General features: G+C 32.6%; 6 protein-coding genes and 2 pseudogenes across 9 annotated transcripts in view; 6 read left to right on the top strand and 2 right to left on the bottom strand.

Annotated features, from left to right (window-relative positions):
* LOC125865790 (amidase 1) overlaps positions 1–308 on the top strand; it is a 1,411-nt gene extending 1,103 nt beyond the window's left edge. The window contains exon 1 of the mRNA XM_049546040.1: positions 1–308. This exon is cut by the window's left edge and continues 1,103 nt beyond it. Within this exon, the coding sequence (XP_049401997.1) occupies positions 1–249 (249 nt within the window). The 3' untranslated portion in view covers positions 250–308.
* Positions 309–386: 78 nt separating this feature from the next.
* LOC125864143 (threonine dehydratase 1 biosynthetic, chloroplastic-like) lies at positions 387–4,866 on the bottom strand (annotated as a pseudogene).
* An 11,927-nt stretch (positions 4,867–16,793) lies between these two features.
* LOC125865156 (29 kDa ribonucleoprotein B, chloroplastic-like) lies at positions 16,794–19,122 on the top strand. Of its 3 annotated transcripts, none has more exons than XM_049545342.1 (6): positions 16,794–17,219; positions 17,650–17,751; positions 17,990–18,059; positions 18,099–18,355; positions 18,555–18,660; positions 18,821–19,122. In XM_049545342.1, the coding sequence occupies exons 1-5, from the start codon at positions 16,848–16,850 to the stop codon at positions 18,618–18,620; spliced, it is 867 nt and encodes a 288-aa protein (XP_049401299.1). In that variant the 5' UTR covers positions 16,794–16,847; the 3' UTR covers positions 18,621–18,660; positions 18,821–19,122. The 3 variants fall into 3 exon arrangements, with proteins under 3 accessions (XP_049401299.1, XP_049401297.1, XP_049401298.1); XM_049545341.1 differs by having other exon boundaries at positions 16,795–17,219; positions 17,990–18,098; positions 18,129–18,355; XM_049545340.1 differs by having other exon boundaries at positions 17,990–18,355.
* A 560-nt stretch (positions 19,123–19,682) lies between these two features.
* Positions 19,683–23,737, bottom strand: LOC125865261 (BTB/POZ domain-containing protein At5g03250-like). Its single transcript, XM_049545463.1, has 5 exons — positions 23,676–23,737; positions 22,775–22,844; positions 21,754–22,541; positions 20,827–21,262; positions 19,683–20,165 (listed from the first exon to the last, which is right to left on the bottom strand). The coding sequence occupies exons 1-5, from the start codon at positions 23,732–23,734 to the stop codon at positions 19,686–19,688; spliced, it is 1,833 nt and encodes a 610-aa protein (XP_049401420.1). The 5' UTR covers positions 23,735–23,737; the 3' UTR covers positions 19,683–19,685.
* A 16,522-nt stretch (positions 23,738–40,259) lies between these two features.
* On the top strand, positions 40,260–42,454 carry LOC125864142 (auxin response factor 18-like; annotated as a pseudogene). The gene is made up of 2 exons (XR_007446216.1): positions 40,260–41,358; positions 41,438–42,454. The product of XR_007446216.1 is annotated as an auxin response factor 18-like (transcript).
* A 10,992-nt stretch (positions 42,455–53,446) lies between these two features.
* Positions 53,447–55,926, top strand: LOC125866308 (ubiquitin-like). The gene is made up of 2 exons (XM_049546646.1): positions 53,447–53,549; positions 55,465–55,926. Exon 2 carries the CDS (start codon positions 55,465–55,467, stop codon positions 55,924–55,926), a length of 462 nt encoding a protein of 153 aa, XP_049402603.1. The 5' UTR covers positions 53,447–53,549.
* A 1,917-nt stretch (positions 55,927–57,843) lies between these two features.
* On the top strand, positions 57,844–60,471 carry LOC125864141 (uncharacterized). The gene is made up of 4 exons (XM_049544070.1): positions 57,844–57,897; positions 58,026–58,292; positions 58,378–58,796; positions 59,349–60,471. The coding sequence occupies exons 1-4, from the start codon at positions 57,844–57,846 to the stop codon at positions 60,469–60,471; spliced, it is 1,863 nt and encodes a 620-aa protein (XP_049400027.1).
* Positions 60,472–71,269: 10,798 nt separating this feature from the next.
* LOC125865964 (CASP-like protein 5A1) overlaps positions 71,270–72,089 on the top strand; it is a 5,705-nt gene continuing 4,885 nt past the window's right edge. The window contains exon 1 of the mRNA XM_049546238.1: positions 71,270–71,718. Coding sequence (XP_049402195.1) covers positions 71,519–71,718 — 200 coding nt within the window. The 5' untranslated portion in view covers positions 71,270–71,518. The remainder of the gene's footprint in view (positions 71,719–72,089) is intronic.

Here is a 72,089-nt window from a genome sequence, read left to right as displayed (position 1 = left end):
ATACTTGCAATACCAACTGTTCCTGGACCTCCACCAAAACTAAAAACTGAGACGACTACGTTGGAAGGATTTCGTGCTAAAGCTTTTAGTCTTTTGTCAATTGCTGGAGTATCTGGATTTTGCCAGGTTAGTATACCTCTAGGTATACAAGATAATCTTCCTATATCAGTTTCTTTACTGGCAAATCATGGTTCAGATTGGTTCCTGCTAAATGTTGTTGAGGCTATTCACAATGTTCTTAACTTGTAAGAAACATAATAAGTTGAAGAAAAAAAAAACAGAAACCATATATATGATGAATAATTTGCTTATATATAATTGTTTTGTAATATGTACCAAGGTCACATTTCTTTATTTTGGCATCAACATCATTATTTATAAGCTTGAAAGCATCATTTGATAGTCTTCAGAACATACTTATAACCGAGTCTACGAGCACAATCTTGGAATTCATCAAACTCGTCCTGTGGAACTTGTATGCCAACTAAAACATTTGCACCAATATGTCCCTTTTCAAAGTAAATATGAAAAGTAGATCAAATTACTCAAAAGTAATAGTAGAAAGACTAGATACTTGTACTAGAATGGAACTTAAAGGTTCTAAATGGTACCTGTGCGCGATAATGGATCAAACTTATATTCCAACGTGGGCTGAAAGCATCTATAGTCTTTGACAAAGCACCAGCCTTCTCGGGGAAAGTGAATTGACAAAGAAGCTCATTGTGAAGATTTGATCTACCGCCTGTCTGCACAATTGATAGCAAGTGGGAAAAAAGACAGAAATCAAAACATATGAGCCATCGATACCTAATGAAAACTCCATATTTTACAAAAATCACGGTTCTTTGCTAATGTACTCAATACAGTTAGGAATGAGATTGACTGATTGATATTCGTTCTACTAATTGAGAATCCCAATTCTGAAATTTGTTGATATAAATATTTCCGCGATTCAAAAAATAACAATACAAGTAACAAGGATTTGATGAAATTCAGGATGTTACCAAATGTCTCGAGTGATCTTTGACCAAGTCATTATCTGTAAGATTAACAGTGTGCAGTTTTGCTGATCTCATCTTCTCTATCAGAGCTTCAAGTTCCGATTTCGTTTGATGAGCAACCCTGCAGATCAAAACAGATATATTCTTGTGAAAAGAAGTGAAGTCTATTAAAATGAGCCAACGTCTCGTTAAAAGATCAATAACTTTGCCTGTAAAGCACTAGAGCCTTTTCATCTCTAGAATCATATCTGTAGAATTCAATAAACTTCATCGTTGGTCCAATCTATGATCCAAGTTGACTTTTCACATTTGTCAAAGACACGGGTTGATATCTTATATGGTCACTCAACTAATAGTTATTATGCCTCAAAAAGTCACCTTTCTTCTTGGTTCTAATTTTCTTCAACAAAGAACGTGACTTTCGGAGATAATAACTATTAGTTGAATGACCATCTACAGAGATTTAGTGATCAAAATAGCATATTGAGTGCTCTATGTGACCTGTTTACAAAACCGTTTGAAGCTTCCGGGCTCTTCTGGCATACAAGTAGCTAGCACAGCTTCACAATTTCTACCAGCATCTGCAAGTTGGCTTATCAATCTTAGTCTGTCAAAGTTTATATTGGCTCCACTTGTAATTGCTACTACATTTTCATCCTTGAGGCCATAGTACTTGCAGTATGCTTCAGCTCCTGCAAGTGCAAGTGCACCTGCAGGCTCTAATATGCTCCTTTTTTCTTCAAACATGTCCTATTAAAAAGAAATAGCAAGCTTTTGTCATGTCTAATAAACTAAAATTCAGATAAGAAACCAGTTATCTATTACTTCTAGATTATTTTGATGAATGGTAAAAGACACATCTGAAGGCTGAAGTATTACTTTTTTGCGAGCACCATTTATGAACTATCAAGTGTTTGCATTTCCTACCAAATTATCAGTTTATCACCCACTATTTGTCAAAACACACCTCAAGGCTGAGTAGACCAAGTATTTGAATACAATCGTCAAAAGGTGAGTGACAACTTAACTTGCCCATAGAATTCCATCCATGTGACAACTAACCCATTAATTTTGAGGCATGTTTTGATAAATGGTTGGTGATAACTGAGGTAGTAAACACAAACACTTGACAGTTCAGGTATGAAACTCGCATTAAAGAGAGATATTAACAAAAATTCCAATGGTCATTCTAGTTGATAGAGCATAAACTAAAGGCATTGAAAGATTTGGTTTTCAACACTACTAATGGCAAAAATCAAACAGATAAAATCCAAAAGATTGGCTGCTAACCTTTATCGATACACATATAGCATCGCGATTAACTAGGACCACCCGTCTATTAGTTCCTTACAGAGACGGAAAGTTTCTTCACCAACAACTTTAACAGCTACGCCATCTGCAAAATTTCCAACTTGGTCCAGTATGACTCTGTGACCATAGTGTAATGACATTGCCATTGCATTTGCATCACATGGTTCAACTCCAATAATCTTTACATCAGGGGCAACTCTTTTCATATATGCAGCAATACCAGCTATAAGTCCCCCTCCACCAACAGGTACAAATATCGCGTGAATTTTATCTTTCAGTTGACGATTGATCTCCATACCTATAGTACCTTGCCCTGCAATGACATCTGGATGATCGAAAGGAGGGATGAATGTTCGACCTTCCACTTCAGCCCTCTTTTTGGCGTATGCTTGTGATTCATCATACACGTCTCCCATAAGAACAACATTACCACCTAACCTCTCAGCTGATTTCGACTGCTCATTTGGTAAAATGAACAAGAAGAAAACAGAGTTTAGAATAGAAAAATATGAGGGGGTAATAGATAAGGGCATATGAGCCAATGCGTCCAGTATACCACGTAGGACGCGTGCATCTATTTGTTCAATTTTATACAAGTTTAAGCGTCTACTTGTGCTTATCCAAAGTTGGAGGGCATAGATGATAGTGAAACCAAGTTAGAGGTCATATTTATGTATTATGCCCTTGTATTTTATCTAAGTTTGATTCATAGTAATTACTCCATAAGACAACAGATTCAACGCATTGACTCATAAACGAAAAATTCAACAAAATTTCTTATTTCATTCTAATTCTTATTATTCTTTTTGAGATGTGTCGAAAATTATTGAAATAATAATATAATATCTTAAAAAGAAAAGGCATAATACATAATTATTCCCTTTAACTAGACCTCAACTCACATTTATGTCCTCTAACTTTGACTATGCACAAATAAACACTTAAATTTGTATAAAATTGAATAAATTAACACACACGTCCCACATGACAATTTGCGTCCTACGTGGTGTCCTATATGTATTATTCCATTTAGGACTCATGTATCTACTTGTTCAATTTTATACAAATTTAAATGTCTACTTGTGTACACTTACCATTGGAGGGCATAAATATGATCAAATGAGACCAAGTTAAAAGAGCCCTAATTTTAATAGCATTCCTTTATTATATTTTAAGAGGATCCAACATGCACACTAACCTTAGAGAATCTTCTTTTTTTTTTTTTCTAATTTTGTTCACATCTTAGATCTATAAATTAACTTATCTCCGTAAAGAAGCCAAATGAAACCAAAGTTTCATGTTCGTAACCTGCAGTGAACATCATTTTTAAAGAGTCCAAACAACATAAACCTCTTCTTTGAAAAATTAAATTGTATATACAAATTTCGAGATCAAAATTATTTTATTCTTCTAACCTTAATCTCTGGTGTAGTAACAGGCATGACAATGATAGCATTGCAGCCAAGTTTGTGAGAAGCTAATGCAACACCTTGAGCATGATTCCCAGCTGATGAGCAAATGGCACCTCTTTTCAGCTCCTCCTCTGAGAGTTTTGCCATCATATTGTATGCTCCTCTAAGATTAAATGAGGAGACCTGCCAAATAGTACATGCTACGCGATAAAATTAGTTCATAAAATTATAATCGCTATCTGATTATTGACTTGGCTATTTATAGTATTAGTTCAAGTCATTTTAGCCCATTAAAAGTTAGACTGATATCTAATTCAAGTTGATCTATGAAAAATCTATATAACTTCAGTAAGAATTGAACAAGTTAAATTTTTCCCCGATTTTTAGTCTATAGTCCAACCCAATAACTTTTGAGCAGGTTAATAGTACACTCATAATTTATTTTCCTTTTAAACTTGATAGATATATAATTTAAAATAATAAGTAATTAAATATTATATCAAAAAACATTAGAAAGATATTTTTAAGAAAACGATTATTTGTGTTCAATTAACTTGAGAAATGCAATAACCAAGATCTAATTGGAAAAATATGTAAGCAACTTTTTTGTCACACATTTTAAAATCACCAATTTTTTTTAAAATACACATAATGAGCTGAGGTCTAAATTAAACTATTCAAATTCAAATTTTTATTACGTGCAAACAAATGAGGTCTAACCCAACCAATTTTGAACCGTTTTAATTCAGCCAAACCCGCGCAGAAGAGAAACGTACGGGTTGAAGATCCTCTCGTTTAAGCCAGACATTAACTCCGAGCTTCTGTGAAAGCTTCGGCGCGAGCTGTAATGGCGATTCGTGTGCCACGTCATACACTCTCGCACCCAAAATGTTGATCAAATACTGAAATCCACTATCACCTTCATTACCGCCCACCGGATAATTTGGAATCAAGTACCCGGGATCGCTCTGTAACGAGTTCAGAGACGCTACCGGCAATGGTGAAATCAGAAATGTTTTGCTGTTGTTGGTGATTTTAACGGTGTCGCTGCAGGTAATAATGGCGGTGGTTCTCGCCGGGAAATTTGGGCGGGAAAAACGTGAGGTTATAGTTAAAGGAACGAAAGTAAAAGGACTTGCCATATTGAAATGGATGTGTTGAATATCTTATTTTGTTGAAGTGATGGATAAAATTTTGATAAACTAATACTTCCTCTTATTTTTGTATATACTCTATTATATAAGTGAATTCAAGACATAAATCAAAGACTATTTTTTGTTATTTATCATTTTGATAAATATAAATTAGTTAAGAACCTCATTAAATGAAGGATAAATATATTTAAAATAAAATTTAATATTTTTTTTGAATTTTGAATAATTTATGAATTAATATAGACTTAAGGAGGTATATGTCTAGCAATAATCTAAAGAAGAGAGACTACGTACTGCGACTACGTGTCTATCTTATGCAATGACGATAGTTCTTTTTTTTTAGTTTGCACGTTGTTTGATAGCGGATTTAAGTTATGATGATATTAATAATGTAGGAATTAATTACTAAGGAATTTATTATTTTATGCAAGGTTTAGTGATTTATATACTATTATTACATATTCATGCATGAGTATTAGTTATTTCTTATTCCCTCAAACACAAAATAATATATAAATTTACTCGTAACTTATACTTATTAATTAGTTAATACAAATTTTTAAATATAATTCAAACATCATATTAATTTTATAAATAAACAAATTATATTTTAATCAACTATCAAACATGATATTACTTAAAACTAATACATTATTATAAAAAGTTCCCTCCTATGCGACGCGACTCTCACTTAATGAGCTTCGTATAAAGTGAATACCGTATATCGGAAAAATAAAAAATAGAAAAAAGTTTCCTCCTTCCTTCGAACTTCTCTTCTTTTCGAATTATACAATTCTTATTTTGTCCGCCACAAAATTAATTCTTTTATGATTTTGGAAAAAAGAAACAAAAAATTAGGGGAGAATCATAAGGGGAAAAAAAGAAGATAGAGTGCACTTATTGAACAAAGTTATAAAGATTTCAATCATTTTTTGAATCTCTCTCTTTGGACCTATTAAGTAAATTACTTGTTTCATATTTCATACTTGTCATCACGTTTTTCTTTTACATGTTCTTGAAAAATCATAAGTAGAAAGGGTTGTTTTCAGATTAACATTTATCTCTCCTTATAAATAAAGCTAAACTAATCTTAGTTATAATTGAACAATCATAACATCAATCAATAATTGCTTATTTAAACTCTTCAAATTTATAATTTTTATACAATGTAGTTAATATTGCGTACCTTAAAAACAATTACTTAAAGGAAAAATGAAAGAATTAATTACTGCTATCTCAATTTCGTAAAATTGACAAGTACTCCATTTGTCCAATAATAGTTGTCTACTATTGACTTGACATACCCATAAGAAACAATAAATAATAAGAGTAATATTACTATTTTATCCTTTGACTTTAATAAATTTAATTCTCTGAGAATTGTGTTAGATCATAAATACTCTCTCTGTCCCATTTTATATATCATCTCTTTCTATAAATAGTTGGTTCATAATACTTGTCATTTCATAAAATTAATACATAAATTAGCATATTGTTCCTCTTTTACCCTTGTGAATTATTAACATTGAAAAACATATATTTGACCAACTTAGAAAAACTAATTAAATGATTCATGTTCATTGGTTAAACTAATTAATCAAAATAAATTAATTCATATTCATTGATTGAAAACTTGAGTTCCAAAAAAATTAAATAAGGATAGAAGGGTAAGTTACATCATTTCTTAATGAAGTGCAAAGTTAAAAGGTGACATATAAAAAGGGACGGATGGAGTAGTATTTAATAGCAAGGGTAAAATAGAGACAAAAAGGTAAATTATCTCTTGATTTTCTAAGTTGGTCAAATATTGTTGGACTACTATTTTTAAGTATAGTAGAAAACTATTATTGAACGGAATAATATGTTAGAATGATATTTTTAGTAATGTTAAATTGTATACTCCCTATATCCCTAATTACTTGTCCAATTTTCCTTTTTAATTGTTCATTATTTTGACAAATCAGAAAGGACAAATTGTTTTTACCCGTTATACCCTCAATTAATTAATTTTGAAAAATGCATAACTTCTTGAAAATCTTAAATTTTTAGTTCATCCACTTTCATAATCAATAAGGGTAAAATGGAAAACTTAATGTATTAATCATTATTTTCTTAATAGGTGCGTCAAGTCAAAAGTGAACAAGTAATTAGGAATAAATAAAGTAACTAATATATGACAGAGGAGAAGTTAGAGATCAAAACTAGACGTGAGAGAAACTAAACATCTAGTAAAAGTAGGTGTACCCAACAAATTGACAAAGAGATAATCTATTAAACACGTAATTATCGTTATTTCACCTAACAATAAATTTTCAATGACGTACTTATTCAAACTTAACCGAAGTTTAATAACTAAACACAAAAGTCAATATAAAACAGCATCTCCAATTCGAAGAGAGTACAAGAGTTCAGCACATTTTGAAATATGAATACGAAAGAATAAATATTTTGATGCATTTTTCAATAATACTTGATAAAAATATTTGGCAGTACACATTATATTTAGCATTATTCAAATTATATAAAAATGAATGCAATATATATATATATATATATATATATATATATATATATATATATATATATAATTCTATTAAATGTAACATTCAATGAGAGAATCACAAATATTTTTTATATATGTTTTTAAAGTAAATCCTATATAACTTTACAACGAAAGAAATAAAAATAATTATAAATATATATAAGTGTTAATATCAATAAATATGTATATTAACTAATTATAAAGTTACTAATAAAAAAATGACATGTGTCCAATTTGTGCACTCATCACTTGCCACACTCTCTATGCCATATCAACATTTGTGGTGTATTTATCTATTTTAAATTAATTTAGGGAGTAATAGAACCCTAGTTAAATTTAGACGTGTCTCTGAGATTTCGATCATAGTCGGGATACTAATGCCTTATCGCTTAATTTAACCATGAAATTAAGCAATAAATATTCTAACTTTAATTTTTAACCAATAAGGTTGAGATACTTGATTTGAAAGAAACGCATATGTGGAGAAGTATTTAATAGTACTTGCTTTATGCATCTTATATAAATACGAGAGTTAAATTACTTAACTTCAATGTCAATTCATATATGTAATTTTTAATTATTTAAAAGTGTTAGTCTGCATAACCTAGTAAATTCCCCCTTTTTGATGATGACAAACCTCTTTTCTTTGTGCATTCAAACAATTTTATCTGTAGACACTGAAACATGAAATACTAACATGAAACAAGTTAGTCAATGGATTGTAAACACTGCACAACTCTTATCTTCCCCCTTTTGGCATCATTGAAATGCTATGTAAATCCTATAATATACGAGCTAGATTGATCAGTTAAACTATTCATGGTCACTGGCGATCACCAAAACAATCAGATAACGACTTCATGCAACATAATAATGTATTATAGAGAGCAAGAACAAGAGTCATTAAAGCAATAGATAATCATTCTATTAAACTGCCAGATAATGTACTATATAAGGTCGAAGTCATACCGAATGAAGCAAAAACTATTGAGCACTAATCAAAAAATAAACATTGGACATGAGTAGAATAAAGCTAGAGACACTAACATTGAAAAGTGAAGAGAAGAATGGAAAAGTGGCAATAATTGTGTCAACCAACGAATAATTTCAGCATTTTCATCCCTTTCTTCATGAAGAATAGCCTATAGAGCTTAAATTCTTATCCGAAGGACATTTGTTTTTTCTCATAAGCTGCATGAGTAGCCTCCAATTCAGTAATTTTACCAGTGAGAATATTACTTCAACCTTTTCTTTGGAGTATCAATTTTCCTCATGAGGCATGTAGATCAACATGGTTCATCTATTGAATAACCTCTTTTTTTTTTTCTTTTTTTCTTTCTTTTTTTCATTTGAAAAGTCCATGATTGAAATTGAGTATTCCTCAAAAATCACTATGGGAATCATGTCATTTTGTTTTTCATGCTAGCTCTAAGATCTTCTTTAATAATGGCATCCTCTTGACAATTATGATTTCTAGATGGGAGTTCAAGGTGGAATAGAAAAAAGATGTGTTTCTGGAGTTGGTTCTTCCTCATGAACTGAAAATGAGGAACTAGATTTCCCTCCTCAAATGAGAATTATATATGTACTAAGTTAAGAGCAATTTGAAGAGGACATCATCACAAATATCAAAAGATGTACTTTGATGAATATCTGATTTAAACTTGAAAAAAATAATCAAGAGGGCTAAGTGAGAGAGAACAATTTGAAAGAATAAGACTCTTGAGCTTTGCCGATTATTTTATTCTGTATTAGAACAATTAATACATGAAACTTGAGTGCTCAATTGTTTCACTTTATACAATATTAACCTCTATCAATATATAACATACATGATAAGAGCAATTTTGTGATCATTGTTGCTTGTTTCACCGTTTCTCTGCACAATCTAATACAAAATTAGGTTAAAACAAGTCAAGGATCTGAAATTGGGACACACAAATAAATGTGTAAGACTGAATTGAATAACATTTTAGCTCATAAAATTAAGGAGAACAATTATTCTAGCCAATCATTGAGGGGAGTTCATGCAATCTTAATCATCCTCAAGTATAACTTAATCTTTTCATAATGCTCCCTACTTAGTGTCACAATCAATCAATTGTTGTTTGACAAAGAACAACGTGATCCAGCAACCACATACTTTGTGGATAAATCAGTTTCAAGATTCATTGTTCCCCTATCAATATGCCCTTCGTCTGTTCAACAAATGAAACCTGTGGTACAACGTGTTTCAATGCACTTTCATCAGTTTCACTGTAATCCTCATTTTTTTTTCTTCCCCTTTACATATGTATTAGCTCCACTTTTTTTTAAATGACACATTCCCCCTTTTTGAGAAGTGAGCGAAAGGAACTTTTGTTTGATTTCATTGATATCTCTTAAGCAAGCAATATCAATAAATTAAATCACTTGCTTCCTTTTAGCTTCACCTGCAAAATAGCTTAAGGGTTAGTCTTAGGAACCCAGACAAGCTTGGGTCATTTCTTATGCTCAAAAGGGTGAATCAGATTTCTTCTCGCCTATCTAGGCAGCTAGTTAGTAGACCTGTTTCTGCCAACAGGTATAAATCTGTTTCCATTTGTGAATTTAGTATTTCTTTTTCTAAAATCATTAGCAACTGAAAACTCAGTAGTTGGATGACCAATTTTACCACAAATATAGCACAAATCTTCAGAGATAATATTTTCTTTATGAAATCCTATACCTGCCTTCTCATTGTGCACCCTATCACTCAATTTCTTAACAATTCTGGAGAAATTCGTCCATCTATTAGACTTTTCAAGATCCATTTTTAACCTGGAAATTTCTAGGTTCAGTTTTTTCACTTTATCTTTTTCACAGAAAAAATCATTTTTTCATTCTTTTAAATCATGTTCTAATTTCTTCCCAGTATCATTTATCTTTCCTTTTTCAATAATGGACAACTTAAGAATTTCAGATTTCAAATTCAACTTTGATGACTCAAGTTTATTAACCTGTTTCTTTAGAGAACAATTTTCTTCTTCAATTACAGTTTTGTAGTTTTTGAGATCCATGCACTCAAATTTTTTATCTGCAAAATCTTTAAATAATTGATTTATTTCACAGGTTAATTCTTCAAAATCATCAAATAAGCTACTTATCATGCTAATTAGTTCTCTTTTAGACAAAAAATGCATTTTTTGTTTCAAGTCAAGGATACTTACCTCAGATTTTGCTTCTTCTTCTTCCACGTCGGAATCTCCAATAGCCATGAAAGCGATCTCATCTACCTTTCCATCATCAGTATGTTCTGATCCTGTTTCTTCGTGTGCGGATGAGAGTATTCCAAATTTGTTTTGAAGTTATGCAACTAGATGTTCGGCAATACTCATCTGGTCCAAGGCCACAAATAAGAATAAACTTGGCTTTGGCATTCTTTTCAAGAATCTTGAAGTCAGCCTCCTCGAATTCACTATTTTCCTTTGTACGTCATTATTTTCAGCATCCTTCTTAGTTGGGTATTCTGGTCCATCAATAACTATATTCCAAAGTTCATAATCCTCAGCCTGAATAAAAGTTTCCATCATTGCTTTCCACCATGAGCAGTACTGTCCATTGAATAACGGAGGCTTGTTGATATCTTGTCCTTCATAATATCCAAGTGGAGGTGTAGAATTCATCTCGATCTATTCTTAAGTGGTTAAACTTTTGACAAGAAAACCTGCTTTGATACCAATTGTTTGTCTGCACGACCTAGTAATTTACTGATTTTAACTTTTCGCCTAAGTGTGAAACAGGTTGCCTAACGTGCTCCAACAAAGCAGTAAGCACAGTAAGTAAAAACATAATATTTTACATGGAAAACACCCGGCTCAAAAGGTGTAAAAAACCACGACCTGTACCCCTACAGGATTTAACTCCAACTTTACTAAATCATTGAACCTCCACAAAAGATAGGTTACAAACTTTGCAACCTACCTTAACTTCAAGTTATGGATTTAGATTACAACTCTTGTAATCCTAGGAACTAACTCTAATTCCTAACCTTCAACACAAACCTCCCAAGGTATATGTTCCCAACTCTTCGAGTTATCACAACCTGAAGACAACACTTCTAATTCAGTTTATAACTCACTGAACTAAGATTACATCAAGACTTAATCACAAAGAAAAACTCCTAACACATAAACTCTGTAGAAGGATTAGGTTCTTCGATGTGTTCCTTCAGTTCGCTTATAGCACTTCCGAAGTCAATTTCTCAATTGCTCTTTTTGCTCTATAAGTGCACAAGTATTCTGGACAACTTCGCCTCTATTTAAGCTCAATTCTTCATAGAACTATTGTTTACTTCAAACTCCTCATTGACTTGAACTCTCTTGACTTAGAGTTCTACTTTAAGTAAGACTCATTATTCAATTCAAACTCCTTGCTTCTTTAAACTCCTTCTTCAAATTACATTCATTGATTCTTTTGTATTGTAGTCAAACTCCAACACTTCAATTTCAGCAGTAACTTGAAGAGTTCTACTTTAAGTAAGACTCCTTCAATTAAAACTCCTTGCCTCTTTAGACTCCTTCTTCAAATCAAACTCATTGATTCTTTCTCTTCAATTCATCAGATATTTATTTCCTTGGGTTTTCTCACGAAATTAGCATTATCCATTCCTTTATTTCTGCACTCTTGTCTTTGTTCATTCTAACAGCTTTCTCGAATTTAACTGCTCGTGTCAGTACACCTTTGGACCATATTGACTGACGTGTTTCATCTTTCTTTGTCAATCATCAAAACTGCATAAATCCCAACAAAAAGTACTATAAATTATAGTACTAATTAATAGTTTAAATTTTAAAAAAAATTGGTAAAAGAATAACTATAATCTCTCTATATTACCTTCAAAACATAAAAGTCCTCAAAAGTGTTGATTGAATTCTTCATTAAAATTTTTATAATAGATAAAATCATTATTTATTATTTTCTTCAAATTATTATTATTATTATTATAATATTTAATGAGGAATCCTAAGATATAGGGTAAGAGGTATTGGAAAAAATAAGTAAAAGAAAATATTTTAAACAAGATGCATCACAAAAGATAGAAAGAAAAATCAAATTACGTTAGGAAAAAATAGGAATTTTGTTATGACAACATGACCTAAAATTTGGCATAAAAAGCCCACATTTTAGGTTTTTGATATCTAATAGCTCATCTTTTTCGGAATTTTGCGATGGCAATATATAATGTAGATTAAAATTTGGAATAAAATAGTTCATATTTCATTTTTTTTTTTTTTGTATATATAGGTCAAATACCCCCCCCCCCCCCCTAATAAATAAATAAATTTGGCATTATATTGACAAATATTGAGATCCTTTATGTTAATGTTATAAGTAAAAGAATTCATTCATGGAAAAATTACGCGGTTAAGCAAACTTATACTACTTAATTACTCATCATAGCTATAGGTTGCTATAATTACCACTCACGACTAATATTATACATTAATTACGTGGGCTGACTTCAAGTTTGTATAATTAGCCACGTTTGTATATGTATAATTCACCAGAATATACAAATACATATGTATAATATACAATTATCTAACCGATATACATATACAATTCACCTCCCTCCCACTCTCTGCCCTCTCTCGCTCGCCTCTCTCCTCCCTCTCCCAATCTCGCTTGCCATATATACAAATGCATATGTATAATATATAATTATCTAACCGATATACATATAAAATTCACCTCTCTCNATTATACATTAATTATGTGGGCTGACTTCAAGTTTGTATAATTAGCCACGTTTGTATATGTATAATTCGCCAGAATTTACAAATACATATGCATAATATACAATTATCTAACCGATATACATATACAATTCACCTCTCTCCCACTCTCTACCCTCTCTCGCTCGCCTCTCTCCTCCCTCTCCCAATCTCGCTTGTCATATATACAAATGCATATGTATAATATATAATTATCTAACCGATATACATATCAAATTCACCTCTCTCCCACTCTCTGCCCTCTCTCGCTCGCCTCTCTCCTCCCTCTCCCAATCTCGCTTGCCATATATACAAATACATATGTATAATATACAACTCACCTCTCTCCCACTCTTTGTCCTCTCTCGCTCTCCTCTCTCCAAGTCTCGCTCGCCTCTCTCTCCCAGTCTCGCTCGCCTCTCTCCTCCTATAACATGTAGCTACGAATTGTAATTATCAAACTATAGCTATGGAGAGTAATTAAGCTATTTTTGAGTGGCTATATGTGAAGGTTCCTCTTCATTCATTACCTAATAATTTTTACTAGCTTGCATTAAAGATTTTACATCCCCCTCTCATAATGGTAAAGTTCTTTTTTCTTCTTTGCTTTATTCTTGAGTGTGTTTTAATGCGTTAGTAATAAAAAATAACTTTGAATTCATATTTCGATATTTATTCGCTCGTTATTTCAATAAGTTTGTGAGGTCTAACTTATAATTCTACATACACATGCAATGCGTGTACGCTAAATTAGCCATCAACTTTATTTTAAATATTTATAACTTTGAAATTAATTAAAGGTATAGCTATTAAATATTTAGTTATTTATAATAATAAAAACTCCTAATATTTAATATTTAGCTATGGTTTCGGTTCTTGTTGTTTTCTTAATTTAAGTGTTTATATATATACCAGATAAGCAAGACTCACCTCAACACGATCCCAACATTTTATATTATCATGTGATTTGATGATAAATATAATTAAACAAAAGATTGACAAAATAGCACATGAAAAAACTAAAAGCTAAAATTGCATAAACTTATATATGAAATGTTAGGTAAGGGCAAATACATATCTTCAAAAATTCTATGCGTAATATCATAGAATTTTACTACAACATAGGCTCTCCAAAATTCTTAAGCTTCTTAGCTGGATCAACTCAGACTTCTCTCTCTAGAAAATTGGTATATCAATTCTCTTGTACAATTTAACCACATTGTATGAAAATTACACAACATAACACTACTTCATTTTATAGTTTACTTAAGTACTTCATTTTGTGCTTACAAAGAGTAATTTACAACTCCAATAATCTAGAGATAAATTGTCAAGACTTAAGAGTATTGAAAAATTGAAGTCATTTAAGAATGCATATGGCCACACGGATGAAACTTGAGGCAAAATAAAAAAATATAAATCGTAGGAATCACATAGTTTTAATATGAAATTACAATCTATCCCTATTTAGTTTGTAATTACATTAATCCCTGAAAAAGTAAAACAAATCGGATACATAATATGTAGCTCGGATACATTAAAAACTAGCTCGGATATATTATAAAATAAACCGGATACATAATATGTAGTTTGGATACATTAAAAACTAGCTCGGATACATTATAATATAATTTAGAATTAGGAGAGAAATAAGGGATTTTAGAAATAAAAGGGAATATTAAAAATAAGGAAAACATAAGACATGTATTTCAGTAATTTTTCCAAATGTACGATATAAGAAGATTGGCCAACATGTAATTTGTGTTACATGTACACTCCAACAAATTAAAGTTACTCAACCGACATGATGTAATAGTATTTCAAGTATCAACTTATACCTTTAGGGTAATTTGGTACATTAGATAAGATACGAAAAACAATCTCGAGATAAGGTTTGAGATTAACTTCATTTCATGTGATATGAGGCATCAACTAATCTCATAACTATTTTATCCCACCATTTATATCAAATGACCAATGCGCTTCATGTCGTATATGATATAAGTAGCAGACATGAGTCTCTTGTTAGAACCCACTTAGAAATTCATTAGAAAATATAGAAAACAATATAATTCGTGAGGAGTTCAATATAACAACTTAAACTCACCAATAAAAGTCAAAGAAAGTTAATACTGACCCAAAATCTTCATAATTGACAAAGACGTACCTTGTAGAAGACCTGTAATGAAAAGAAATAAAAAAACTTTTAATTAGTTGGTTCGAGCGTACTATCAAACATCTTTGTTGCACCAATTCTTAAATTGAATTAACTGCGCATTTTATTAAAAAGAGAAAAGAGGAAAAAAGGTCTAAAATAGTCCATTATCTTTAAGCTTGGATTCAAAATCACCCATAAGAATTCACTTGAATATCTACATTCAAACATGAATAAGTATATCAAAAAAATTAGTACATGCATATTGAAAATCCAATAAAAAAACAACCCAAAAAAAATGGTGATTACAGACGACAAAAGTTCAATAATAAAGAAACCCTCAAAAACATATATAAATATATGTTACACATAAATTTTCATGGATATACACACAGATATAATAAGAGATAAATAGATATATTGTGAGATATACATTCATATATGTTATGATATACATGGGACACAATGCATGATACACATATGGAATTTTATCAAACAATCCTCGAATAAATTAAAGGGAAAATTGTAAATTATAGCAAATTATTAATTCAAAATAAATGTTATAGCTACGGTTTTATTTAATGCCAATTTGTAGCAAACTTCTTGCCATTCGCCTCGCTCCCTTCTCTCTAGAATCTCATCGCCACTCTCAGTCTTCTCTCCCTCGCCTCTCTCACTTTATATAATTTGTGTTTGTGTTTGTATAAAACGAGAGATACTGTATATACAAATACAATACATATCTCTCTGTCCTATACAATCATAATTATACAAATACAAATCTTCCTCTGCCTAGTTCTGTTTTGCCTTTCTCTCTCTCTTTATACAAACACAAATTATACAAATACAATGTATAATTTGTATTTGTATAAAGCGAGAGAGAGATTTGATACACAAATACAAAAGTTTTAACTCGATTCAATTGTATATGAATTCAAATTTTATGCAGCTATACAAACACAATCATTGATATATACACATAGTAGTTACATATATACAATTATCTAACCGATATACGTATACAATTCACCTCTCTCCACTTTCTGCCTTCTCTCGATCGCCTCTCTCATAATCTCGCTCACCACTCTAGCCTAACACAAAGAACATATACATATATAAACACAATTTTCATAGACACAGATGTCCAATTTATACAAATCGCTGCGATTTATACAATTCAGATGCTCCATAGCAAACATAATTTGACTATGAATCACAAATAACAAAACAAAAAGATTGGTAATATAATTTTTATCTTTGCTATTTCTAAAATTTACTCAAAATTAAATCCAACCCTCAAAGAGAATACAAAAATCTAACGGGCTTTGATATTTGCCACTTTGGCTATAAAGCTTCTTGATATAGAACCAAATTAACCCATTGGGCCTTATTCCCCCTTTTAGGCCTAAACCTAAAAAAATGAAAATATCTACGCATTTTCCCACTTATAAATATGAACGTTGCTTCTTCAAAACCTTCAAAATCTTGAAAAACCTTATCTTTTCTACTACACTATCAACTCGGCGCCTTATCAACAATGGCTTCTTCAGTTTCTTCTCTTCAATTTCTCTTTGTAACTCCACAAACCCTTTCTTCTCTAAAACCCAATTCCGCACCAACTTCATTTTCCTTCTTCTCTCTTCCTTCATCTTCTCTGAATCTTTCTTTATCTTCTTCAACTCCTTCTTCTTCTATCAAGCCTTTTGAATCTTCTTCGTTCGGTTCTCGGTTTGTTCGTAACGTGGCGTTATCTGAATTTGACCAATTGGAAGATGATGTCGGAGAAGTAGAAGAAGAACCCAATTTCTCTCCGGACCTTAAACTCTTTGTTGGTAATTTGCCGTTCAGTGTTGACAGTGCTGCACTTGCTGAGCTTTTCGAACGAGCTGGAAATGTTGAGATGGTTGAGGTAATTAAGCTAATTATTCATTGTTTCTATTGTTGGGAAACGTTAATTTTGCTGATTTATGTTGATTAAAAGCATAATTAAGTAAATAGAATTGTGCCCTGTTATAGCTAGCAGAGTATTTGCAGGTACATGGTCATGTTAAGACGTAATTAAATAAGTAAAAGTGGCGGAGCTAGAAATTTTAACGATTGTGTGTCAAAATATAAAATGTTTTAGGTAAATAGTGATAATGAGAACATGCTATGAAACTTTTTCGATATAGTAGTAAACGTTTTCTCCATGCTTGCTCAAGTATCTTGGAGAAAGGGCTGTGTTTTGTACTTTTCCCTGTAGTGAGCTCGAGAAGATTTGTTTTCTATATCGAGTTTTTAAGTGGATGTGAGATGCAAGGATTGTATAGGAAGGTATTGAAGTTGTTATAATTTTGCAGGTTATATATGACAAGCTCACAGGAAGAAGCAGAGGGTTTGGTTTTGTGACAATGTCGTCGAAAGCGGAAGTGGAAGCTGCTGAGCAACAATTCAATGGATATGTAAAGTTTTGCTCTTTGTTCTTGCCATTTATTAGTATCTTCAAGTGTACTTATATTACAATGTTTGTTTAATGTTTCGATAAGTGAATATGGCTTGCTATGCTAATTAGCTGCTGATGAAAACACTTTCTAGTCTCACTTTTCAACTTGTCATTTGTGTAATCTAAAAATCTTGTCTTTCCAAAAGAAGTGCTTGGACATGCATATCTAAGTAAATGTTTTGATGTTTCTCTTGCAGGAAATCGACGGGAGGGCATTGAGAGTGAACTCTGGGCCAGCACCAGAGAAAAGGGAGAATTCATTTGGAGGTGGACGAGGTGGGAGAAGTGAGAATTCTTCTTATGGAGGTGGGAGAAGTGAGAATTCCTCTTATGGAGGTGCACGAGGTGGGAGAAATTTCGATAGCTCCAACAGAGTCTATGTAGGAAACCTCTCATGGGGTGTCGATGACCTTTCACTTAGAGAATTGTTCAGTGATCAAGGCAAAGTTGTGGATTGCAAAGTAGTCTATGACAGAGATAGTGGTAGATCAAGGGGATTTGGATTTGTGACATTCAGTTCTGCTCAAGAGGTCAACAAGGCAATTGATAGCTTGAATGGCTTTGTAAGTATATTTTATTAACCCTGATTAAACAAGGATTATGAATCATCCGATATCTGTTTACTAGTTGAACCACAAATTACTTTGGTTTCAGCTTTGCTAGATGTTGTTTCTCATTCGACTTTGAGTTTTTGTGAAAAGATGCTCAATATGTTCATCAGGCTGTTCTGATACTATGCATCTGGTGTGATTTGTTGTGCAGGACCTTGATGGCAGGTCCATTCGCGTAAGTGCTGCAGAAGAGCGACCCCCTAGGCGTCAATTTTGAATGTGTTAAATTACATCTTTTTGATTGAGAAAAACTTGAGGTAAAACAACTCACATGTTCATGTTTCAAATTTATGCGTAGTCTCTTAAAAGGCAGAGCCGAGAACTCATCAATGTATACTCTTATATGGTTATTTTACGGTTCAAAGCTCTTGTTGAATGTGTTTTAGCTTCTTACAAATGTAAAATCTTACATGGCAGGGCCTGGAAATGATGAAAATCGCAACAAAGCTCATGAAATGCTTGCAACCTTCAACACCTGCTACTAGTTTTACACCAAATTTGGTACAAAATTTTGGTATCTGCATCTAGACTAATGCGAGTACGACTAATGCGAGTACTTAGTATATTTTCTTTTACAGTGTATGTTCTAAAATTGCCTTGGGGAAAGATTCTGACCTGTAATATGTTGACTAATGACATGTTAGATCACTCTTTGGGATGTGTTATCTTGGTGTGTGAAATGAATGTGGGAATTGTTGCACAATTTTTTTGTTTGAAAACTTAATTTGTTGATTGAATGTGTGGTTGATTGTATACAAAAAATTGGTCATCTCATGCAAATACAGCGTTAAGATAGTTGTATTACATGATAACTGTACTATGCTATGCTGGAATCTATGTAATATTTTATGCATGATACAACAACAACAACAACAACATACCCAGGATGGATGATATCTAAACTCCGCGTGCCTTGTACTCAAGTAGTTCATTCGTGGAAAGAATATACTCGGTCTCTTTGGTAGATGAACAATTGTAGCATACATGAATAGATATCTTGTCTTATCTAAATCTTCCAACATGAATAGAATTCACACATCCTATAACAAAAAACTGAAATCTTGTCTGTCAAATGTCAGACCAATATCCATGACCAGAGACGGATTCAGAATTTAAACTTTATGAGCTATCCATGATACCCTTGAAGTACCTCAAAAGCTTCACTGGCCTATTATCTACGCACTACATTAACAAATTGTAAAAACATTATAACGAGTGCAAACCATAACATGATACTAAAAGAAGTCTTGATGGCAAGAAATGAACAAAAAACTGTCTACCTTCATCTTGAGCTTCCATTCTTTTGATTTTTACGCTCATTAACATGTTGAGGTTGTAACTTGCTGGGATTTACTGAATTCAAGTCACACTCAGATTTTCTTCCACAAAACACATTCCACTTTTTCTTTGTTTTTACCACCTTTTTAAACTCCTGTTTCATGCTGTTACACTCTTTTTCTAGTTCTGCAACACGCTCCCTCATGTCATCGATACTTGATCCTCTTCCATTTGCTGTGTTTGTGTTCCGGTTCCCTCCATGAAGAGTAGTACTTTGGGAGTTGTCAAGATTATCTGAGACAAAGAACAATCCTGATATTGATGTCCGTAGTCGAAGTTGTTCAAAGAACAAGACTTGAACTATGACCCTAAGAGGTAGCCTCTCGTTTTGAGCAGCGTGTGTGCAAGCTTCCAACGAGAGCTTCTGGCAATTCATTAGTCTGCAGATTTGCTCTCTTTCTGAGTCTGTGAGCCAAGGATGTGCCTAAAAATTGAAATGTGTAAGAAAGGGTGCACAATATCAGATCACTCTGAAGTTTAATATATGTAAATCCCAACAATATGATCCCACATGTTAAGTTTGAGGAGGGTAGAGTGTACGTAGAACTTGCCCCTGCCCCATGGAGGTAGAAATACTATTTTCAAAAGATCCTCAGCTCAAGTAACCACATCATAAAAAGGAAAAATACAAAATCAAAGAGGACATAGTAAATAATACGGGAAGCATATTCAGATAAAAGGTACAATAACAATAACCAAATGATACGATAACTGAAGCACAAGAAATAACAAGTAGTTACATAATTCGATGGACAGGGAACTACGAGAATAAACCTACTACTACTTGTAAGGAAGGAAAAACAAACCTAAATAAAGGCAATTACCTATACCTTCTACTATCATAAATCTCAACGATAAGCATTAATTGGTAATTGTAGAAGAAGAGGTAGAGAAGTGAATTTTGTCAATTCTAGTTACTTCTTTACCATAACATAGAAACTCATCAAAATTACTATGAGAAATCAAAAACTAGTTGCTACAATGACATTCTAATTTCAAAAGAATCAACTTCAACCCGATAAAACAACACATTTGAAGTAAGAAAAATCGCATATCATTAACAGAAATATAGAACTACTTGTTACCTTCAAATATATATCAATTGCACGATAGATACCATCAGTAAGTGGCCTTGCAAAATCCGGGATTGTAGCAGCAAGAGACTGAAATTTAGGGAACTTGTAATTAACATCAGGCGCGACCTCAGAAAGATATGAATCCACTAGATTTGCTACCCTTGTTAGCGAAGTCAAGGAAGTTGAACCTTCCATCAATTGGTTTTCTTCCATAATACATGGAGATGGTGCAGAAGAAGCCTGGTCTATTGACATAAAATGATCCAAAATTCTCTGAAAACAGTCTATGTCATATAAAGTTTCTACTGAATATCCCATATTTGGTATCAACAAGTCATCTAGTGCAGCTTGATCTAACTGCAATCCCACTCTTCTCTCCAAATTCTCCCTGCAAGATGGACTTGCTTGTAGCATCATAGCGCTACGGAGCAGCCTAAGAAGAAACCTGTATTGATATGTAAAATACGTAATCAAAAGTATGCTCTCTATAGCAACTTAAACTTCTAAATAAGATAGTTCACACAATGCAGTATGGTACCAGAGCAAGCGGAAGGTGTGTTTGGTAAGAATGAAGATGTTTTCTTAGAACTTTTTTTTCGAAATATAAGTGACTTTTTTACTTATTTTCTAATATTTGCTAAGTAAGCAAGAAGTTATTGTCTCGAGCATTTATACGAGCTTGTTTGGATGGAGTTATAGCCTATGGCTTATAAGCAAGTCAGGAATCCTAAGTGCTAAAAACTAATTTGAGTTTAAAACATCTATAATAAGTCAATCCAAACAGGCTCTCAGTCATCTAGAAAAACACTATGCGGATGGAGTGATCGAGGGGTGGTAGGGGGTAGGGAGGAGACAATGAACTTGGAAGGTGGTTTGGTGTCAAGACATAATATGATTAAGTAATTAAAAGTGTGTTTTCTCTAACAAGTTACGAACCTGGTGTCTGTTACTCCTTTCTGATTAGGCAACAACTCCATTATCTCCTCTAAAAGTGCCCTTTGGTCTGCTTCTGATGGAGTTGAAATTGTTGATCCTGATTTATTAGTATGGCTAGTAGCATCCTTGAAACTTGCTTGTCTATTCATCAAAGGAATATATTTCTTTGCATAAAACACAACTGCACCTGCTACATTTTCCGGCCTCATTCCTCCGGCTTCAACTGCCTGAATCAACCGTTTATACAGAGGTAAGCTAAGGAACGACACATCTTCATACCACCAATCATCTGTCATCGGCTGTGTCTTGGATCCCGTGCATATACCATTCCACACCTCCGCGTCTGTGGTATCCTCATGACCATTTTCAGACACAGGCCAGTTAAACAACTTCGTATCGGTACAAGCTTTCATTGCTAAGGAATTTATGCATCTGGACACAATATGAAGCTCTTCAGCATGTGGTAGAACTTCTTCACATGTTTCAAGAGCTTTTATAGTATCTGTCCAATTCCCAAAAACGTCGTTAAGAAAAGATTCTGTTTGTGCAATGAGATTTGTCTCACCATATTCATCTGTCATTTGCAGATACTCTGATGCACATCTAAGGCTCACTATATTCAAAGGAGTGATTTCTATTTTGACACCATAACAGAATTTGGCTACTAGCTCAAATGCTTTAGCACCACCAGGTATGTCATTGAGCTGCAGGACGCTAACTGATACGTCGTCGTTTGATGAATCTTTAACTAGCTTTGCTAGTAGTCCACATCTTGATATCAATGGGAACTGCAGAGTAATACACAAACAAGATAAATGCACAAACACTACACCTCCGTTTCAATTTGTTCGTCTTACACACGATTAAAGGGCATTTTGGTACATTCTATATATCTTTAGTTTAAGACCATAAGATTCAAAAGTCTTTTAACTTTCTTAAACTCCGGGTCAAGTCAAAACCAGACAATCAGGTTGAAACGGAGGGGGAGTAATTGATAACAACAAAAGAAGAAGAGGTGTACCTTGTGTAGATAAAAGGACATTTCTCCAATTTCAATTGTAACATCACTGGGAAGGCCTGATGTGCAATGCCTGAAGAGAGTTCATGCATAAGCTTCATAATTCAAAGAAAACATTTCTAATTTTGCTACTTCAGAAACAAAAATGAAGAAAATGAATCAAGTGTTTTGAACTTTTAGTATGCTAAAATCAAATCAGTGGCGGAGCCAGGAATTTCACAAAGAGTATCCAGAAATAGCACAACAAAAGCTCTTTTCAAAAAGTAGAACTAGTGAGAATCGAACACACAAGCACTTCCTTATTCCAAGGAAGTGAAACCACTAAGCTATAACAACTTGTTATATTAAGGGTGTCCAAAATATGTTATTTAATCATTTCGTGTATCATTTTACTTATATATACGGTATTTTTTTCCGACGAATTGGACACCCTGACCACCATGTGGCTACGCCACTGGCTAAAATGTTATGTTGCTCGAACTCTTCAACAATATCAACGGATGCATGTCATATTCTCCAAAAGCAATGTATTTTTGGAGAATTCAACACGGATGCGCACCATCAAAAGTCAAAAAGTGAAGTTGAACTTCTGAACAGAGAGAATACAAGCATAAGCTCAAATTTGACACAAATGTTGTATTTTTGACAGGGGGACTAACTCCTTCTAACGACTTATACATTTTGTTATCATTTCCAATCAAATGATCCATTAATCCAACTAGTGGATGATTACAAATGGATCGATTTTTTTTATTTCCATTGGACATCTTTAAGAATGAAAAAAATATTAATAGGGAGTGTTTTCTTCTTTAGTAAGTCTTATGCATCACGAATCTAAATTAATCAGAGCCTCAAAACAAATATCGAACATCAAATGAAAAAAAAAAGCGGAAAAGGGGCTTACCAAGCTTGGCCTTCACGACGGAAGGCCTCAGATTTGGAGCCAAGTCTTAGAAATGCCATGTATCCAAAAGTGAATAATGCAATAATTAATTGTTTCAAATGACTGACAATAATTTCTCTGCTGAAAATTTACACAAACATGAAGAATCCAAATGAAGATAAACACACAACATAATTAGAAAAAAAGGTCTTTAATAATGATAATCAATTAGGATTTGGGAATTTTAAAAATATATTTGTACTAATAGTATTTGTTTTTTTATGTGTATTAATAATTAAAATAATTGGGATTAAAAAACAGTGAGTGTAGGTAGCAAAAATAGTTTTGGACCGAGTCTTTGGCAGTTAAAACAACCGTTTTCCTCTCCTCTTATCTACCCTCTTTATACTCTTCATATATTCACTCAAAACATATACATAAAAAATGTATATATATATATATATATATATATATAATCAGGGTGACTATAGATATGGTGGCCTAAAGACGACATTAATGAGACTTAAAAATATTTTCAATTAATTTATTCATATATTTATTTGAAATAAGAGTTTACGCTTGTGTTTGAACATGCAACATGATTTGAAATCATGATTTTCAAATCCTGAATTCTCAAGAAAAATATGAGTTGAGATTCTAAATCATGATTTTTTTCAAAAACGTAAAACTTGACCCATAAATTTATATTTTATATAAAAAAAAAAGACCTGTCATTTTAAATTTTATAAAAAAAGACCTATGCTTGGAGTGAAGAGATTGTCCGTACCATTAAAAGTATTATATTACTACAATTATTGACTAGTAGATCTTTATAAAATTGTGTGTATTTGGAACTTGGAAGTTTGTAATCACAACATTTATTTATAAACGAAACATGGAGATATGTGATTTATCAATGCTTTTGGTATTTTGATATCTTATTTATGAACTATGCTTTGCTCATTTGATATTGCATAAGAATTGGAGAAACTTTGATAGTTTTCACAACCTGTCGGATTTATATATCTCTGAGAAAAAATTCAAATTACATGTCCAAATAAAATAAAATTTCAACTTCAAATGAAACTGATTTCAAATCATGATTCTATATCGGGTGTCCAAATTAAACAGACTCTAAGAGAAAACGTGAGAAAGAATAGAAAAAATGAGCAAATTTCAGAAAACATAGTGTATAGAGTAAAATTCCTTAAAAGTAACCATAGTTTCAGAGGTAGAGGTAAGATATGCGTATACCCTACCCTTTCAAACCTCTATATATGAGACTACATTAAATACATTATTATCATTGTTGGAAAAGTAATATGAGACAGGGGGAGTATGTGGTTATAAATCTTTTTCATTAGGTATCAAATAAAAAACGTGTAAATTAATTATTTTTAAATATAGATTAGTCAAAAAATAAATAATCATTTAAAAGGCTGTAAAACATTGGTTTAGCACCACCTAAGAATGTGGAGCAGCAAAAAACTGTTCCTTACTCAATTAGAGGTCTCAAGTTCGAGTTCTAAATATGAAACATTCTAATTAGGAAACGTTTTCCTTCAAATGAAGTCCTACTCATTGAGAATTAGAATAACTTGGACTCTCTAAATGCCAACACCGAATGAAAAAACAAAACATTAGTTTAGCTATTTTTGTGCATTGGCGTAAAGAAAGGGTCCACAAAGAAATAATAATAGGGAATATAGGGCCTTATTCAGGGAAAACACTGTTTGGTATATGTATTAGGAAAAATTGTATGAAATATCAAATTATTAATTCAAATTAAAAGTTATAGTCATAGTTTATTTTATTTGTAATTCGCAATAAACATTCCATTTTTTTGTCATCTGATTTGGTATACAATTACTCATTCGGTATACAAATGTATAACATGCATTTGTGTTTGTATAAAGCGAGATAAAAGTGTATATACAAATACAAATACATATATTTTCGTCCTATACACTTATAATTATACAAATACAAATCTTATTAAACAAATTACAATGTATAAATGAATTTATGCAAAACTGAACAATTTGTATAAAATTGGATGTTTGTAGCGAATTATACAAATCAAAAGCTCCATAGCAAACATAAAATTTACTATGGAGCGCAATTATGCAAACTATAACTATAACATACAAATATGATTTTTATGTTTGTTGTATACGTGAAAGTTGCTCTATGTATTAAGCTCAATTATATTTAAATGGAAATTTTTTCAAAATGTCAATATTTTGACATTTAATAGGGTCCCTTAGCCACACTTTCAATATTTACTTAAAATGTCAATATTTTAGTTTGTTATGTATCTGATTTATGTATTCTTTTATTTGTTTGATTTAAAAGAATACAATTATTTAATAATAGAAAAGATAAAAAATTTATTATGTTCATAATTGTATACCAATAATTTTTACATTTTATGTACTTTACTATTCAAATTAAAATTAGTATATTACTTTCATAATGGAAACTAAAATTGAATTCCAGTGAAATTGTATTACATGATTGTATCTCAATATAATCCAATCATTACATATGAATATGATTTACGAAAGGATACAACATCTTGAAAAAAAACAGCATACATGGTGGAAATAATACAATCTATTGAGGAGAGATACAATATTTTTTTTTTTAAAAAAAACACAAATTAACTATGAAAGAAATAGGGATACAAGATTTTGAAAAAAAATAGCATACATAACGAAAATAATACAATCTACTGAGGAAGGATACAATATATTCAAAAAAAAAAAATACAAATTAACTACGAAAAAATAGGATACATGCTTAAGAAATACAAATCCATTTGGCATACCTATTGGAATGACTACAAACTAAAAAAGAAATATAATGTTCTTAATACAAATACAAATGTGGGTAAAAGAAAAATAATTGCCAAACAAAATTAATATGAATACAATTTTTGCAACCTTCTTCTCTGACTCTCTCTTTCTTTCTTCATCTGCTGTGTTCCTTTTTTCTGATTTTTTGTTCACCAAATCCAAATCTGAAAATCCGTATTCACTTGTGCATAAGTAACCCTATAAGCAAAATTCGAAATTATTAAATATGAATATATAAAAAATTAAACAATATATGATGTATGAATGCCAATGTTGATTTCTACAATCTATTAAATCTCAAATATGAAAACAAAATTTCAAAAAAATCAAACAATATTGCTTAAAAGACGAAAAATCTGAAATACATAAAAGAGAAAAATCTCACAAAACACTTGGTAAATATAAAAACAAACTCACAAAAAAAATCAAACAATACTGATTAAAAGACAAAAAATTCGAAATACAAAATACTTGGTGAATATAAAAACAAAATCCCAAGAAACTTCACAAAATACTTATTGACTTCGAATTTACTTTATCAATGTGTAACACCCAGGAAATTTTTGAGCTAACACTCGAACCGTTCTTCATAGTGAGTGAGATTTTTGCAAGAAATTTAAAATTTCTTGAGTATTAAGGTCACTAGATGTTGCACCTTGAGTTCCAAGAAGAACCTAAGAGAAAAGCATTCAAGTCATTTCTAGTTTTTCTTAAGTTTTGGGTTAACTTCAAACAACCATAACTCCTAGTACAAGATGAGTTAGGTGAGCTTCAAGATATAAAATTAAATCCCTTCGAATCCTCTTTCCAACGCCACTGAGTTTGCTCAATTTTGAGTTCTAAGTAAGAAGTTATGACGGATTTACTAACGTCGCGCAAACCTGGCCGCAGCTTCGCGACGCGGAGCCAACATAGACCTCACTGCCTGGTGAAAGAACTTTCCGACTCCCAGCTCGTTTTAATTATTTCTTTAGGGGTATTTTAGTCCTAAAAACCCTTAGGAGGTCATCTAAATTGCCCTAAGCGAGTAGAAAATCAGTTTTCTTAAATCAAAAACCCTCTCATCCACTCCAAAGATTGTATGCTCAAGAAATTCAAGAAAAGCTAAGGCTAGGGTTCATCTTTCAAGATTTTCCTTCAAGTTCTTCAAGAAGATGGTTCTTTCAGGTATGTAAGCTTCCATAGTGTTGAGTTTGTTCATCCACATGCCAATCATGTTAATTTCAGCGTTAAATTCGTTCTAGAAAGTTGAAGCTTTGATGTTCTTGTTATGTATTCATGAAATTTCTTTCGTTCTTGAATTGGGCTGAGATTGAGGAGTTCTTAAGGTTATTGTGTCGATTTAAAGAGTTGTTAGAGTTAGATTATTGTGTTCTTGTGCTGGGTATCTAAAGAGAGATTGAGAAAAAGAATCGAAGTTTGGCGAATAGGGGTTAGAAAACGAAGAAGAAATTTCGTTGGTCGAGATTTGAACCTGCCCCCCGTCGCGCCCCCACTCCCCACTTTTGAAAATTTCTGCTTCGTGTCGTGGAGCTGACACGAGGTGTTCTGCCTCAAAAGACGTTTTCGAAACCAAATTTTAAAAGCCTCTCCGCGTCACGAATCCACCCTCAAATATTGGTTTTTCAGTTTTTTCTCATGTTTAGCTATCTAAAATCATTCCTAAACATCATGAGACCTTTCCTATCACAAATCACAACCTTGAATTCATAAGTCACATTCAAGGTAGAGTTGAGAGTCTAGTCTTGAGAGTTCTTTCGAACATTTTTCAAAAAATCCTTTTTTTGTCTTTTTGAGGAGTCTTCTACAAATTCTAATAACTTGTTTCAAGACTCGACCAAGTGAGTATAAGAGTGATAATAATGTATTCATGAGTCTACCTTGTCATCATGAGATCTTTCTTATCATGAACTATAACTCTTGAATTCATAATTCACATTCACATTCAAGAGAGAGTTAAGAGTAGAGTTCAAGAAAGCCTTTGAGTTCAATTGTGAATCCTTTGAGATCAACTGTCAAATTGAACTAAGTTTTGAGAAAGTAAGTTAGAGAATAAGAAGAGTCGTATACATGAGTTCCATACAGTTATGTAGACTATCGAGTCGAGTTGTTTCATACCCATAATTCCACATGAACTTCGTAAGTTGAGTATCCTTTAGAGAAGTGGTATCTTCAAGTTCTAAGCCTTTAAGTGTTGAGTTCCTAGTCTCTTTTGAGAAGTATCTTTGAGTCCTTGAGTTGAATATTTCATGCCCATAATTCCGCATGAACATTATAAGTCGATCAGTCCTGAGATTGAGAAGTATCTTTGAGTCCTTGAGTTGAGTAGTTCATACTCATAATTCCGCATGAACTCTGAGTTAAGCATTCTTGATATGAGTAGTATCATTGAAGTTCTTGAGTTCTATCTATGGTTATTGGAAACCTTGCATTGAGTCGTTTATATCCATAATTCGGCATGAACCATATCTTAAGAAGTCTTTTACAAACGTTTTAACTTTGTTTTAAAACTTAAGTTTTGAGTTCAGTAAAGAGTAAAGTTGAAGTTCTTTTCTTCAAAAAGTATATGGGGACTAAGTATTCTCAAAGAGATTTAAAATGTTTTCACATTTAAATAAGAACAGAAACTGAGATTTCCAAAGAGCCTTCGGGCTAGTTTTCAGAAAAAGGTAATCGCTTTCTAAATGACGCAAAAGGGGAAACTTTGATTTCCAAGATAGTCTTTGAGCTAAGTTTTTGAGCACTAATCTCAAATCACAGAAAGAAGAATGTTTTTAAAACATAAAGAGCTAGTATATTTTGGGAGTAATATTGAGCACCGATATGGGGGAGGGTTCCCGAGCCGCCATAAACCATGTAGCCATTATGAGTAGAAAAGGGTTATACTTTTTAGGTAAACCCTTTTCGCATAGACTAGTGGATCAACTTAGTAGTTCAGGTCCTATTCCCTTGGCAAGGTATATGATGCTCTGGCAGCGTGAGGGAAATCGTTGTATCATCACAATAGCTCTTACGTGATGGTTGTCAGTTCGAGAAACTCCCACAAAAGTTATTTGTATTTTTACATACATTTAAGAGTTATATTGTATCCTTGCATACACACAGAGTTGACAACATGTTTTTAAACAATTTGTTTCTTTATATTGCATTTGTTTTAAATTGCTTTATATTGAAATGAGTTCAGTCATATTGAGTTGAGTATCCAGAGTTGAGTACCAGAGTCGAATATCATAACTTTGAGTTGAGTATCTTATCTCTGAGTTGAGTATCTTATCCTTGAGTACTTCTGAGTTGAGTAAGTTTGAGTAGTTTTGAGTATCCTTGAGTATTCCTTGAGTTGAGTAGGTTTGAGAAGAGGTAAGTGTTTCCTTTTTATTAAGTGTCAAGCTTATGTTCATGCTTTAGAATTCCCCTTACATGCTCGTACATTCCACGTATTGAGCCATTTGGCCTGCATCTTCTCATGATGCAGATCCATGTATTCAGGATCATCAACAAGAGCTTCGTTAATGTCACATGGAGTTCGAGTTAGCTATGGTGAGCCTCCTTGCTTCCGGAGGGTTCCATTTACTTTCAGTTGTTAGGAGGTCGTGGGTCGTCTCCCGACTTCCATCATTGTCATTTAGAGGCTTCATAGATAGACAGTAGAGTTTTAGAAGTCTTCATTTATTTTGTTAAATGTTTTAAAGACTAAAGTTGCCTTTTTATGGCGAGTTGTATATATTTTATTATACAAAATTTTCTTTAGACTTGAAGTTTGTATTTTTTAGTTTTAAGCTTTTGCATGCTTAAGTTAGTCTTCCGCTTGTAGTCAGCCAGGATGAGGATTCGCTTGGGGACCAGCAATGGTTCTTGAGTGCCGACCACGTCTAGGGTGTAGACTAGGGTCGTGACACAATGAGTGAAGAATCTGTTGAATTAATTGTGAGATTTCTTAAACAAAGTGTAGGAAATTCGAAGATTTGATTTTCTTGAACAAAAAAGGAGATAACAATGGTGAAAAAGAGAAGAGAGAGAAAAGAGTGATTTGAGGTAGATCCTAGAAAGAGAGGTAAGTGGGTGATGAATTTTTAATTTTTTTACGGGATAGTGAATAAATAATGGCCTAATTTGAGAAATAAAAGGAAAGAAGATTAATTATATTATGATTCAATTTATTTTCTAAAATATTGACATTTTAAATAATTATTTTAAAGTATAGATATTTTTAATAATTATGTTAAAGATTGTGACTAGTTTATTAATTTTTCCTATTTAATGAAATTCGTGTAATATAGGGCCTTATTCGAAGGAAAATATTCTTTTTCAAGATTTTTTCTATACACAAAATTCGAACTCAAAACTTCTGATTAAGAAAAGAACAACTTCATCTAGTGCACTACCACAGTCGATGTGAGTTGATTTGCTGTCTATATGGTTTAATGTGGAAGCATTGGAGGGACAACAAAGCCCATGCACCTATTTGGGTTTTTTTTTGCATTAATTAAAGATTCTTTTGGTCATAAAAAATATTTATTTATTATGAATTAAATTTGGGTCTTTTACATATTTGGTTGCTCCACTAAAAATAATTGTAGTGGCTAACTAATATATACGTACTTAATTATGAATTTTAAATTTGTAAAAAGTGATTCAAATCTATTTTCAATTTACTTTTATAAATTTCAATAAAATGTTATTTCCTCATCTTCTTCTTCTTTTTTTGTAAAAAACTTGTAACAATTTATCTTCAACTTTATTAATTTTTAAATAATATAAAAAATATTTAAAAATTATGATCAAACGCATGCAAATATTACAATTGGAGTAGATCTTTGAGATGTAAGTTTGCAGACAGATATGGTTAAAGCGTCCTTTTGTAGGTATTGTTTGATTTTAGTGCATAACAATGTACAGACCACACATGGACATGGTTTTATCTTATATTAATAAAATTATTCAACTCAAGTCTTTATATCAATAAAATTACTCAACTAAATTTTTTCATGTCAAATTTTTTCAATGATAAATTTAATCAAGTGATTTTATTGATGAAAGGGCTGAAAGTTTAGTGACTTTTCTAAATAGTTTCTCGAAGTTGACTGATCTTTTAAGATATTATAAAATAAATACACAATTTTTTTAAATATTTTTTTTTAGTATATACATACATTAATTACGATAAAAATAATACACAACTTGATCTTACAATGGAATACTATATGTATTCCAAATACATAAACATGGTAATACAACCTATAAGAAGTCAAAAAACACTATTTAAATATTGACTTGAGTTGGACGGCAAGTGTTCAATTCTTACACCGTACCGCATGCATTATTGTGAGTTATTTTGTCCTAATATTTCGGACAATCGATGGTGTGACCCTGCTCCTAATAGCCAGAGTTCCCAACATCCTTTTTCATCAACATTTTCTAATTAATTGATGAAGGATCTAATTTGTATATATTGATAGTGAATTTCTATACATTTTAGGTGTATTCTATCATGTTGTAGCAAGTAATTTGTTTATGTGTATGTAACGACCCGAATCGTCGTTAATTAGGAAAAGCAAAGATTCGAGAAAAATATGGGCCACTGACCCGCCAAGGCGGGCCAGGTGCCGCTGGAGTGGCGGCGCCAGGGTGGGATAAGTGAGCGCATAGCGGGATAGGCACGACAGAACGTAAATTACAAGAAATCCAATTTTCTCCATCTTCCTGAAATACCTAAATAAGTTGTAAAATACCCTAGAAACCTCAGAAAAGCTACTCCAAGCTTGGGAATGAAGGAGAAGGAGAAGGAGATTTCTAGCGTGAGGATGGTGAAATCTTACGAATTCTTGGCTAAATTCACCGTCACAAACTCGGAAAACTCGAATCGAAGTCAAAACTCCGTACAACTGCTTGGTGCCCAGGTAGGCTAGGTTTTTACAATCGAGTAGTTTTAAATTTGTGTTTACTACGTGATATATGTAAATCAATGGTAGGGTTCTGTGTAGACCCTCATTCACCGAGTAAATTACACGAATAATCCTTAGAATTCAAGTATGTGGGTTTATGCCTTGTGAGGAGGAATTGGTGAGTTATTAGAAAGACCTAGAATTGCTATCATGGATTAAATTGGGTCAGGAATAAGGACATGAAATCAAGAGTGAAACTAGGTCTATGAATGTACATTACATCCGATAATTGAAGTGATGAAATTGAGGAATAATGATGAATGTTGATTAAAACCTAATGAGAAATCCTAGCGATGAACTAGGGTTGAGTATGGTCAACTATTAGATATGTGATAGGGATTGATGAGTAATTCCTAGGTGATGGTTGTGATTCTATAATTGTGTGATGTATGCTTGTTCTTGCTTCGTGATGATACTTGTATATGTATGAATGTTGCAATGTTGATCACACTTGTTGTAAATGAGATAGATGAAATATCATTGCCATGAAATCATGACTTAAATTTATGATCTTGATGATGTGATTGAGGTGTGTGAATGGGATCGGATTGCCACGTTCCGGCATAAACTTGGATCGAATTGCCACGTTCCGGCATAATATGGAATCGGCTGCCACGTTCCGGTACACTAACTTGGGATCGGTTGCCACATTTCGGCATGATAACTGTTTGATTATGGGTTCCGTGAGAGGACCAATAATGTGCTATTAGATGTGAGTTCTTCATTGTTCGTGTGCTTGTTGATAATATAGTATATGCTTGATATACGTTTGTGAAGTATAGTGTTGTATTAGTTGTATAAGTTGTACTTAGAGGGCACGTGTTATGACGAGTTATAGTTAGTTGTTCATAGGATGTAAGGGCGAGAGAAAGGATAGTAAGCATGATAAAATATGTTTAGGTGGATTTCACCTTGGGGGGAAGGAAGATTGGGTTAGTGTGAAGAAAGTTGAATTAATGTATTATGTGACTATGGTTGGGTAATGTGGCGAGGAAGCAAGGGTAGGACGTGAGCGGTTAGTTGAATTGGCGGTGGTGGTACTTGGGAGATTGACTATGTGTTTAGAATGGTTAAGATATGATCAAGAAACAGGTAAGTGGGTTGATTGAAAATGAGGTAGTAGTTAGAATGCTAATGTGATTTGGAGGTATTTCAAGAAAAGGGTGAAGGTGGAGAAACGAGTGGTTTATTTTATGATCTTACTAGTTGGTTTCTTATGTTATGTGGTGGGCGTCGGGTTGACCGAGGATGCCTACCAGTACATGTGTTTGTACTGATACTACTCTTGCTATGTCTTTTTGACATAGTCTGGATGCAAGATTGGTGACGTCTCATTAGGTTAAAATGAAGAAAATCTCCAGCATCTTCTGTTTTCCTTCCGCATGGTGGGAGTTGTGTCTTTTATTTTATTGTCCAGTTGTACTTTTAGTAGCTCTTGTGCTTATTTAGACTAGATCCATGGGAGTTTTTAAATTACTTTTCAAATTTGACTAAAATTGTGTCTAAGGGTATTATTTATAAAATCGTAGTGTTGTGTTTATTCTATTTTCTTAAAAATTACGCATGTTTTAACTATTGGGATATGAGGGTTCTCCTACTTAGGTGTTAGAGTGGGTGCCCGCACGGCCCGGTGGGTTGGGTCGTGACAGTGTATTTGAACATGTTATAACAAGTAATTTGTTTACATGTATTTTAACATGTTGTAGCAAGTAATTTGTTTTAGTTATTAATTTAATCTGTTTTAAAAGCTTTATACATCTTGCACATTTTATTGTTGCTTTCATGTTGAGTTGAGTTGAGGTGAGCATGTTTTCCCTTTCTATTAGTTCAACTATGTATCCCTTTCAGTTTTCCCTTTACATGCTCGTACATTCAATGTACTGACGCCATTTAGCCTGCATCGTTTCATGATGCAGATACAGGTATTTAGGATCATCAACTAGCGCAACGTTGATTCCATTGCATTCCAGCTAGCTTTGGTGAGCCTCTTTGCTTTCCGGAGGGCTCCACATGATGGTTTTGTTTTGTTAAGATGTTGTGGGTCTTGTCCTGATATCTATCATAATTATTAGACAACAGTAGTATGAGGAGTCTTTCATTGTCCTTTGTTGATGTTTTAAAGACTTTGAGTTGAACAATTATGTTTATTGAGTATTTCAGACATTATTGAGTTAAGCTATCAGTAATGAGATCTTACAAGTTGATCTTTGCATTTGAGTTTCCAACGTTGTTAAGTAAGTCTTCCGTTGAGTATTGAGCCAGGCCTAGGGTTTGCTTAGAGACCAACAATGGTCCTCGAGTGCCGGCCACGTCCAAGGTGTAGGCTCAGGGTTTGACAATAATTTTATATTGTATGTCCAAACAGACGCTAAGAGAAAACGTGAGAAAAAATAGCAAAAAGAGCAAATTTCAGAAAACATACTAGTATAGGGTAAAATTCCTTAAAATAACCATAGTTTAAGCTAGAGATAAGATATGTGTATATCCTACCCTCTCAATCCCCTCTATGCGAGACTATATTAAATACATTATTATAGTTGTTGGAAAAGTACTATGAGACCGGGGGAGTATATGATTATAAATCTTTTTCATTAGGCATAAAATAAAATAGTGTAAATTAATTATTTTCAAATATAGATTAGTCAAAAAATAAATAAACAGTTAAAAGACCGTTAAAAATTAAACATTAGTTTAGCACCACCTCAGAATGTGGAGCAGTAAAAAATTGTTCCTTACTCAATCAAAGGTCTCAAGTTCGAGTCCTTAATATATAAAAAAATTCTTATTAGAAAATGTTTTCCTTCAAATGAAGTCCTACTCATTGAGAATTAGAATAAGTTGGACTCTCTAAATGCCAACACCTAATGAAAAAACAAAAAAAACAGAGCATTAGTTTAGCTATTTTTGTGCATTGGCGTAAAGAAATGGTCCACAAAGACTTTGTATTGGAAGGTACCAAAACGACACAAATTCTGCTAAGAGTGTCCGGCCCGGCCCATACAAAATATACAAATATATATTTTCTTAAATATTAAAAAAAATTATACAAGAAAATATTATAAATTGCATTATGTCTCATGTCAATATGACCAAAAAGATATTTGTTTTATAAAATTTATATAATTAAATTTCGAAAAACAAAAATTATCACTAAAAATATACTACTAATTTATTCTAACAGTTTTTTGTTCTATTTGTTTTTTAGGTAATTAACATATTATAAAGATCTATTTATTTATTGCAGGTAATTTAACTTGAGCATCTCGAATTACTGAATAATTGTCTTATCAGTTGTAAGTTCTAACCTTCTTTCCTACTATTTTTTTATCCTCCATTTTTACTGATTTTTTCCTTTTATGTGGTTACTTTAAGGTGTAAACTAAAGGATATTAGAAATCTTGCTAGATTTACATTTATCTGATTTTTTAGAATTTAATCTTAATTTTTATTTGATAATGTTGTTTTAGTAGGTTATAGATTTTTATTGTTCAATTTTGGGAATTTCCTGAATTAGTTCCCCGTAAATTAACTTGTGCAAAAAAACACATTTAGCTTGAGCCGTTAACAAAAATGAGTCGATTTTATTTATTTTCCCGAATTGTTTTTCTTTAAAACAAAGTCTATTAAAAATTATCTTTCTACCTTTAAGATATGAATATTGTTTATTTATATTCTATCCTACTGGAACTTCACACTAATTACGATATTGTACTGCTCCCGATTTATAGATAAATTATGAGCTTGTTGAATTTTGAAAAGACACCTAACTATAATATGTTGTATTTGTATGGGCAAAGCATTCTTAAAGATATTGTATGCATACACCTTAAGCTAAATTAAATTATTCATTTATTTTTCTAAGGTGATATAGAAACCATCCTGTCATGTCTAAATTAAGGTGACCATTTTTATAACTTTTGTCTTGGCTTCATGTGTCTTTTTCTCATTCACGGTATGGTACATGTTGAAGTTTAATTATATTTAAATTCGTGTAATGTAAAATTTTATTCGAAATAAAATACTTTTTATTAAAAAATTTTCTATATACAAAGTTCGAACTTAAATTTTTTGACTACGATGATCGATGTGAGTTGATTTGCTGTCTGTATGGTGTAATATGGAAGCATCGGAGGGACAACAAGGCCCATGCACCTATGTGGGTCATTTTTGCATTAATTAAAGATTCTTTTGGTCATTAAAAATGTTTATTTATTATGAATTAAATTTGGGTCTTTTACATATTTGGTTGCTCCACTAAAAATAATTATAGGGGCTAACTAATATATACGTATTAAATATGAATTTTAAATTTTTAAAAGTGATTCAAATCTATTTTCAATTTACTTTTATAAATTTCAATAAAATGTTATTTTCTCTTTTTTCTTTGTAAAAAAACTTGTAACTATTTATCTTCAACTTTATTAATTTAAATAATATAAAAAATATTTAAAAATTATGATCAAAGGCATGCAAATATTACAATTGGAGTAGATCTTTGAGATGTAAGTTTGCTGGCAGATATGGTTAAAGAGTCCTTTTCTAGGTGTAGTTTGATCTCAGTGCATAATAATGTGCAGACCACATATAGACATGGTTTGATGATGAAAGATTAATTTTATCAGGAGAGTAAAAATATAGGGTTAATATCTTAAAATGTGATTCAATTTTGGGAAATTATTTATAAAAGTTATTAAATTTTATTTTATATTAATAAAATCATTCAACTCAAGTCTGTATATCAATATAATCACCCAATTAAATTTTTTCATCTTAAATTCTTTTATGATAAATGATTTTATTGATGAAAGGATTTGAGTTGAGTGATTTTATTGATTCAAAACAAAGCTTAATGACTTTGCTAAATAGTTTCCTGAAGTTAATAGATAATTTATTTTGAAAACAATTTAAGTGTATATATATATATTAATTATTATAAATATAATACATAAATAAATATTGTAACTTCATCTGATAATGCATCTAAAACAAGTTAACCTTAAGAATACATATAAACACCTTTAACTCATCCTTATTGGGTAAGAACAAACACTTCATTTTACAATAGAATCTATAGTCTATATGTATTCCAAAGACATAAACATTGTAATACAACATATAACAAGTCAAAAAATACTGTCACAAAATCTTTTCGAGTAGTAAAAAAGTTAACCACATATAAGAGTTGGACTAAGAGTTGGACTGCAAGTGTTTCAATTCTTACACCGTACCGCATCCATTAGTGTGAGTTATTTGGTCTTAATATCTCTTCTATGGACAATCGATGGTGTGACTGCTCCTAAAAAATAGAGTTCCCAACATACTTTTTCATCAATATTTTCTAATTAATTGGCAATGGATCTAATTTGTATATATTAATAGTGAATTTTTATACATATTATGTGTATTTTAACAATGTTATAGCTAGTAATTTGTTAATTAGTTATTAATTTAATTTATTATGGACTTTTATATGTAAGTATCTTTTAAATGATTTAACAATGTATATGGTTAATCCATACGTGTATATTATGTTGAAATTATTTATTTATTGCTTGATTTCTTATAATGAGAAAGAATTTGGGTGTGGATTAATTCGGATCTATATATATATAAATAACAATAATAATAATAATAATAATAAATAAATAAATAAATAAATAAATATATTTTTATTTCAAATTAAAAGATGGAAGGACAAAATGGTGAGGACTCCTCCTGAGTCGGTGTCTTGTGTCCGTTAAATAAGAAAAGAGAACTCCTGCATTTTCTTACCCAAAAAAAACAACAAACTAAATTTCTCCAATTCTCGTCAAGTTTTAGTGAAGATTTCTACTACGAAAAATGGTACGATTCATAGTCTGTGATTCTTCGATATAATTTGTATGTATTTTTATACATGTGATTCCACTATTAAACTAATAAAACATATTAAATAATCTTATAAACTGTGTGTTTGATTAGATTTTTTGGAAAAAATGTTAACCTTGAATAATGTCTATCGAGAACTTCTTCAACGAGTAGATCTGAACCTTATTTTGAAGCTGAATAAAATATAATTATTTTTTGTGGAAGAGACATGGTTGGAAAGGAAACCTCAGTACAGGTTTATTTTATTTTATTGAACACTGTTCAAGAAATTATCAATAATGCAATTGTGTTTTACTTAATTGTTGAGTCTGTTAATTTGTGACATGATAAATTAAATATAAGTAATAGAATTCTGCCATAAATATTGATGGTTTTTTCATGTGTTTTGAAGAAAAACATATTAACACCCTGTTTGGACCGTTGTATTGTATTGTTTTGTTTTGTTAATTTAATTATAACGTTTGTTTGATTGTTACTCAAATTCTATTGTATCCCATTTTACAACCCATTTTAATTTTATATAACTATTGATTTGATGTGATAGCATTGTTACCTTAATATATTCTCTCATTTTGTCTTTATTATTATTTAATAATTATACTTCATATTTTATCCTTTTCATAGTAGCTCTACCACTACCTTACTTTTTTTATACATTTTTTAAATTATAAATGTGTAACATTATATAACAAAGAGAACGATACAATCATACAATCTATCTAAAGACTTTATTCACTATAAAGCAATACCTACCAACCCTCCTCCATCCAAACAAAGGGTAAGAAATCTTTTAAAAGTGAGCTAAGTAGTCGTACACCGAAATTTAACTCAACTAAATCTGGACTTTAGGTAAAAGTACAGTTAGGTAAATGAAGTAAAAAGTTAAACTTCCTCTCAATAGATAGTTAATCAAATTATTTACTTTTATTAATCTATCTACCTAATTAAGCACAACAATACTTAATTAAGCACAATCACTAGGTTACATTATGAATTATCCGATATTCAATATTTGTATTAAAGCTTAAAGGAGAAAAGCTTTGATTTGATCAAGAGAGGATTTGTATTGGAGCTTAAGGGGAAATGCTTCTCATTTGATCAAAGAGAGGAACAATTTTATTCAACCATATCATTCGACTAATTTGTGTTATATATAATTAAATAAACAAGAGAATAAGTATATTATTTTTTTTATCAATGGAATTCTGAATATAACATCTCAAACATATAATACCTAGTCTTATAGTAATACAAATAAAAAAATAATGAAACATATCTTTGTTGTTTTGGTTGGTGTCTGTATCCGAATTAAAAGGTGAAAATTATCAAAATGTTGCAAACAACCAACCAAAAAATCCATAATTTTTTTTTGTTGTTATCCGGTGTTCGATATCTACATTAGAGCCAGATTAAATTGCGCTCCCTAATAAAAATGATTTTGTATCAACGGGTCAAACTCGAGACCTCTTGGTTAAAGATCAATGAATATATATACCTTATTGTTTTGGTTGGTTTCTGAATCCGAATAAAAAGGTGAAAATTATCAAAATGTTGAAAACAACAACCAACCAAAAAAATCCATTAAAATTTAACTGCAAATAACACTTCTAAAGAGAGAGAAAAGAAATAAATAACATCGGCATGTTTTTCGTTTTCCACTTCTTCCTATTTTCTCTAGGGTTCTCTCTCCTTAATTCTAGTTGTTTTTTCCGCGATTTGTTAGTCCATTGCTGCTGTATTTATCGTCAAATTTTAGTCCATAGCAGCCAGTGACTTCAACATTTTGAAAATTTTGCAGAGCAATTTAAGAAAATTTCTGAGTTTTCTACGCCTTTTCTCTTGGACGAATTTTTCCAGAATTTTTTATTTTTCTGATTTTTACATAGTTTTGCAGAGTATATAGAAAGGTATGGGCTTCAATTGAATCAGAATTTGATTTTGCTATCTTCCATTTTGATGTACTGATGAATGTTTCTGCAGAATCTGTTAATGGAGGACAAGAATTGTATTGATTCGCAATTGTGGCAAGCATGTGCTGGTACTACAGTAAAAATACCTGCAGTTAATTCGATAGTGTTGTATTTTCCTCAAGGACACGCAGAACATGCCGGTGTAAATGTGGAATTTAGGAGTGACATTCAGATCCCATCCTACATTCCTTGTAGAGTTTCGAGTATTAAACACATGGCAGAACATGAAACTGATGAAGTTTTTGCGAAAATTAGATTGACTCCTGTTAGTCTTAATGAATTTTTCGAAACGGCTGATGAAGGAATGGTGCCAGATAAACCTCTTTCGTTTGCTAAGACATTGACTCAATCAGATGCTAATAACGGTGGAGGTTTTTCTGTTCCGAAATATTGTGCAGATACGATTTTTCCTACCTTGGATTACACTCTGAATCCTCCTGTTCAGACACTCTCAGCAACGGATATTCACGGGAAGTTATGGCAATTCAGACATATTTTTCGAGGCACACCAGAACGTCATCTTTTAACAACCGGTTGGAGTACTTTTGTGAATGAAAAAAAGCTTGTTGCAGGTGATTCCATTGTCTTTCTAAGGGATGAAAATGACGAAATTTCTGTAGGAATTCGAAGGATTAAAAAAAAGAGTGTTACAATTGAACCACCCGAGACTTCTCCTTGGTGGTTTCCATCTGTTGGTGGTAATCTTAAAGCTATACCACGCGGAGGGTTTTCAGCTTTTCTCAGAGATGATCAGAATACAAACTCGAGTTGGAATTTGATAAACAGGGGAAATGTTAAAGCAGAATCAGTTATTGAAGCTACGAATCTTGCAACTAATAGACAACCATTTGAGGTTATCTTCTATCCGCGCAGTAGCACTCCAGAGTTCTTTGTCAAGGCATCACGTGTGAAGGCAGCGTTACAAATCCCTTGGTGCTCAGGAATGAGGTTCAAAATGCCATTTGAAACTGAAGACTTAGTGATAAGCTGGTTCATGGGAACTATATCGTCTGTTCAAGCCATCGATCCAAGTCGATGGCCAGATTCACCTTGGAGGATGCTTCAGGTAATACACACTGATATATCATGTTGTGATCTGTCTTACTACGACCTATAATTGATACCTTTATCTCTACTTGTTGTAGGTGACATGGGACGAGCCAAATTTGCTTAATAATGTGATGTGTGTCAACCCATGGCTCGTGGAACCAGTCTCAAACATGCCCACCATCCAGTTTAATCCCTATACACCCCCACTAAAGAAACTTCGATTATCTCACCATTCTGATTTTCCATTAAATGGTCATCTTCCTATGTCTGGTTTTCCCGATAACCATCTAGATCCTCATCTTCCTATGTCAAGTTTTCCCAACCATCATCTTCTTAGGCCCAACAACACCCCTGCTGGCATGCAGGGAGCCAGGCATGCTCCATATAATCTATCATTACCGGATATCCACACCAATAAATTGCACTCGAGTCTATCTCCTGTCGGTTTTCCATCACTTTATCATGTTGTTGCGATTCCTAGCGCCTCCAATAATAATACCATGATTCCCAAGCCAAGTAATAAAAATGACGATGTATCTTCTTTGCTAACCCTGGGAAGTTCAACCCAAAATAGGCAGAAATTTGACTCTGAAAAAACTACACAATTCTTACTCTTTGGTCAACTCATAGTTATTGAACAACAAACCTCTCAAAGCAATTCAAGAAATAGTGTTTCTCCCGTTGTTGATGTAACAAATAGTTTTTCTGATGGGAATGAATATAAAAAAGAGAATACCTCTGATTCCTCAGATACTTCATTTGATCACAATAGTGTACCACATTGCTTACCATCTGAATCATTTCAATCGGAGAAAAATGTGGAGATTGGACACTGTAAAGTTTTCATAGAATCTGAAGATAGAGGACAAACAAAACAACTTAGTGATGAAGAATCATTTAGGTATGTGTTTATCTTTCGTAAGTGATATTTTATAATTCAGCTTCATATAAACTTAATTGAATATTCTTTGTTGCGAATAGCTATCATTGATAGAATCATTTTTTTTATGTATCCAAATTTGTTTTGTAGGGAATTCACGAAAGCGGCACGAAGATTAACAATTCTAACGGATGGAAGCAGTAATAACATAAGAGCTAGGGAGGGAGTATAGATAATAAGTCACTTTCTATTTTTCCGTCTAGATCTCTTTTCTCTTGATCAATTACTTTTACTAGGTTCAATGATGATTTTGAATTTTGTTTTCAGACAATTTAGATGATTTTCGTATGTTTTGTAGGCTAAAGTTTAGCATTTGTTGACGGTGAAAATTGTATCTCGTTTTCACTCTAGTACTCTATTCAGTTTAAAATGTAATTTTTCATGCTGGTTTCACTTTTGAGAAATTACTCCTTATTCATGACTCATGAACAGGGCGGAGCTAGGAAAGAAATGACTATATAAAGTTCATAACACAACACAAGTTACTTTCTAGTATCAATTAATGTGTGAGAGCCGATCTAATAAACAATGTTTACTCAAAAACACTTATCCGCTCTAAAAGCCTGCTCTTTTAAAGTATAAAGACTGCTGGTTTGAATATTCATGCCTACAATATACTAAAAAAGAAAATAAACAAAGAAATACTAAATATTGTAAATTATAGTATTATTTTTTGTTACTTTTTAAATACATAAAATACTAAAAAGAAAAATAATAATACAACCATATATATATATAAAAGAGAACCTTAGTCCTGCCTACGTGGCACCTCCACAAACCAGAATTCCCTTTTAATTTATTTATTTCCAAAACTCGCCTTCCCCTTTTATGAAAAGTTGTGACATTTATGAAAAGTTGTGACTTTTATGAAGAGTTGCGACTTTTATGAAGAGTTGCAACTTTTATGAAAAGTTGTGACTTTTATGAAAAATTGTGACTTTAATGAAGAGTTACGACTTTTATGAAAAGTTGTGACTTTTATGAATGGTTGTGACCTTTTCGAAGGGTTGCAACTTTTCCAAATAGTTGTAACCTTTCCGATAAGGCACACTAAGCATTTGTTCACACTACCCTTTTTTTGTCTATAAATAGACGGGTTTCTCTCATTTTAAAATAACGAAAATTCTGAACCTTTTCTTCTTCTTCACAATTAAATATTTGTGTATTTTACTCCTGTTGAGTGGCTCACTGACATCATTGCTTATTTTACAGATCGTTGTATGTATTTTTACCGTCATTAATTTATTCTTATGTTATTAAGGATAAATGATAAGATGTAATAATTTTCATTTTCCTTTACATTATTAATGTTTGTTACTACGTAATATAGTGTCTTAGTTTTAGTGACTGATAGGTTTTAAATATTATTTTATAAATTTCGTGATAATAAATTCCCGCGCGAAGCGCGAATAATTTTACTAGTACTAAATATAAAATAGAGGAAATTTGAGAAAGGCAAAAAGGGTCAATTGAACGACTGGTCATAATCTCCTCAAACATTCACTCTTCTAATTATACTAGATATGTGGTGCCCGTGCAAGGCACGGGCGTCGGACTGTTATTATTCTTTGTATTATGAGTACTTCACTAGATTGATAAAAAGAAATTCAATATGAAAATACTAAAAGAGAAAGCATAAGTATCATGTGTACAACATATTAACACTTCACAATATTTACTTGGATTGAGGAACAAAGTTTACAGAAATATTCAAACGATTATGAAGTGTCCTTCAAATGAAGAGTTGTTTGTAATAATTCTAACAAACATATTCCAACTTTCAAACCTCTAGAGATGATGATATTTTTCCTCAAGCTTTGAGAGATCCATCTTTCATTCAACCTGGCTGTGGACGTATAAGTAAGACACTTCCGAACCTCCGAAAATTTCCACAAGCTCTAAAAGATGTATCTTTCATTCAGCCTGTCTGGAAATTTCCACAAGCTCACACTTATTATAAAAGCAGAGAAATATAAATATAAGTAGAACAAACATGGAGAAAATGCTTTCATAATAATCATTTAATACCTATATAGGAACCGAATCCTAGTAGCTACCCGATATAATTATATTACCACCTGAGAGCATACCTTTACAAAGCACAATTGAGAACTCGAGATCCTTCACCTTCTCTATTTCTCCTTCAGCTCTAAGAAAAGCAGAACGACAATAAATTCTGAATGATAAGTGGAAGTCCTAAGTAAGTTACTTATTCCAAAAAATAGTGAAAGACCAAAATTAGTTTTTTGATAATAAGCATAATACAAAATGCTTCTATAATAACCATTAAAATAGACAAAGATATATTAAGTCCAGAAGAGGAAGAAGACACGGTAAAAAAGGTTGCAGGAACTTTTAAAAAAACATAGGAACAGTCCACAGCTTCATCCATAAGCAAAACTCGGTTTTGCATGTACACCAGAAATGCGGGATGATATTTCAGTTAGAGTAGGTTCCAATTCTTTACATGAAAAAGTGGTGAGGTTCAGTAAACTTAAATTCATGATTTCCTCACAATCTCTGTACAAATAAATGAAGGCGAGATTACAATAATAACTACATGTTATTCCTAAATAAGTTATAATTGAGCAAAAAATATACCTTGTGTCAGGAGAAATCTTCCTAGTGCTAATTGTAGAGGTAGAGGAAATGGTCGGAAAGTGCTAGCTACTCGGTAGAAAGATAAACGAGAAATAAAGGCACTTTCAGCTAATGACATATCACAATATATTTTACATCGTTTGGTATGCTTTCCATAAGCCTCTTTCATTGTGCGGGGATGTTCTTGTTTGTTCAGGTGGTATATAAAAACGTTAGAACTCCAATCAGTTCAACAACTCAATGTTGCAACAATCTAGAAGAGTCACCGAGACAATCACTAGTTACAATATTTGTAAATTGCACAATCAAGATACTTTAAGAATGAGTTGAAAATTTTTCATCATGGAAAATAAAAACAACGGAGAGCAATTACACTAAGCTATGAACAAATATTTATATGTGATCTTCCAATTTCAGAAAGTGGAAGAACTTTATACTTGACAAATTTTTGTAGGTAAAATGAGTGAAGTTATCTCAAACAATTACTTTGTTCCGTGTTCAGCTCTGGCTGCATTCCTATTTAAATTCATAGGTTTTGTAATGGACATAACTTTAGGTAAGGTTTGGGTACACTTTACCCTATGCAAATCCCACCATGTGTATTGTTGTTGTTATAGTGAGCAGAATTATGTTCAATTTATTTAGGAGGGTAATTAAGCATCTAATTTGATAGAATAAAAATAAATATTCCCCTTATATTAAAATTGGAGATACACAATCTCTACTGGAGAATCTTACTCCAAGTAAGCTAAGGAAAATAGATTGGAAATAAGAACAAGAACCCTCATATAGGTACACATGCATATGTAAAATCAATCAATCAGTGACATGAATGTACAAAATTGAGCCCGAAACAAGCTGAAAGAAAAATAAAACCAAAAGTCTCTCTTCAACTTCTAATAACCTTGAAGCTTAAATGGTTAATTTTGAAATAAAAACGAACATCCGAAATCCCCAAAAGCAAGAGCAGGGAAAATAATTCAGAGGGATGAGCGACAAAGGAGATTCATCAATATTTTAAGTGCTCGTTTTGTTCAAGAAATATATGTTGCAAAGAACCTTACCAAATGATTTAGTTGTTTCAGGCATATCATCGAAGACCTTCGGTTTATCAATTTTCACCCAAAAGTATTACAACTGGATCAAAAGAAATAATACATGCATATAGAAAATGTAGAAAAATATTATGCAGAACTATGTCTATGATCAAATTCAAAAAGGAAAAAACAAAGAGGAAGAAGCAGCAAAGCAAAGAAGGAAGCAGAAAGGGAAAAAGTAGCGCCATGTTTCCTCATTGGTAATTGTTAGTGGGACGAAAGCTCTTCATTTGCAAAAGCTTGCAATAGCAGTAGAAATAGCCACGAAATGTATGAACTTCGTAAGAAATCCAATGTTAGAAACATGGATACAGAGAGAGATCAGAGAACAAGGTGAATGAGAGAGAGAACACTGCGACAAAGTGAAGCAAAAAGGAGGAAGTACTGCAGCAGCCTGTAATAACAGTAAAAAGCCACGTATTAGTTACGTGTTAAACCTGGAGAATGTTAATAAGTAAAATTACGGGAATACCCACCCTTCGTTGGCTGAGCTACGTGGCGGTTTATGATTGATTTCCTCGGACCGAGAAAACCCTCACTTATTTAGAATGAAAATATATAGTTGACAAAATCAACAGCATAGGCTGGAAAACATCAGGCTTCCTCCATTGATGGAGGTTTGAAGCTCACGAGAGAATATTCAGAGAGAGAAAGTGGAAAGATATTATTGAGAATCAAAACTGAAAATAAACAATACAGGGTATTGTGTGTATATATATACACATTGTTCAACTAACCAACTTGATCTGACACAATAACAAACTTAACCAACTGATTTTGTGAACTCAACTAATTCTATGAACTCTAAAGCTAAATGTGATGAATTAAACTAATTACAAACTAATTGAAACTAATTGTAATCTCATCACCCTCCTCAAGTTGGAGGTGAGCTAAACACAGACAACTTGCCCAAAAGTGTAGTATGCTTAACACCAGTTAAGGCTTTGGTGAAAACATCTGCCAATTGAGAGCCTGTAGGAATGTGTCGAAGTGTGATCAGGCTTTGTTGGAGCTTGATTCTGACAAAGTGACAGTCGACCTCTATGTGCTTAGTTCTCTCATGAAAAACTAGGTTCTTAGCTATGTCGACTGTTGCCTGACTATCACAGAAAACAGGTATAGGCAAGGAACATTGCACTGTCATCTCATCAAGCAACCTTTCAAGCCATACCAATTCACCCACTACTTGTCTCACAGCTCTGTACTCAGCATCTGCAGAAGATAAAGAGACTATGGCTTGTTTCTTGGACTTCTAACTAATGGGACTATCACCTATGAGTACCAGGTAACCACTAACTGACTTCCTTGAATCAGGACAAGTAGCCCAATCGAAATCACAAAAAACATTGACAGTGAGGTCAGGTTTAGTGGAAACAAAAACTCCTAAGTAGGATCTTGTTTGAGATATCTTAGGACATGGTAAGCAGCCTTCAAATGAGGTTCTCTGGGTGACTGCATGAACTGGCTGAGGTGCTAGACACTATATGTTATATCCATTCTTGTGTTGGAGAGAAAATTGAGCTTGCCGACCAACTTTCGATAGTGAGTAGGATCCAATAATAATGTGCCTTCTGTGGCTTTTAGTTTTTCAATAGGATCAAGTGGTGAAGTAGTGGTCTTGCAATCAAGTAAATCGAACTCCTTCAGGAGATCAAGAGTAAACTTTCTTTGTGAAATGAGGACATCATCAGGTCTATATAGTATTTCCAATCCCAGAAAATAATGTAGTTTCCCCAAGTCCTTTATTCTAAACTGATCATGCAAGAAAGCCTTCAAAGAGACAATTTCCTCAAAGTCAGTCCCAGTCAAGATGATATCGTCAACATATACAACAACAAATACTAGTGAGCACCCTTTCTTCTTATAAAACAATGAATAGCCACTGTTTGAATGAGTGTACCCCTTTGAGCAGAGGCTGCTAGCTAATTTGTCATACCACTGCCTGCTAGCTTGTTTCAACCCATACAATGACTTCTTCAATCTGCAAACCATGTCTTTACTATCTATTGCAAGTCCTTGTGGCAATGTCATGAAGACCTCCTCATTCAAGTCACCATGAAGGAAGACATTATTAACATCTAACTGATACAAGTCCCAACCTTTCTTAACAGCTAAGGAAGTAAGAGTCCTTATAGTAGTCATTTTCACTACAGGTGAAAATGTCTCATTGTAGTCTATGCCAGCCTGCTGTGTGTACCCTTTCACTACCAATCTTGCCTTGAATCTCTCTATACTTCCATCTGCCTTGTATTTAATTTTATACACCCATCTGCACCCAATGTCATGCTTGCCTTTAGGCAAAGGGACCAGTTCCCATGTGTCATTTACATACAAAGCATCAAATTCTTGTGTCATTGCCATTTGCCATGCAGGGTTTAGGATTGCTTCTTCATAAGAGGAAGGTTCACTGTCATGTGAAATGGTATGAGCTAGCTGCTGACTCTTGGGACATAGGGAGGTTAAAAAGACATAGTCATGATTAGACATAAATGAGGTGAGGGAATGTAGTGGAGCAGAGGTATCAATGTTAGAAGTGGAAGGATGCAGTTTAGGCAAGGTGTAGTTGTATTCTTTTAGGTAGGTAGGGGTGTGAATTGACCTGGTTGTCCTTCTAGGTTCTTGTGGAGCAGCACTATGTGAGAGTGTGGGAGCAATTTCAGGCTGTGTACATGGATTCAGTGTAGTTTCAGTATCATTATTATTAGTGGACACATGATCATGAGTAACTCTTAGTGATGCATGAGAATTCAACACTTCATCATGAACAAAAGTATTATTTGTACCAGGTACACTGGGCAATTTATCAGAATGATGGACAAGTGAATTTATGACAGAATTAAAACTTGAATTGACCGGAGCAGTAACAAAAGGAAAAATAGTTTCATGAAAAAGAACATCTCTAGATACATTAATTCTTTTGGTAGCCAAGTCTAGGACCTTGTAACCTTTTGTATTGTAGGAATATCCAACACAAATGTGTGGTGTGGTTCTTGGTTCTAATTTATCCTTGTGGCTTTTCAAGCTGGTTGGAAAACAAAGGCATCCAAAGCTTCTAAGGTGGGAATAAGTTGGCCTTTTTTTTATATAGTAACTCATATGGGGATTTGTTATGTAACAACTTTGTGGGCAGTCTATTGATGAGATATGTAGCAGTGAGGACACATTCTCCCCAATATCTTACAGGTAATTTTGATTGGAATAGGAGTGCCCTTGCTGTTTCAAGAAGATATTTATGTTTCCTTTCTACTACACCATTCTGTTGAGGTGTATAAGGGCAGGATTTTTGGTGTATGATGCCTTTTTCTTGGAAAAAACAAGTTGCTTCTGCATTTGTGAACTCCAAGCCATTATCAGATCTGAAGGCTTTAAGTTTAGTTTGGAATTGAGTTTCTATGAGAGTTACAAAAGCTTTTACAGTTTATAATGCATTGCTTTTACACCTAAGTAATTTTGTCCAAGTAGACCTGCTATGATCGTCTACCATAGTGAGAAAGTAATGATAACCATCATGAGTGGGCACATGATATGGTCCCCATAGGTCAATGTGAAGTAGTTCAAATACCTTGGTGGTTGTGGTAGTGCTGTCAGGGAAGGGCATTCTGATTTGTCTAGCCATAGGGCATATGACACAAGTAAAAGACTGTTTGTTTGAAAAATGTATTGGTATGGTAGAGATACCTCTCATCTTTACAAAAGGCACATGTCCTAGTCTAGTATGCCACAAGAATTCATTACCTTGAGCATGAGTATCAACAGAACTAACAGCAAAAGAATGAAAACTATTATCAGACCTTGAAGGAAAACCAACAGTACAAACTTCTTTATTGGAAACATGAGAACATTTTACATTGGATGATGCTGAAGTTTGACATTCAGTCCCAGTTAAGACTTACGTATTTTGAACTGAAGATGGAACATGCTGGTAATTGGAAAAACAATCAGTAGAACAACAAATGACATGAGATAAACCACTAGAAGTTGGTCCACAGCTGTGGCATTTTGGACAGAAAAAGTACAGTCCATTCCTAGCTCTACCAAGTGCCAGAGGGCTCTTCAGAGAAGGGCCCTGCAATAGACAAGAAGAGCAGTCAAAACTGACTGTTCCTTTGAGCTGGAGTGCCAAACAATGAACTGAAATTAAGTTGAATTTGAAACTAGGTATGAATAAAACTTTGTACAGAGTTAAAGTTGAACTAAAATAAACATCACCAATTTCAGTTACTTTGACCTTGTATCGATTTGGTAAGGTGATCAAGGAGGGATAAGGTAGTGTCCTGAGGTTAGTGAGGGCATTTTTGGTGTAAGTCATGTGATATGATGCTCCTGAATCTATGATCCAAAAATTAGCAGTTAATCTAGCACATTTACATGACAAATTACCTATCTCAGTAATTGAAGAATAACAAGCCAATATACCTGCTAGGTTCACTACTCCACTAAGCATATCTCTTGAGCCATCAGTCCCATTTACAGCTTGCAGAGATCCTAGGAGGTTGAGTAGCTGCTCATATTGACCTTTGGACAGATTCACTGGCATTTGCTTCATTGACTCATCAGGTACCTCATTTCGGTTCATGTCTTCCTCAGAACTGTACACATTTGCTGCAGACCCTGAGCTTCTTCCTTTGGAAGGTCTAGAATTAGATGAGTAACCATGAAGTTTGTAGCACTTATCCTTGGTATGTCCAGTACGTTTGCAAAAGTCACAAAATAAATTTGATTTGTTACTAGTGCTAGAGTTGCCTCTGAAAACAGTGTTGGTGTTGGGATTGGATCTGCTAGCACCTCCTTTTGAGGAAGTGTAGCTGGTCCTAAAACCTTTGGATCCTGCAGTAACATTAGATGAAACAGAGGCATTCAATGAAGTGGATTCCAAAACAGTGTGATTGTGAGGCCTGACTTCCCTTTGTCTTTCCTCTTGTGATAATATGGCAAAAGCTTGTGCCATGCTAGGCAATATAGACATCATGAGAATGCTTCCTCTCACAACAGTGTACATTTCATTCAAGTCCTTAAAAAAATGCACCAATCTCCTATCCTGTTCAGCTTGGTGCATTTTGGCTTTACCACCACAAACACACACACAACTACATTGAGAGTGAACATCAAGAGTGCTCATTTCCTCCCATAATTTCTTCATCTTCGTGGAATAACCAGTGACATCCAAAGTCCCTTGTACAAGATCATTGATCTCCTTTTGCAACTGATAGAGTTTACAACCATTAGTCTGGTCATATCTACCTTCCAGTTCATCCCAGAGTTCCTTGGCATTGTTAACATACTGTAAACTGTCGCGCAGATCAGGTGATAGGGAATTAAGGATCCATGAAGTCACCATATCATCACACCTCTCCCACTGCATGAAAGAATGATCTGTAGAAGTCGGCTTAACAACTTTGCCAGTGATAAAACCAGTCTTACTTTTAACAGATATGGCCCTAAGAACAGCTCGTCTCCAAGATCTGTACCCAGTTCCGTAAAAAACAGCTGGTAATAATGTTGAACCTGCATTCTCAGAAGGATGCAAGTAGAGTAAACTACCGAAATCCAATTGAGCAGGAACAGTAGGTGCATCTCCCATGGATGAAGATTGGAGAGTAATTGGAAACAATCCGAGAAGTGCAAAGTAAGAAAGAAACGAGAAAGAAGAACAAATAGCAGGGGAACAAAAAATCACAAAATCCCTAAATCATAGTCGTGAAATCGAACTGAGAATCGAAGGATACGCAATACTCACGAACAATGTGGATGCGGAAAGTAGGAATCATCCCTTGTGCTCTGATACCATGACAAAATCAATAGCATAGGATGGAAAACATCAGGCTTCCTCCATTGATGGAGGTTTGAAGCTCACGAGAGAATATTCAGAGAGAGAGAAAGTGGAAAGATATTATTGAGAATCAAAACTAAAAATAAACAATGCAGGGTATTGTGTATATATATACACATTGTTCAACTAACCAACTTGATCTGACACAATAACAAACTTAACCAACTGATTTTGTGAACTCAACTAATTCTATGAACTCTAAAGCTAAATATGATGAATTAAACTAATTATAAACTAATTGAAACTAATTGTAATCTCATCAATAGTAATTTGGGAGATTTTAATAATATAATATAAGATTAATACGAGTAATCTTAATGCTGGATTGTTATTGTGAAGTTATTCAATCAACCCTTGATATAATGAATGTGACTTTGCACTAAATTAATCCAACTTTCCCTATAATCCCTTTTTAGTTTTCTATAGAGTTCGAATATTTCAAATTCATGTTGCATAAGATCTTATTTGTAGAAGCAGATTATATCATGATTTAATTCATATCTAAGACTCAAATTTGAAAATCATGGTTAAGGAAGTAACAATCTTGTCCACTCACCACAACCTTTGATAAAACTTTCCATCTAATTATAAATCCACGATAATAAGTATATTAATTTTTTTATCATTGAAAATTATGAATATGACACCTCAAACATGTAATACCTAATATTATAATACTATAAATAAAAAATATACTTTGTTGTTTTGGTTGGATTCTGAGATACTTATATAGTAGAAGCTTCTTCTGAAGAAAAAGATCAAAAATTCAAATGCTTCAAACAACCAAATTGTTTTTTAAGATAATAATTAAAGCCACACTTTCTTTTCTTGGATTATATATAACATTTTATTATAATAATTATTCTTCAAAATACCCTAAATAGTCTTATGATCTTCTTCACCTAACACCACCATTTCACCATATTTGTCCTCCCGTAAAAGCTTTTCTAAAAATATTTTTCAAAATATCAAGATCCTTCATATAGATCAATTCAATATCATATTATCGACTATTGACTTAACTATCCTCAGTTGATAGCTCAATTAATTTGGCTTCATATTTTGATTATCATTTTCAAATAAGGATATACTCATAATTCTTCCGATCCTAATTAATGTGAAGTGTGTATAGTTAAGTATGTAGTATAAACTATATCAGTACCCTTTAGGAAAAATAACTTCCCTACACAAGGTATGAAAAATGGATATCTAAACGCACATTATTTGGAAAAGTTGAGGTGAATTTTTTATATAAGAATGAAAGTAACTCATAATCAAAATATAAATGTACAAAAATTACATATTAGGAGAATCAAAACTAAAACTCATCACTAATTATTAAAGACATATATAGTATATAAACATATCCTTTAACTTTGTCTCAATTGACATCTAAGTCCCTCAACTTTAAATATGCACAAATAGATACTTAAATTTATATAAAATTGAATAAACCCACGCTATCGTTGTCATTATCCTTACTCAAAGTTTTGTTGTTACTTCTGTAAGAAAGGAAAATAAAGCTTATACTACTGTTAACTTATTTCGAAAATATATAAAGAAAAAATTAATTATTTTTTATTTGTTTGTATATTTAATTAACTACGAGTTTTTCTCCTAATCTCTAATTTAGCAATTTCTTAGGGAGCATCTCCTATATAATGGCTCTTTCATCCACAGTTTCCTCTTTAATTCATAAATAATCTATCAATTTCTCTTCATTAACAGAAGCTTTTAAGGTTAGTTCTTCTATTGCTCATCTTTATCCTTTGTTTTTTATTTTAATTTAGTTTTCCTTTATTCCCTTTATCTCCAAAAAAAAAAATTGGTGAAATTTGGAGTATGATAATTAGTGTCTATTTTCTTGTTAATTAGGATGTTAATTTCTTAAATTTGTGAAATAAAATTTATATATTTAAACGTACATAAGAAAGAATGACGAAGTTCGAAATAGAATAATTGAAATTCAAAAACTGATGAGGAATTATAACTTATATATTTAGATACTATATACGTGAAAATACATAATCACAATTTTTTTTAATTTAAAGAATATTTAAAATAATCTTAGATGATATTGCCCTTTCTTGAATCTTATGCATGGTGAAAACTTAGTGTGTTGAGCAAACTTTTTTATATTCCAAGATAAAAATTATTTTAATTTCTAAGATGTAATTATCTATTGATTTGATCATCTGATTGTTCAATTTAATCTGATGCTCATCTTCATATCCTTTATAAATTTAACATAATTAGTTTAATCTCGATTGATCTGTTTTTGATCTCATATCTATTATTTTATATCTATATATGTTTTGTGAATTTATATAATTTTATGAGCAATAGCAATGAGGGAAAATTCAAAATAAGGAAGGAATTTTGACACGATACAACTTGTTTTGCATCTTCATGGAGGTTATAGGGAATATGAAGTTTATCCAATCATATATTAGTACATATAAGGCGGAAAAATTTGTCTCAGAAGTTAAGACTAGCTTTACAATTGAAAATATTATAAAAACGATAAAAAAAAAGGAGATTATAAAAATAGACTACATGATCTTCAACATCTAGAAAATGAGAAGTGTCTTTGTGATTATCACATTCGAAAAAATTGGACACTCCAACTTAGGGGTGTACATGGTCGGGTTGGTTCGGGTTTTTCAACTATCAAATCAAACCATTTGTGTCGAATTTTTAAATTTATAAACCAAATCAAACCAATAAAACTCGGGTTTTGCAACCTCAGGTTTTTTCGGGTTTTTTCGGTAAAGTATTCATACAAACATATAATTTACTAGTACTTCAAATATTTCTTTAGTCCTACCAAAATACAACTATCTAAGATGTTTCTTTAAAATATAACACAATATGATATGATTAATGACACTAAAATATCCAACAAAAATAATAATAATGAAATCGCGTAAAACAAATATTGCAAATTAACAAGTCATAATGAAAATGATCATAATTTAAAAGTACTAATTCATGCTAAAATTAAGTTTAATAAGTATTAGTTACATGACTAAATATTAAAGGAAATTAAAATTAGATTATGTATTTTAATTGTCTAAACTAATGTAAAACTAAAGAACAAATATTCAATATTATTGTCATTCTTAGTGTTGAATTGATTTTCTTTTTGCATTAGTATTAATTTGATTTTGATTTAAGCTTTATTATAATTACCAACATCTGTGGATTATAATCTTTATTGGCTCATTCATAATTCTAAGTTTCACTCTTGAAATAATATATTAAAAGATAAAAACTATGAAAAAGTATAAGAAATATTTAAAAATTATATCAAAGTAAATATTTTTATGTATAAAATAAAAATTTTAAAATTATATATATAATGTCGGGTTGGTTTGGTCTCGGGTTGGTTTTTTTTAGTTAAAACCAAACAAAATATAGTCGGATTTTTTTTTTCAAAACCAAACCACTAGTCGGGTTGACTCAATTTACGGTTTGGTTCGATTTTGTACACCCCTACTCCAACTTATACGGCGATAGATGTAGTATATTATTCTTTGATTTAATTTATTTTTGTAAAAAAAAAATAGAAGAAGACTGTGTTGGAATTCAAGAGAATACATTAATATTTATTTTCTATAACTTTCAATACTTTCTCTTTGTATGCAATTACAGATGCAAATCTTTGTTAAAACCCTCATTGGAAAGACCATTACTCTCGATGTCAAGAGTTCCAACACCATTGACAATGTTAAAGCAAAGATTCAAGACAAAGAAGGAATTCCCTCGGATCAACAAAGATTAGTATTTGCTGGAAAACAATTTAAGGATGATCGTACACTTGCTGATTACAATATTCAAAAGGAGTCCACCATTCATCTCGTCTTGAGTCTTTGTGGAGGTTATAGGGAAGATGAAGTTTATCCTATTATTGTTAGGACATATAAGGGGGAGAAGTTTACCTTAGAAGTCAGGACTAGCTTTACAATTGAAAATGTGATAAAAACGGTCCAAGAAAAAGGAGATTATAAAGATAGGCTACATATGTTATTAGATGGTCAACATCTAGAATATGAGAAAAGTCTTTCTAATTATCATATCCGAAAAAATTGGACACTACATCTTATACGCCGATAGAAAGTAAAATTATAGATCCTTGTTAGGACCTTGATTGTGAAGACTATTTGTTTTGGAGAATTCTTAAACTATTGATAATGTAACACAAATATTAAGAATATATATAATATTGTGTACACTACTCTATCAATTGGCTTTAATTTCATTCATCAAAGAATAAATGTGCAAAAGACTTAAGTATTTTAAAGTTAATGTTTAATCATGTCCAAAGTTTACTTGGGCTAAAATAGACTGAATCAATATGAGCTAAGTTATGAATCATAACTTAATCCATTCAATGTAACTCATTTTCTTAACAAAATACACACAAACAAGTCTTCCTAAATATTTCATATTAAACAAATTTAATAAATCTGTCTACATGCATAGCTACAAATTCAAAAAATGTAAATTTTAGTTAAGGCGGAATAACTTGGGAGCCTCCTGCTCATCATTTTGCCAACTAAACCCTTAAACTCATTGAAACATGACATTTTAAGCCCTTATATGGATGACTCATTGGTGCATGTAATACAACTAAATACACATAAATTTTCACGTCATTAAAAAATGCCACATAGAAAATTATATGTTAAAAGTCTAAAAACCCCTATTCCACTTCAACTTTTTGTTGAAACAAGAAAGGATCTTGTTTAATTTAACGTTTTTCTTTCCTTTGCATCTGTGAATGAATATGAAGAATCCGGTTAGTGGTTAACTTATGAATCCTCTATTTTCATGTGTATTTTTGGTGGTAAAACTATGATTGAAAGAGCTTGCTACTAGATAATTGAGTGAAACTTTCATTTGATTAAAGCTTCATAGTTTGATTGCAACTCAATTTGCTTTTAAATATTTTTTTCATTATTTTTATTAATTCTATATTTTTATTCACTGTTTTTAGATCTGGATTTGTATTAGTTAGTTTTAAGGGAGTGTAAAAATCTTTACTTTTTGTTTAGTGTAATGGGTATTAATGAAATCACCCAATCTCCTCCAATTCTTGTGTATGTGAGATTTTAGAATTTAACAATTTTGTAGTAATTATCGTGTGATCTTTAATTTTGGAGAGTTTTTCTTTTTCTTAGTGTTTGATGAAATTGAAAAAAAATCAATTCTTTTCTGGATGTTTAGTTAGATCGGAGATTTTTTATTTTTTTAGGGTGTTTAATGATATTAGAAAAAGCTGAAATTATTTTTTGTGTGTTTAATGAAAATGGAGAATGATAAATTTTTGTTTAGTTGTTTGATGAAATCGCAAAAAAATCATTTTNNTTGATTAAAGCTTCATAGTTTGATTGCAACTCAATTTGCTTTTTAAATATTTTTTTCATGATTTTTATTAATTCTATATTCTTATTCACTGTTTTTAGATCTGGATCTGTATTAGTTAGTTTTAAGGGAGTGTAAAAATCTTTACTTTTTGTTTAGTGTAATGGGTATTAATGAAATCACCCAATCACCTCCAATTCTTCTGTATGTAGATTTTAGAATTTAACAATTTTGTAGTAATTATCGTGTGATCTTTAATTTTAGAGAGTTTTTCTTTTTCTTAGTGTTTGATGAAATTGAAAAAAAAATCAATTCTTTTCTGGATGTTTAGTTAGATCGGAGATTTTTTATTTTTTTAGGGTGTTTAATGATATTAGAAAAAGCTGAAATTATTTTTTGTGTGTTTAATGAAAATGGAGAATGATAAATTTTTGTTTAGTTGTTTGATGAAATCGCAAAAAAATCATTTTTCTTTTCTTTTCTTAGTGTTTTTTGAAATTGAAGATATATATATATATAAAATCATTTCTATCCCATGTTTTCCTATACTATAGTCTTCTAGACTATTTAGGATCCCATTTAAGAGTTCTCATGGGGTATGTCCAGTGATGGTGGGTTATGTAGAACTGTGGTTTTGATAATAATGTGACATAATCCTCCATTTCTATGGCACGTATAAGAACATATCTGTTGGTCAGCAATCCAATATTTATTGTTTTGGTATTAATCTCCTTAGGTCTTGTATCTCAGGCCACCCCTATGAGAATTTTCCTATTACTGCATATTGTAAATCTTCATTTAAAATTATCTGATCGATTTCCTCTTCTCATCCTTTATATGATCCGGAGGAAGAAACCTCAATAGTCATTGCATGGATCTCTTTCCCATCACTTCCTCCAAACTTTTTTGGTAAAGAAGCAATTTTCTCGTTAGCTGCAGCAGTGGGAAAACCTTTACAAGTGGACCTGGCAATAAAGAATAAAACAAGACCAAGTTATGCTAGAGTTAAAGTGGAGGTTGATTTACTGGGAGAATTTCCAAGGAGAATTAATACTGGAATGAGAAAAAAGTCAGGAGAGATCAAGGAGAAGTGGATTACCATCAAATATGATCACGTACCAAAATATTGCAAAAATTGTAAACTACAGGGACACAATGAAACTGAATGTTTTCTCTTTCATCTAAGAATTATACCCAAAGGAAGAGGAAGAGGAGGAGAAAGACAAGAACAATCCAAAGGAAGATATCAATACAAGAAGGGTGATGAACAATCAAAGGGAAGGGGGTGATAGTGCCAACAAAGGAAAGGGGCAGAATCAAGAGGGTGAATTCCAGGAACAAAAGAAGAAAAGTTATCCAAAAAGAAGTAGACAACACCAAAAAGAAAGAATAGAGCAGGTTTGGAACCCAAGACATGTACAACATAATGACAGATTGGTAAAAGTAGATAACAAATTTGGTGCACTAGATGACAACCAGGAAGATGGTGTAGGAGAAGGAGATATAATGAATAATAAGCAGAAGTTAGGGGGAGATATTGGTGGAGATAAGGCAACCAATGAAGAACAATCTTTTAATGTCAAGCAGAAAGAAGATAATTATAATAATGAGCATAGCAGGTCATAAAGGCTAGAAGCAGGCACAAACAGAGAACAATGTATGCAAGAGGAGAATAACATAACAGGCAACCAAAAGTATGAGGTAAGAACTATAGGTAGCAACAATTCTAAAACAAAAGAAGGAGAAATAAATAGAGCACAAATCAGTCACATTCATGTCACAAGCAGAGAATACAAAGAACATGATTCATCAGGAAGTACATATAGTTGCACTGGGGGGACAAAGAGTCATATGAGGACAAAGAGAATGCAAGATTGGAACAAGAAGAGAATAAAAGGGTGATCACTCCACAGAAAGCACCAAAGATTCATCAGATGTCTCAATTAGAGATAGACAAAAAGTTGCAAGAAGAAGAGGATGAAAGTATGGAAGATATATAGAAGACATAAGTAGAAAAAGTGATTTGTCCATTGAGCAGACAGGACAACTACAAGGCAAAAACAAAAAAAGAGCAATGCAGTCAGCAGTGCTTTCATATGTAAACACAAGGAATAGGAAGGGTCCCACCTCAATCTCTCAATGATTGACAAAATACTATTCTGGAACATTAGGTCTGTTAAGACTCAAAATTCATTTGAGAGATTAATAGAGCTGAACATGAGACATCATTACACTTACATAACACTACTAGAACCTTTTCAAAGCCCCAATGAACTGGAGAATTACAAGAGAAAATTGGGTATGCATAATGCTAAGGTGAATCTATCAGCAAAGATATGGAGTTTTTGGAATGAAAATTGGGAAGAAAAAGACTATAAGGATACTGTACAACAACTAATAATTGGTTACAAACTGAGGGGCACAAGGGAAAGATTCAAAGTGACTGCTATATATGCTAGATGTAGTGCCATAGAAAGACTAGAATTTTGGGAGGACCTGGAGGATATTGCATGCAACAATAACAATCCCTGGATTGTTGGAGAAGATTTCAACTCCATTTTGGATGAATCTGAGAAATTGGAGGGCTTCCCAGTGACACAGAACGAAATCACAGACTTTGCACATTGTATTAGTACATGTGCATTGACCGAAGTAAAGTTCATAGGCAGCAGCTATACTTGGTGGAATGGTAGAATACATAAGGATGATATTTTCAAAAGGCTAGATAAAGTCTTTGGTAACAATGATTTCATGAAGCTACTACCAGATAGTGAAGTGCAACATCTAATTAGACAAGGATCAGATCATGCACATTTACATTTGACTTGTTTCACTAGTCAAGAAATAAGAATCAAACCTTTTAGATTCTTAAACCTCTGGACTAAACATCAAAAGTTTATGGACCATGTGGAGCCGCGTTGGGGGGAAGAAGTCATAGGCTCACCTTTTACCATAGTGCAAACTAAGATGAAAATATTGAAGTCAGATCTAGCTAAATGGAGTAAAGAAACTTTTGGAAACATTTTTCAAAAGATTGTCACACTAGAAGATGTGATCAAAATGAAGAAAATCCAACTAGAAGTATCCCCATCAGAGGCAAATAGGTCCAATCTGAATAAAGCCAATGCAGAGTTGAAAAGATATTTGAAGATTGAGGAGGAGTACTGGAAACAAAAAGCTGGGATGAGATGGTTTAAAAATGGGGAGAGGGACACCAAATTCTTCCATTCATATGTCAAAGGGAGAAAGTTGTGGCTATCTTTCAAGAACAGTTCAAAGAAAATCAGGAGATAGAAGATTATTCTTTGCTACAAAATATTCCTACTTTGATCAAGGCAAAACAAAATGAGGAAATAGAGAGGCAACCTATAGAAAAGAAGTTTAAAAGGTGGTATTTTCTCTTAATAGAGATAGTTCAAGTGGACCAGATGGATTTTCAGGACAATTCTTCCAATACTGCTGGAATATAATTGGGAAAAACATCACCTACATCGTCAGAGCATTTTTCTGTGGTCAAGAACTATCAAGGTATTACACACACACACCTAGTACTGATCCCTAAAAAGGAAAGTATAGGAACTTTTGATGATTTGAGACCTATAAGCTTAGGCACTTTTGCCAACAAAATCATATCCAAAGTCGTCCAGGAGAGGATGGGATCAGTTCTACCAGAGATCATTTCTACAAATCAAACAGGTTTTGTAAGAGGGAGGAGCATCACTGAGAATGTTTTATTAGCTCAGGAAATAATCAGGGATATTCACAAAAGGAATAAGCTCCACAATGTTGTGGTGAAATTAGACATGGCAAAGGCATATGATAGAGTTTCCTGAAAGTATCTTCTCATGGTCTTAATGTATTTTGTTTTTTCTAAAAGAATAATAGATATGGTGCTCAGGTTAATCAGCAATAACTGGTATTCAGTGCTAGTGAATGGACAATCTTTTGGTTTTTTCCAATCCTTTAGAGGATTCAAACAAGGTGACCCATTATCATCTACACTGTTCATAATTGCAGCAGAAGTTTTATCAAGAAGTTTGAATAAATTATTTGAGGATCAGGAGTTCAAGGGTTATGTAATGCCTAAATAGAGCCCTAAAATAAATCACCTGTCATATGCAGATGACACTATTCTATTATGTTCGGGACAGCCAACGTCTATGAGGAAAATGATGAAGATTCTAAGGAGATATGAGTTAGTGTCTGGGCAACTGATAAATCTGGACAAGAGCTTTGTATACCTACATGATAAGGTCCTTATAGGTGTGAGCTATCAAATAAGGAGGATAATAGGAATACGAATGAGATCATTTCCTTTCACATACTTGGGATGCCCAATGTTTTATGGAAGGAAGAACAAGTCCCATTTTGAGGGATTAGTACAGAAAGTGGCAAAAAGAATTCATTCATGGTAGAATAGATTTCTATATTTTGGAGGAAGATAAATCCTAATTTCACATGTAGGGGTTCATCAACCAGTTACATAAGTTGATTGGCAAATTCTTTTGGGGGAATTCTACTGGGGCCAAGAACAAACACTGGGTATCCTGGGAGAATATGTGCTACCCTAAATCAGAAGGAGGTCAAGGGTTCAGATCATTACAAGACATGTCAGGAGCTTTGTTTGCAAAGTTATGGTGGAACTTTAGAACTTCAATATCCTCATTGTGGAGTACATACATGTGGAACAAATATTGTAAAAAGGTTCACCCAATATTGACAAAAGGTAAGTGATCTTCATATTTGTGGAAAAAATGAATGTTATCAAGGATGAGGTTGAACATAACAATGGTGGCAAGGGATGAAAGGAAATTCAAGCTTTTGATTTGACAACTGGACAAAACATGGAGCTTTATATTTTATAGAAAGAGAAAATGCTATAGAAGAAGAAATAGATATCAGTGAGTTTGTGATAGCAGGAAGTTGGGATGAATCAAAGTTATTGACAAAACTATCTCAGGAGATGACTGGTTATATTGTGGAAAGCATAAAGCCCCAATAATAGAAGATGAAATTGATAGACCTTGGTGGATGGGAAATACTCAAGGTAGCTTCACAGTGAAATCGGCTTGGCACTTAATGAGACAGAAGAGGGAATGCAGAAGAGACTATGAGTATATATAATGTAAGGGACTTCCCTTTAAGGTGAATTTCTTCCTATGGAGGGTATGGAATAGGAAGATAGCATTAAATGACAACCTCAAACGAATGAAGATTCCAATTGTTTCTGGATGTTGGTGCTGTGAAACAAAGAAGGAGGAGAACATGTCACATTTTTTTCTAACAGAGTGGCTATGGAAGCAGTTTGCTAGTCTTGCAGGTATAAATATTACTGGAATGCATCAGCAACAACTGATTATCACTTGGTGAAAACAATAAAATCCAGCAAAACTAAAAGTGATATATCAAGCCATGCAAGCAATCACAATGTGGACACTTTGGAAGAGAAGGAACAACATAAAACATGGAGGAAACACTACATACAATACAATGGTGGAACAAGTATAAGATTTGGTTAGAAAGTTGGTAAATGTCATATACCCATGGATTAGGTTGGAAAAAAGGGAATGGGCTGCCATTTTAAACAAACTGAAGGATTACAGGCCAAAGTGCACTACCACAAGGTGATATGGAGCCCTTCTGAAGAAGAAAAGCTGAAATGTAACACTGATGGAGCTTGTAGAGGAAATCCAGGAATGGGTTCATATGGTTTTTGTCTAAGAAATCACACAGGAGATCTAGTGTTTGCTAAGGCAAAGGGAATAGGGATGACAACTAATATGGAAGCAGAAGCGCTAGCAATTTATAAGGCATTGAGTTACTTCCATGACAATGGCTTTCGACAAGTCATAATAGAGACTGATTTATTATGTTTAAAAAGGATGATTCTAAAGCAATGGAGAGTCCCATGGGAGATGGTGGAAAGGATAGAGGNTCAGGAGATAGAAGATTATTCTTTGCTACAAAATATTCCTACTTTGATCAAGGCAGATCAGAATGAGGAAATAGAGAGGCAACCTACAGAAGAAGAAGTTAAAAAGGTGATATTTTCTCTTAATGGAGATAGTTCAAGTGGACCTAATGTATTTTCAGGACAATTCTTCCAATGCTGCTGGAGTATAATTGGGAAAGACATCACCTACATGGTCAGAGTATTTTTCTGTGGTCAAGAACTATCAAGGTATTACACACACCAACCTAGTACTGATCCCTAAAAGGGAAAGTATAGGAACTTTTGATGATTTGAGACCTATAAGCTTAAGCACTTTTACCAACAAAATCATATCCAAAGTGGTCCAGGAGAGGATGGGATCAATTCTACCAGAGATCATTTCTACAAATCAAACAAGTTTTGTAAGGGGGAGGAGCATCACTGAGAATATTTTATTAGCTCAGGAAATAATCAGGGATATTCACAGAAGGAATAAGCTCCACAATGTTGTGGTGAAATTAGACATGGCAAAGACATATGATAGAGTTTCCTAGAAGTATCTTCTCAAGGTCTTAAGGTGTTTTGTTTTTTCTCAAAAGAATAATAGATATTGTGCTCAAACAAGGTGACCCATTATCATCTACACTGTTCATAATTGCAACAGAAGTTTTATCAAGAAGTTTGAATAAATTATTTGAGGATCAGGAGTTCAAGGGTTATGTAATGCCTAAATGGAGCCCTAAAATAAATCACCTGTCATATGCAGATGACACTATTCTATTATATTCTGGACAACCAACGTCTATGAGGAAAATGATGAAGATTCTAAGGAGATATGAGTTAGTGTCTGGGCAACTGATAAATCTGGACAAGAGCTTTGTATACCTATATAATAAGGTCCCTATAGGTGTGAGCTATCAAATAAGGAGGATAACATGAATAAGAATGAGATCATTTCCTTTCACATACTTGGGATGCCCAATGTTTTATGGAAGAAAGAACAAGTCCCATTTTGAGGGATTAGTACAGAAAGTGGCAAAAAGAATTCATTTATGGCAGAATAGATTTCTATCTTTTGGAGGAAGATAAATCCTAATTTCACATGTAGGGGGTCATCAACCAGTTACATAAGTTGTCTGGCAAATTCTTTTGGGGGAATTCTACTGGGGCCAAGAACAAACACTGGGTATCCTGGGAGAATATGTGCTACCCTAAATCAGAAGGAGGCCAAGGGTTCAGATCATTATAAGACATATCAGGAGCTTTGTTTGCAAAGTTATGGTGGAACTTTGGAACTTCAATATCCTCCTTGTGGAGTACATACATGTGGAACAAATATTGTAAAAAGGTTCACCCAACATTGGCAAAAGGTAAGGGATCTTCATATTTGTGGAAAAAATGAATGTTATCAAGGATGAGATTGAACATAACAATGGTGGCAAGGGAAGAAAGGAAATTCAAGCTTTTGATTTGACAACTGGACAAAACAGAGAGCTTTATATTTTATAGAAGGAGAAAATGCTATAGAAGAAGAAATAGATATCAGTGAGTTTGTGATAGCAGGAAGCTGGGATGAATCAAAGCTATTGACAAAACTATCTCACGAGATGACTGGTTATATTATGGAAAGCATAAAGCCCCCATAATAGAAAATGAAATTGATAGACCTTGGTGGATGGGAAATACTCAAGGTAGCTTCACAGTGATATCAGCTTGGTATTTAATAAGACAGAAGAGGGAATGCAGAAGAGACTATGAGTATATATAGTGTAAGGGACTTCCCTTTAAGGCGAATTTCTTCCTATGGAGGGTATGGAATAGGAAGATAGCATCAAATGACAACCTCAAACGAATGAAAATTCCAATTGTTTCTGGATGTTGGTGCTGTGAAACAAAGAAGGAGGAGAACATGTCACATCTTTTTCTAACAGAATGGCTATGGAAGCAGTTTGCTAGTCTTACAGGTATAAATATTACTGGAATGCATCAGCAACAACTGATTATCACTTGATGGAAATAATAAAATCCAGCAAAACTAAAAGTGATATATTAAGTCATGCCAGCAATCATAATGTGGACACTTTGGAAGAGAAGGAACAACATAAAGCATGGAGGAAACACTACATACAATACAATGGTGGAACAAGTCTAGGATTTGGTTAGAAAGTTGGTAAAGGTCCTATACCCATGGATTAGGTTGGAAAGAAAGGAGTGGGCTGCCATTTTAAACAAACTGAAGGATTACAGGCCAAAGGTGCACTACCACAAGGTGACATGGAGCCCTCCCGAAGAAGGAAATCTGAAATGTAACACTGATGGAGCCTGTATAGGAAATCCAGGAATAGGTTCATATGATTTTTGTCTAAGAAATCACACAGGAGATCTAGTGTTTGCTAAGGCAAAGTGAATAGGGATGACAACTAATATGGAAGCAAAAGCGCTAGCAATTTATGAGGCATTGAGTTACTTCCATGACAATGGCTTTCGACAAGTCATAATAGAGACTGATTCATTATGTTCAAAAAGGATGATTCTAAAGCAATGGAGAGTCCCATGGGAGATGGAGGAAAGGATAGAGGAAATAAGGAATAGATTACAACAACTCAAATCACAAATCAATCACAGTTACAGAGAAGGGAACATGGCTGCGGATGCATTAGCGAATGAAGTCATGGAGACACAAACAACAGTGGAATATCATAACTATCAAGAGATACAGAGTAAAGTCAAAAAACACATTAACATGGACAAAAGCCAAATCCCTAATCTGAGGATAAGGAACAAAGCAATAAATAGGCAACATCAATAGTAATGAAATCAAGCAAACAACAATTGGGGAAAAAAGAAATTGATAGAATCTACAGAAGCATTTGTACAAGGTTAACAAGATTCTACACAAAATTAGAGAAATATCTACGATGCAACAAAATGGAACCTGAAACCTTTGAGTTTTTTCCAGTTGGAAATGAACACAATAAAAAAAAGCTACATGCTCAGAATATAGGAGTGACCGATACCCTGAAAGAAAAACAACAGCATTACAAAGAAGGAGAAGAAGAATGGAGGTGCAGAAGAAAATTACCTTTGCCGTCAACAAGGATGCAACATTTTCCGACAAAGAGAAAAGTAGATGAATGGTTGGCTCAACAAAAGATAAAGTTTAGGCTTTTATTTCTTTTTAATTTTTTAATTGTTGTTTATTTCTTTTGGGAGACACATTTTAGGATTGGAGTATTGGGCTTTTGTCTTTATGATCAATAAATCCGCTCCACTGACTGAAAAATTTTAATTAAAAAAAAAGACTATTTAGGAATAAATTCCTAGGATGAGATTTTGATCACTTTCGTGATTTGTAATATAACATGGAACTGTTATACTTATTGTATCTAGTTGTATAGGTAAATCTACCATATTTTTACAACTAAAATTGTTACCTTCAAAAGTTTTATAGGTATACTGAGTTCCTTCGTAGATGGGCAATCCATCTATTAGAATTCCTTTTACATGGTTAGTTGTTGCTTCTGTTTGTATTAATATTTCTTGATGCTTCCATTCTATTCCATTGATCCTAAAATTATTTCTACTTTTTTCTTAGACTGTGATAGTCTTTCTTTGTTACCTGTAATTCCAATCATTGAGATGTTATTTTTATGTATATCCCAATTTTTTTATTAAAAAGGGTTTTGCTAAACTAGCTTCAGATCCATTGTCTATATGACAACAAGCTGTTATTCTAGTATCATAGAATATGATAAGCCTTAAAACTCCTTGCGGACATTTTATCAAAGTCCCAAGAAAATAAAATCCTTATAGTATTGTAATGTATAACGAAAATTATAAAAAGAGATACTTAGAAAACCTAAGAAAAATCTCTTGTAAATGTCTTAATCTTGAAAAAAATTAAAGAAAATTTACTGACGCATCAGATTATCATTGGGGAGCATTATTGCAAACCGATTTAAATGAAATTTGCAGATACATAAGTGATACCTTCAATGAAGCAGAAACAAGATATTCAACGAATAGAAACAAGATATTCAACTAATGAAAAAGAATTGTTTGCATACACCCGATCTAAATATCCGAATTCAAATAATTGAGCTGTAAAGCCCGGTGATCCATTAGGAAATATTGATATTCTTGGAAACAAACTTGTTGTTCCTAAGACACCGAATGTTTCTCCGCTTTCTTCTGGGAGGTTGTAAATATATCTTGTGAAGGCAAGATATTCTTCCTCCTTTGGGTGCTATTTGCCAACCTGAAAAGAAGAAATTTTTTTTGCTCCTGATGGAACTTTGTTAGTACTACTTTCTGGTTGTGATTTTTTCAGCTATTGTTGATAATGTGCTTTTTCCTTCTTTCGAAGAAGAAGCATCAACCATTGATCGGCTTATGAAAAGAAAGAACACTGAAATTTATGGGCTTGATCAGAAAATTAAAAGAAGAAGGTTTTGTGGAGGGAGAATATTGGAGAAGAAAAATCGAGTGGAAGTTTATAAGGAAATCAAAATTTGATCAACAAAATGGTGTTAAATAATTGGGGAAGAAGATGATTGTATAAAGGTCAAAAATGGCTGTCATTGCCTTTTCAGAACCCCTCACGCATCCAAAAAATGTGCATCACACGCACTTTGGACAAAAATGTCACATAGGATGATAAGTCAAAAAAGGGGTTTAAAATATTGTGTTTCAACGAATTTAAGGGTTCAGTTGATAAAGTGATGAGTAGGAGGGTCCAACTGACAAACGGAGTCAAGTACAGGGGTCTCCCAGGTCATTTCGCCTTTAATTAATTAAGTATACTATCTATCTGTACATATCACATATTCATGTAAATATTTCATCAAACTTATGTCTTGTTAAATATATTGACATTAAATTATATAAAGAAAGTAAAATTTAAAATTGAAGGGAGTAGAAAAAATAAATGAAACTTAAAAAATAATAATAAGCACCAAACAATGCAAAATGAAACAAAAATAAAGATGTAGGAACTGAAGTGGTTGAACTCAAGCATCATATTCATAAAAAAAATAGCCAAATGCCCCCCTAACATATTATCCAATTCTCAACTACACACTAATACTTCAAGAGAGTCCTATTACCCCCTTGAAGTATTTTAAACAGAAATATTGACACCCTTAAGTGTTGACTTGTCATAACAAGTGTGTTCACTTTCCTGAATGTAAGTGTGAGTCAAATAAATAAATTAAAATTAGTTAATTTGACAAATGTCATTTTTTAATTGGATACTATATAATTAATAAATTATTTAATTAGCTAAAATCACACACACTCTCTCTAGCCCTTCTCTTCTTTTATAATTACACCTGTGCAACTGTAGTTTGCCATGACAACTCTACTAGAAACACCTATACAATATTCTATCTTCTCATTTTTTCATTTTTTTAATCCACAATATGCTTTTTCATTATCAACACATTCAAAATCTTTCTCTAAAAAAAGACAACATTACCGGAAGAAAGAAAAAGATAACTCTTCCATCTCTTCACCTCGATGGAAAACATTTCGGTCCAACATCAAAAGACGAAATTACAGCTTTTTGTCGAAATTGTTTTTTTGATTATTGTATCAGTTAGAGTTTTTTTTTACTGAAATTGAAAAAGGGTACTAAAATTTGAGATTTGATAAGAAAAAATTCACTTCAGATTCATCAAGAAGGGCAATTAAAAATCAACAAGTGTAGACCTTTATGGCAATAATATATCATCATAAAAAAATTTAATATCTATGTCAACTTTATTGAATTCAACAATGCCAATTGGGTTTTGTGCAAAATAGGTTATTGGAGAGATAGAAGAGAGGTGAAGGATGATGGTGTAATGGTGATGGAGATGACTGGAGGAGAAGAGACATCTTAGAACAATGAAGAGAAAAATGGGGCAAGTTAAGAAGATGAATAGAATGATAATGAAATTGGACAGTGGTGGAGAAAAAACAAGAACAATGCATAAAAAGAATGATTTTGGTGATGATTTTTTATTTTTATTTTTTGATTCTGCAAAAAGTAAGCATGCGAGTATTACACTGGGTAATAAAAAATTAGGAGTGATGTTTTAAGGGTGTCAATATCTCTGTTTAAAATACTTCAAGGGGGTAATAGGATCACCATAAAGTATTAGTGTGTAGTTGAGAATTGGATAATAGGTTAGGGGGAGGGGGATTTAGCTATTTTCTCTAACAAAAAACATCTCAAAAATAACACTAAATCACCCAAAAATTCAATTTTAGGATACTTAATAACGGGTCTTTTGCAATAATACCATTTGACACAAAACTAATTTGTGAAAATTCAATTTTCAAACTTTGAAACTTCGCATTTCAACAATGACTAAACACCAATTTTTACTTATAATTATATCGAAGGTTCAATATAGATTAGGTTAATTTGATAGGTCTTCCTATTAATTTGTCTTAGAAATAACATTAATTTATAGACTTATGTTAATAGGAAGGATGCACATGTTGAACTACTTAGGATCACTGATTCAGTGTATATGATATGACAGGAAAATAACAATCGAGTCTTTTAGACCAAGAAGAGAAATCATGTGGATTTTTCAAGGCAAATTATTTAGATGGTGGTGATGCGAGATAATTTGAAGGCCAAGTTAATTAGTCAGATTGCGGAACTTAATTACTATCCTTGAACAATAGCTCATGTATAAATGCTTAACTATTGATATATGAAACTATGTCCAACAACCAGATACTCCATATATAATTTCGTACTTTGGTATATAAATTGTCTTTATTATTAAAAAAATAAAAATAAAATTATAGAACAAACTACGTGCAAAATAAAATAATCTACAGTTAAACAAGAAACTTTTTGCAAATATAAAAAGAATGTTAAAAAAAAACAAAAAACAGCTAGGCTATCCTCTGTTGACCCACCCCAATCAACATCACTATAGATTTCAACATTTTTATAGTCATGTTTAGTATAGGATTATTCCTTTGCCAATATAACCTTTGAGGTATCTCAAGATTCTTTATACTATATACATGAAATGTAATACAAAAGAGTTAGTATTAAGGAAAAAATGATGACATTAAACTTAACATCTTATAAATAAGTTTATAAAAAATAATTTTAAAATATTTGAAAACTTTTTATTTGAGTATTTTCTTTCAAGAAGTAGATTAAAAATTAAGGTAAGAAATGCGAAATATGAAAAATAAAAGCTTTCGTTCGTAAAATTAGTGAAAAATGTCTACTAATCTGTAAGCGGGGACGCATTATATATAGTAATTTGTTCCAACTCTAGACATAAACAACGACATGACTAATCATACTTACTAGAAGAATCGATATACAGGGGCGTATACAGGAGGGGGTCACCGGGTTCACGTGAACCCATGGTCCCCTCCCAAAATCATATATAGTAGTGTTATATTTTTTAAAAATATTTAAATATAAATGTGTGAACCCAGACTCGAAGTATTATATAATGTAGTACGATGATGATTGGGTACACCTCTCTAGGTGAGGTTAGAAATTTGAATCTTTTATCTATCTTGTTTTAGTTTTCTTTCTAAGATTTTGTAACTGGTTTGGATAAATAAAAATTAATNTTCCAACTCTACACATAAACAACGACATGACTAATCAAACTTACTAGAAGAATAGATATACAAATAAGGAATATGTTTTTACATGAAAGGATATATACATATATCTCTAACTCATATTCACGAGATAATAAAATATGGCCAAAATTATTTTGAAATTTAATCTGCATCAGAATGAATGTATTAATTCACGTAAGGATGCACGTAGAATACCAAAAACAGTTGTTCATGTTCAAGCAAGTTTCAATAATACCATTGTTACTATTATAAATGTACATGATTGAACTTTAATTACAAAAGAATCAAGTTATCGAGGTTGAAGGTTTGTATCAACTTTGGATTAGTTTTTTTTCCATAAAATAAGTTATGTCCAAACTTAATTGATTTATACTCTTAATATCAATTACTTATATTCCAAATTATTTTGCATAATTTAAATATTAATTATCTTTTTCTTTTAAAAAAACGTGTAAAATTTAACATAAACAATAAAATCAAATAAAAGAATATAACTCATACCTACCTCATTAAACTTTAGAAATTAGACGTGCCAAATTAATTTGGCTGAATTGTCACACACCGTCCAAAAAAGGTATAGGGCTACGTATTTTATTCTGCCCTTTTGTTCTCCTTCCAAAGGAGGCAAACGTCAGTAGAGTTTCAAACCTCCACTCTCCTTCTTCCTTTATACTAACTTTACCGATTCCATTTAGGGTTCTTATCTCTCTCTCTTCATGAATTCCTCACAAATGTCTTGAATTATAATTCCAAGTTTAAAGGCAGACGGCGATACACAAAGAGAGAGAGAGAGAAATGATGAGTGGACCGGCGGTGCACCCAGTGGAGGCTCCGCCGATGACTATGGCGGCACCGATGGTGAGGATGAAGGACTTTCAAGGCATGCCTGGTACTCTTGGAAGCCTCTTCCTACGATTGTGTCAGTTTGTGTTTGCTGTTATCTCTATATGTGTCATGGTTACCACCTCTGATTTCCCTTCCGTCACCGCCTTCAGGTATCCTTCCCTCTTTTGATGCTAATACTGTTTATTGTATTGTGGTTAAAGATTTAATTTCACAAAGATTTCCGTTAATATAAACCTAAGCTATTAACCTTTTGAATACTTAAAAAGACTAAAATCGGTAAGTTTATAATTAAAGTACTAAAATCGGTAAGTGTATAATTAAGGGACCAAAGTTGATAAGTTTTTGAATAATTAAATGACTAAATCCATTAATTGTATAGTTAAGGGACCATTTTAGACCTATTCCTATAGTTAGTGACTATTTATGTCATTTTCTGTATTGTCTTAATAAATATAATGTTTGGATAGATTATATTATTTCTGTCTTTACATAATGTCCCTATTATTTTGGTTAAATGATA

The sequence above is a fragment of the Solanum stenotomum genome, chromosome 5, assembly GCF_019186545.1.
Source record: "Solanum stenotomum isolate F172 chromosome 5, ASM1918654v1, whole genome shotgun sequence".
Classification (NCBI taxonomy): Eukaryota; Viridiplantae; Streptophyta; class Magnoliopsida; order Solanales; family Solanaceae; genus Solanum; species Solanum stenotomum.
Note: the sequence above shows the minus strand (reverse complement) of the source record. Positions and strands in the feature narration are given on the sequence as shown.

What these genes read in the sequence shown, in the direction of transcription:
- LOC125864141 (XM_049544070.1), top strand. Translation starts at nt 57,844, where the DNA reads ATGGCACGTATAAGAACATATCTGTTGGTCAGCAATCCAATATTTATT. An exon ending in TTACCATCAAATATGATCAC is followed by an intron (nt 58,293 to 58,377) that starts GTACCAAAATAT and finishes TTATACCCAAAG; the next exon opens with GAAGAGGAAGAGGAGGAGAA. An exon ending in TATAATAATGAGCATAGCAG is followed by an intron (nt 58,797 to 59,348) that starts GTCATAAAGGCT and finishes CTGGAACATTAG; the next exon opens with GTCTGTTAAGACTCAAAATT.
- LOC125866308 (XM_049546646.1), top strand. Translation starts at nt 55,465, where the DNA reads ATGCAAATCTTTGTTAAAACCCTCATTGGAAAGACCATTACTCTCGAT.
- LOC125865156 (XM_049545340.1), top strand. Translation starts at nt 16,848, where the DNA reads ATGGCTTCTTCAGTTTCTTCTCTTCAATTTCTCTTTGTAACTCCACAA. An exon ending in GAAATGTTGAGATGGTTGAG is followed by an intron (nt 17,220 to 17,649) that starts GTAATTAAGCTA and finishes ATAATTTTGCAG; the next exon opens with GTTATATATGACAAGCTCAC. An exon ending in AGCAACAATTCAATGGATAT is followed by an intron (nt 17,752 to 17,989) that starts GTAAAGTTTTGC and finishes TTTCTCTTGCAG; the next exon opens with GAAATCGACGGGAGGGCATT.
- LOC125865261 (XM_049545463.1), bottom strand. Translation starts at nt 23,734, where the DNA reads ATGGCATTTCTAAGACTTGGCTCCAAATCTGAGGCCTTCCGTCGTGAA. An exon ending in AAAGGAGTAACAGACACCAG is followed by an intron (nt 21,263 to 21,753) that starts GTTCGTAACTTG and finishes ATATCAATACAG; the next exon opens with GTTTCTTCTTAGGCTGCTCC. An exon ending in CAATTGATATATATTTGAAG is followed by an intron (nt 20,166 to 20,826) that starts GTAACAAGTAGT and finishes TTCAATTTTTAG; the next exon opens with GCACATCCTTGGCTCACAGA.